Source organism: Trichomycterus rosablanca, chromosome 22 (assembly GCF_030014385.1).
Source record: "Trichomycterus rosablanca isolate fTriRos1 chromosome 22, fTriRos1.hap1, whole genome shotgun sequence".
Lineage (NCBI taxonomy): Eukaryota > Metazoa > Chordata > Actinopteri > Siluriformes > Trichomycteridae > Trichomycterus > Trichomycterus rosablanca.
This window is the reverse complement of record NC_086009.1, coordinates 13,313,935-13,376,760: the sequence shown is the minus strand read 5'-3', so window position 1 is coordinate 13,376,760 and position 62,826 is coordinate 13,313,935. Positions and strand designations below refer to the sequence as shown.

The 62,826-nt window shown below is 39.0% G+C and overlaps 2 protein-coding genes across 2 annotated transcripts; both read right to left on the bottom strand.

The window, feature by feature from the left end:
* Window positions 1-12,668: 12,668 nt before the first annotated feature.
* Window positions 12,669-32,584, bottom strand: ube2z (ubiquitin-conjugating enzyme E2Z). The gene is made up of 7 exons (XM_063018733.1): window positions 31,857-32,584; window positions 24,844-24,916; window positions 22,328-22,515; window positions 19,580-19,691; window positions 16,793-16,905; window positions 14,830-14,920; window positions 12,669-13,553 (listed from the first exon to the last, which is right to left on the bottom strand). Exons 1-7 carry the CDS (start codon window positions 32,246-32,248, stop codon window positions 13,380-13,382), a joined length of 1,143 nt encoding a protein of 380 aa, XP_062874803.1. The 5' UTR covers window positions 32,249-32,584; the 3' UTR covers window positions 12,669-13,379.
* Window positions 32,585-43,211: 10,627 nt separating this feature from the next.
* atp5mc1 (ATP synthase membrane subunit c locus 1) lies at window positions 43,212-53,495 on the bottom strand. The gene is made up of 5 exons (XM_063018473.1): window positions 53,391-53,495; window positions 49,202-49,249; window positions 48,934-49,011; window positions 44,607-44,794; window positions 43,212-43,501 (listed from the first exon to the last, which is right to left on the bottom strand). The coding sequence occupies exons 2-5, from the start codon at window positions 49,238-49,240 to the stop codon at window positions 43,387-43,389; spliced, it is 420 nt and encodes a 139-aa protein (XP_062874543.1). The 5' UTR covers window positions 49,241-49,249; window positions 53,391-53,495; the 3' UTR covers window positions 43,212-43,386.
* Between the last annotated feature and the right edge of the window lie 9,331 nt (window positions 53,496-62,826).

The following is a 62,826-nucleotide window of genomic DNA, read 5'->3' as shown; positions in this document are numbered from 1 at the left end:
TACAAAACGGATATGAGTTTGTAACGATTGACTGAAACTATAATGAGAACTTTTATCGAAAATATTTGTTATATTTAATTTTTTATTTAGTGTCAGTTGGTTATTGTCTAGACTTTTGACTTGTCAGAGGTTGTGTTTTGATCTTTTATTTAGCACTGGCTTTAATTAAACAAAATAAAACCTACAATATATCCCTTTGACAAATTCGTTCGGTTCATGTGGGTTGATTAGGTTCTAATCGATACACGTAACAAAAATGTTGTCGAGGTCGACAGTGACGTCACTGTCACTGTGACCACGTCACTTATGTACAATATTGATCAGGATAGATCAACAAACAAACGTTATTACTACCTCATTATTGTAAATGTCACCTTCTTTATTGTTATTATTTGTACTGTTTTTATTATTATTTTATTCTATTTTATTTTTTGCACCTGTAACTGTTTTGTATATTTTTGTTCTTAATGTTATTTTGATTTTATCTATCTATCTATCTATCTATCTATCTATCTATCTATCTATCTATCTATCTATCTATCTATCTATCTATCTATCTATCTATCTATCTATCTATCTATCTAAAATAGTCAAATGGACTTTATGTTTGATAAAAAAACTTGTCAGCAGCAGGTTGGTGTATAAACCTATACAGACATAAACCATTTCTTATTGTGTTTAAAGAGTGCAGAAGTGAATTAAATTCCACTAAAAATGTAAAGCAACTGCAACTGCATTTTGTTAGATGAGTGCACAGAAGCTATGATAAGTCTAGCAGACCACTGAATCCAATGCTTACAGGACAAGTAGTGAGAATGCAAAATCCACAAGGGTATGCAAAGGACATTTGCAGTGAACCAACGTCATACACTGTTCTATCAGCAACCTGATGGACAAACTATGAGGTTGATAGAACATACTCCAGCTACAAGTGACAAACCACCTCAAACAACTCCAGCACAATTGTCAACTGAAGAGCCCATTAGTCCCAGTCCTTACAAAACACGCTCAGGACGCACTGTTCGTCCCAATCCCAAGTATTTGGACATTTAGAACTTTGAGCAACACAGTCATTTAGTTTAAAAGACACTTATTCTTTTACATGCTATATTTTGTTTTCAAAACAAAACCAGACATTTAGTAATGTCAAAACTTTTATATCCACACTGTTGCTCTAGAATATGTTTAAAACTTCCATCCTTCCATCCTTCCATCCATCCATCCATCCATCCATCCATCCATCCATCCATCCATCCATCTATCTAAAATAGTCAAATGGACTTAATGTTTGACTGAAAAACTTGTCAGCAGCAGGTTGGTGTATCAACGTTTTAAAGTTTTAAAATATGTTTAAAACTTTCATATTCACACTGTTGCTCTACTATATGTTTAACTGCAAGTTTTAGTACATAACTTAACTTTGTAAAAACAACTTCTACAGATGCAGTATGCAGTATGTAAATTGCAACAACTTTTCTATGTGTTTAAAATGTCAAAATGCAACTCATTACTACAATAGTTCTGTTACTTTAAGTACTAGGCTAAGGAAAGGGGATGTAGAGCAACTGCCTATTTATGAATTTTGTTAGATGAGTGCACTTTGAAGTGTGTACCCTTATTCCCTCCTCTCGGTATGTTGTTGGAACGCACCCTGCGTCTGCGTCTCTGCAAGCTGATGTTTTGTTCTAGTTAAAACTGAGTCCTTTCTTAATTCTTAGCACTCGACAAAAAATAAAGATGACGTAGGTCTGGATAGTGACGTCACTTCTGCAAGCACAAAGGTGTTTATGATGACGTAAATATAGTTCACCCAATTTCTACGTGGAATTTTGCTTAATTGAGCTCCTAAAGGAAAGTTATATCCAATTTGTGCAAGATGATCAGGACTGATCAAAACTATTGTCAACAGCAAAAATTAACATACAGGTTTACACGGTTTACAACCTTTAACGACTTTTTACTGTTAAGGAAATAGATAGTTTCCAATTATTGTTATTGTTTTTTAACTTAAATATTCCTCCCTGGTATTGATTACAGAAGTTCTGATCGATTAAGATAAAAGTTTAATGGTAATTTTAAAGACGGCCGCATATTTAATCAATCAAAAAGAACTCATTTTATCCAATTGCTTTTAATATTTAGTAAAAGTACAAAGTCGGACGCTACTACCACCAAGCGGACAATTTGAGATACTGCAGTTTTAATAGGCGGGCAGGGTTGCCAGATCACCCAAACCCTCTTGCAACTCAAAGGAGGAGCTTCTTTTTACCATCATGTGAGCGCACGCAAAGCATACAGACCTGAACGGTCATTCGGGTGGAACTGTGCATATATACACGTCCCAAATCACCACTGATCAGGTTCGCAGTGTGTCCGGCACCACTCAGAACCCCTGAGCGCAAAGGCAGCGGTGCCACCATGTGCAGGGTGCCAAATCCATCGCCTCACCCATTTACTCACTTATTTACACCTACAGGCAGATTAGAGCAGCCAGTCCACCTATTGCGCGCTGAAGGAAACTAAGATATATGGAAAACCCACACAGACATGTGGAGAACATGTCAAACCTCTAATCTGCCGCTTGGCATCAATTTTACCCACTACATCACAGTAAACAATAAATAAAAACACATGGTGCTCAGGCTGCACATCAATCATATCCACCTGAAACCTATACATTCATTCTTTACTATAATTAGCAAATATGCTAAAATAAAAAGTAAATAAATATTATGGGTCGGAAATCTGGCAACCCTGTAGGCGGGTCAGAACAAAATTCAGTTACCTGATAAGCCTTTTTCTTCCAATCCCCCTTTTCTCTTCGCTACAATATTTTGTATTCTTTGGATTATGAAATTGATATGTATTTACTTGTTCTAGTTTTAAATTTCGCAACACTTTGGACACAACACTGAGATAAAAAATGAAAACGTAATATAGCCAATCAATAAACATTTGACTTAATTTATTGTCGGAAAACTCTTAGTTTGTTAATCATAGACATGTATATAGCCTAAAGACTATGAAGAGCAGTAAAATAACTTAAGTATTATTAATTATTACAAGCTGCAGTCCTCCTTTTCTGAAGGAGGATAGAACACAGAAGCACTAAGTCAATCGTACAATCTTTGTTTGTGTAACATTACCTTGCATGTTATAGCACCATCTAGCACTGCACTTACACTCTATTTTTTTTTAGTTTATGCATTTCTCCCCTTTTTCTCCCTTTTAGCGCGTCCAATTGCCTGATTGCATCATGCTTCCTCTCCACCAATGCCGATCCCTGCTCTGACTGAGGAGAACGACATGTGGGCAGCAGGCACCATCAATCAGCCAGCAGAGGTCGTAATTGCATTAGTTATGAGAGAGATCCTATCCGGCTTTAAATATCCCACCCCTATCTGAACAACAGGCCAATGGTTGTTCATGTGGCTGCTCAGCTCAGCCTGCAGGCAGAGCTGAGATTCGATACGATGTATTCAATATCCCAGCTCTGGTGTTTAGTGTGTGTTTTACCGCTGCGCTACCTTATTATTTAAGTTCATGTGCTTAGGGTTCCTTTGATTTTACATTATACAGGGTAGGAGATATGGACCTATAGCCACCCTGTGGCCAATCAGGCTGTCAGGCAACAACAAAAACAATAGGGTTCCAGCTCCAAGCTCCAAACCATTTCCACCTCCAGACTCAAGATCTTTGAACTTGTGGGGGGATAATTGAGCACCCAGAGAAAATCCAGGTGGACACAGTGAGAACATGCAAACTTCACACAGAAAGGACCCTGTTTGTCCAGCTGGGGAATCAAACCCAGGCCCTTCTTTCTGTGAGGTCACTGCACCACCGTGCTGCCCCTTTCCTATTAATTACACATTTTAATTGTTTGGGAACTGAGGAAACTAACTGTTGCAGTTTTACAAGTGATTTATTGCCCATTCCTGGTTGTTAAAAGACTTTAGCTGCTTCTGCACAGTCCATGGTCTCCACTGTCTGATTCTGCTCTTCATGATGTGCCATACATTTTAAACAGGAGAAAGATCTGGGCTGCTGGCAGGTCGGTCAAGCACATGCATTCTGTATCTACAAAACCACACTGTGGTAGCATGTGTAGAATAAGGCCTGACATTTTTTTAAATAAGCATGGATATCATAGGAAAAGACATCCTTGATGGCAGCATATTTTTCCGGCTTCCCCAAAATTACTGGGCACAATGCAGTAACACACCCTGGACAGGACGCCAATCCATTGCACGTCCTCGCTCATCCTTCCCCTCAGAAATAACCAATCATATCTGCATGTAGATTCCTGACGATCATTTGCCAATGTCATGCAGTAAATACAGTGAGTGTGAGGTTGCTTCCAGCCCTAATTTTACAGGGACCATAGTTCATAAGAACAAATTCAACAACTTGAGGATGACATCATGTGACCTACAAAAAGGACAGCAAACAGGTTCCTAGATGCTGGGCTGAAATTTTGCAATGCTAGGGAAAACACCTTTATCAATGAGAAGCAAAAAAAGAAGGTCGAAATTTACAAAAGACCACTGAATTAGAGGACTGGAGTAACATAATTTTCTCTTATTATTTATGTTTTTATTAGAAAAAAAAAAAAAAAATTAGAAACAGACCTAGGAAGGCCTACAAGCCATAGTATCTTTTACCCAGGGTAAAATTCGGTGGAAGTCTCAGGGTACTTCAGCAGGGCCAAAACTTTTCTGTAAAGAAAGCATGAATTATGAAGTGGAAAAAAACCCTGCTTACTTCTGACAGTGGTTCCCAACTGAGCAAGTCAATGATCCATGCCACACAGCCATGTCAATCAAAGTGTGGATGGAGAACCATCAGATCAAGGCCCTGTTATTGCCAGTCCAATCTCCAGACCTGAACCCCACTGCAAACCTTTGAAATGTAATTAAGAAGACATTAAACAAAATCGGGTAGCTTGATTTTTTGTGCCATATGTAGCATAAAGTCACACCTCAGCAAAGTAAGAGACTGGTGGAGAGCATTTATATTTACAGCCTTTAGCAAATTCTCCTACCCAGAGTAACTTACAGAAATGCTTCCTCAGTAAACATTCCTTACTCTAGAACTTGTCATTTAACGTTTGCCATAAGGGCTCAAAATGGTTAGCCTACCAGAGTAAGGAACTCTAGAACTTATAATAACTAATAATAAAAGTTAAACAAGTAGGTCGCTCAGCAGATGGTCAGTGTAGTTTAAGTATGGACTTTGACTGGGCCACATATGGACATTAAGAGGTATGGCTCTTTCGTGGTGTTTTGGTTGTTAAATGGTACCCATGGGACCCTCAGTATACTGAGTATACTTTATATACACACTGTATACTATATATATATATATATATATATATATATACAGTATATCCATCCTGTGGGGGTCCTGACCATTGAAGAACAGCATGAAAGGGGGCTAACAAAGCATGCAGAGAAACAGATGGACTACAGTTAGTGCTTCCATATGGTAAGTGAAGCTGATAAAATGGACAGTGAGTGTAGAAACAAGGAGGTGGTTTTAATGTTTTAAATTAATCAAACCAAACATATTTTGCCAATATACAATCCCAATTAAAACAGTTTAAACAGTAACAAAATGTTAATAAAATCAAACATTTAGACACTCATTGTAAATTTAACAGCTACAGCACATTCCAAAACGTCTGGACAGGGGCATGTTTAAAATTGTGTTATGTAGAGATGTAAATTTAGGCAATTTTAACTGATAACCGACCGTCCATAGCCGAAGGTAAACTGATAATATTATAAAGTCCCATTAAAGTATAAAACACATTACAGTGGCAGTAATGATGAACAACAAGGTGAACATAAACACTGTAAACTAGTTCAGTTTTCTCAATGCAGATTGAATTGAAAATAGTTAATAAAGATACAGTTGATACCTTAAGGCTTTTCTTTATGAAGTTGAATTATGAGATAATAAGCAGACCTGCAAGATGCAAATAATTAATAAACATTTTGTAAACAAATACATTTAATACATTAAATAGTTAAGGATTTAAATAGTACAAAAAGCATTAAACTGGTTCATTTTTAGGTTTGAACTGTAGTGTTCTTATGTGTCATTCGTTTTCAGTGGGAGACAAGTCTCAAATGCAGGCATTGTAAGGATGAAACAAGCAGGGATTTTCCTGAAAAGACATGATTTACCCCTCAGCATTAATGTTACCTTCACTGTACTGCTAGTTACCCATGCCTTTGGCACCAACACCCCTGTATCACCATGAGTTTTTGCATGCAGACATTAAATTAGCAATTCACAAAAAGAGCTACTAAGCATTATTTATGTCTTCTTTTTACTTTTTAAACAAATCTATTGTGAAAAGTGTACATAAGTCTACAAATCCCTGATTTCTATTTTTATTTGCATTGTACTAACTTTAAAAAAAGTGGGGTTGTCATTAAATTAATATAATTTGTTTGATTCGTTGTATTTTTATTGTAAGACATGTACTCTTATGCAACACGTTTAAATGTTTTATCTGCATGATGTTTATATTTAAAACTGTTTAATTATAAGATATATTATACGGTTTTGAATCTTATTTCTTTACTTTCATATTATTAAAAATACCATAGTTGTATATATTAGGTTATTTAATATATGAAATAAAACAAGATTTGTTATTTAAACATGATTGCTCTTATTTCTACACACTTTAAATATTTACTCAGTTCATTGGTGTAAAATAAAGATAACACTTGTGATAATGTTTAATTTAAAGTTTTCATATGCTTTTAAATAATTGTTACCTTTAGAAGTTTTTATAGTTTTGCTTTTAGAGGAGTTTTTTTGTGTGTTTAAACTTATTAAATACACTGCACATTGTGTAACATTATGAAAAGCAAAAAGTTATAAAAAGCAAAGTGTAATTAGTTGTGAAAGTAATCTAATGGATAGTATGTGAATTGTGGAAGCTATTTGTGTCTGATCTATGTTTTAGCACTACACATTGTGTATTTTAATTTAAACATAGTTTTAAATTTGAGTTTATATGATTATGTAAAATAATGTGGGCTAAATATTTACGTTTTTAACTACAAAAGGCTCAATTTAAATCAAATCCACCCAGCCTATATTTATTAACTGACTTCACAGGTCCTGTAGTTAAACCATGTTGATACAATAAAGAATTTACTACATTAGTTTTAATTAATAATTTAATTAATTTAATAATCCTCCTTACTCATACTCGCTCCCGTGATCATATTACACCTGTTCTCCAAAAACTTCATTGGCTTCCCGTTGCTCAACGCATTCAATTCAAAATTCTTCTATTCACTCACAAAGCTCTCCATAATCAGGCCCCATCCTACCTCACCGACCTGCTCCATCAGCACATTCCCTCCCGTAGCCTTCGCTCTTCTGAGGCTAACCTACTGTCCATACCCTCTAGGACCAAGCACCGGACCTGGGGTGACAGGGCCTTTTCCATAGCTGCTCCATCTTTATGGAATGCTCTCCCCAAACGCCTACGAGATTGTCCTGACCTGTCCAAATTCAAGTCACTTCTCAAAACTCATCTATTCAGAGTGGCATTTAACTTGTAACAACACGAAATAAATGCTTTTATTTTTGCTATTCTTTTTAATAGTTTTTATACTTAGATCACAACAGAAATGTGAAGTCCTAGATCCTAAAACTTGTAAAGTTTTTCAGTTTCCTGATTGCATGTGAATCTGTCCTGTTTCTGTGTAATTTTAAGAAATTGTTCTATATTTGTTGTTCTCTCTCATAATTTAGCTAATTTTTAATGAACTGTCTTATGCTGCTCTCTTTGTTTTTATCTTAATTATTCTTGATGTTGATGTACTATTTTGATTTTGTACTATGATTTGTATGGTGTATGTATTTGTTTTGATTATTTGTCTTATGTAAAGCGTCTTTGAGTATCTTGAAAAGCGCTATATAAATAAAATGTATTATTATTATTATTATTAATTTACAAACAATGTTAATTAGTTAATTTTACAAACAATGAATGCACAAGCACAGCTGTCAGGGCAATAAGAAGGTTGCTTGTTCAAGCCCTACCACCGCCAGGTTGCCACTGTTGGACCTCGGAGCAAGACCACTAATGCTCAATTGCTCTAATTTCACTCGGCCAACAGATTCATCAGTTCACAAGGTTAAATCGAACACAGTCTCCAATTAGATTCTCCAACTCACCTCACTTGCATGTCTTTGGACTGTGGGAGGAAACCGGAGCACTCAGAGGAAACCCACACAGACACAGGGAGAACATGCAAACTCCACACAGAAAGGACCCGGACCGCCCCACCTATTGTAAGCGCTTTAGATAAAGGCGTCTGCCAAGTGACAGAAATGTAATGAAAAACCATAGCATTACTACAGTTGAACCAGGCAAATAAAAAACGTAATTACTGATTCATCAGGAAGTTTACTAATTACTAGCATGATGTTGCTAAATCACTGGGTGCGAGATATTTGTTCTCTCAGACTTCATTGATTTACTGTAAACTAAAGCTATTATTCATTAGAAGAGACAAAGTGAGGAGTTTAAGGTAAAAGAAGAAGGGGGCAGCCAGCAACAAGATAGGTAGATACAATTAGAGGAACAATAAACGAGCCTAGCGGTTAAGGTACTGGACTAGTAATCAGAAGGTTGCCGGTTCAAGCCCCACCTCTGCCAGGTTGCCACTGTTGGGCCCTTGAGCAAGACCCTTAACCAGCCCCGGTTCTGGACTGCTTTGCTTGGGGGGGCAGTAAAACCTAATGAGGGGTAGTCATGTTGATAGTCATGTTTTTGAAGCCAGAAATATATTCAAGGCTTGATTTGTGCATGAATGATGACAGCCAAGCTATTGATACTGGCTTAAAGTGATGTATGAGGTAAAGAAATAAAAATGCATGTTTTCGAACTTAAACTTAAAACCCAATGATTAAAAAATACATGTTGATTATGTAAATGGAGAAAAAAGATTATCTAATTGTATTTCATTTTAATACGCCCCCTTAATTAAATTGCCATTACTAATAGAACAACTCTATTTCTTGAAAGGCTTTAATACAAATTTAAGTCAAAGCTGACAAATGTACCTACACACAGACTGAGAATATTCAAACGTGGAAATAGGAATGAGTGAGAATATTTATATTATTGGGAAATTAAAATATAAAGAAAACAAAAGAATACTAATTCTGTAAAAAAAAAAGTGTTTACCAGTATACCTGCCTCTCGCTCACACTAACAGAACATATACTGCCGAACTGAACTGTTTGGGGCAGTCTGCCGATTTTTATATGACTCAAAGAGCCAATCAGGAATAAGCAAGGAAATATCTTCACACTGTAAAACAAAATGCATTTTTGTGATTGGTTCAGAGATAATTTTAAAAATAACCGTTGCTTGCATTGTGCTTGGGGGGGCAAAGACACAATTTGGGGGGGCAATGCCCCCCTCAGCCCCCCCCCCCCCCCTAGCGCCGGCCCTGCCCTTAACCCTCAATTGCTCAGATTGTATACTATCACAACTGTAAGTCGCTTTGGATAAAAAGCGTCTGCTAAATGCCGAAAATGCAGAAAATGTAAATGAGAAACATTTGAGGGTTAAGGGCCTTGCTCAGGGGCCCAACAGTGGCAACTTGGCGGTGATGGGTCTTGAACCGGCAACCTTCTGATTACTAGTCCAATACCTTAACCGCTGAGCTACCACTAGAAACACTATCCATATGCATAAGAGTTGAAATCGACTTGACTGCTCTTAATAAAAATAGCGCTATGTAATACCGCCATCTGCTGGACACTTTTACGAGTTGCATATTTAATGGACCGCTTACATTCAAAATAAAAGAAAGCGTTCATTAACAATGAAAGAAAAAGTTGGAACAGAATGGAAAACACTTCTTTACTTTGACTTTTATTTCGTTGCAGACAGGATGAACCTGAGATATTTCACGTTTTGTCTGCTCAACTTCATTTCATTTATTAATAAACATCAATTCCTGCATTTCAGACCTGCAACACATTTCAAAAAAAGTTGCCATTCCTTTTTTGTGATTTAGTGTTTCAGCTTTTATTTTGTCCCATTCTTCCTGCAAACACGTCTTAAGATGTGCAACAGTACGGGGTCGTCGTCACATTTTTACTTTCAAAATTCTCCACACATTCTGTATTGGGGCCAGTCCAGTACCCGTACCCTCTTCTTCCGCAGTCATGCCTTTGTAATGTGTGCAGCATGTGGTTTTGCATCGTCTTGTTGAAAAATGCATGGACGACCCTGGAAAAGATGACGTCTTGAAGGCAGCACATGTTGCTCTAAGATCTCAATGTACTTTTCTGCATTAATGCTGCCATCACAGAAGTGTAAATGACCTTTGCCAGGGGCTCTAACACAGCCCCATACCTTGACAGACCCTGGCTTGTTGCTGATAACAGTCTGGATGGTCCTTTTCGTCTTTGGTCCGGAGCACACGGCGTCCATTTTTTTCCAAAAAAGACCTGGAATGCTGATTCATCTGACCACAATACACGTTTCCACTGTGTGATGGTCCATAATAGATGCCTCAGAGCCCAGAGAAGTTGACGCCGCTACTGGACATGGTTAACATAAGGCATCTTTTTGCACAGTAAAGTTTTAAGTGGCATTTGTGCATGTAACTCTGTATTGTAGTGCTTGACAAAGATTTGCCAAAGTAATCCCTCACCCATGTGGTTATATCAGCTATTGTTGAGTGGCGGTTCTTGATGCAGTGCCGTCTGAGGGGTTAGAAGATCACGGGCGTTCAGCTTAAGCTTGAGCCCCTGGCCTTTACGCACTGAAATTCCTCTCAATTCCTTGAATGGTTTAATGATATTATGCACTGTAGAGGGAGAAATATGCAAATCCCTTCCAATCTTTCATTGAGGTTCATTGTTTTTAAACATTTTAATCATTTTCTCACACAAACTGGAGATCCTCTGATCATCTTTGCCTTTGCTGGATGCTGCTTTTCTACCAAACCATAATTACAATCCTTTGTTGACATCACCTGTTCGGAATCAGATCATTATTTTTTTCACGTCATTACTGCCCCGTCCCAACTTTTTTGGAATGTGTTGCAGGCCTGAAATGCAGAAATGGAGGTATATTAACAAATGAAATGAAGTTGAGCAGTCAACTTTTCAGTTCCTTCCACAGATGTTCGATTGGATTCAGGTCTGGGCTCTGGCTGGGCCACTCAAGGACATTCACAGACTTTCTCCAAAGCCGCTCCTTTATTATCTTGGCTCTGTGCTTCGGGTGGTTGTGATGTTGGAAGGTAAACCTTTGCCCCAGTCTGAGGTCCAGTGGGCTCTGGAGCGGGTTTTCTTCAAGGATCTCGGTGTACGTAGCTGCATTCATCTTTCCCTCCATCAGGACTAGTCGCTCCGGTCTCACTGCTGAAAAACATCCCCACATCATGATGCTGCCACCGCCATGCTTCACTGTAGGGATGGCATTAGCCAGGTGATGAGCGGTGCCTGGTTTCCTCCTGATATGAGGCTTGGTATTCAGGCCAAAAAGTTCAATTTTGGTTTCATCAGACCTGAGAATCTTGTTACTCATGGTTTGAGAGTCCTCAAGGTGCCTTTTGGCAAACTCCAAGCGGGCTGTCATGTGCCATCTGGCCACTCTACCATAAAGGCGTGATTTGTGGAGTGCTGCCTGGATGGTTGATCTTCTGATAGGTTCTCCCATCTCCACAAAGATACGCTGGATTGCTCAGTTTGGCTGGGCCGCCAGGTCTAGGAAGATTTTTGGTGGTTCCAAACTTCTTCCTTTTACGAATGATGGTGGCCACTGTGCTCTTTGGGAGCTGTAAAGCTGCAGCAATTTTTCTGTACCCTTCTCCAGATCTATACCTTGACACAATCCTGTTTCTGAGGTCTGCAGATAATTCATGGCTTGGAGTTTGCTCTAATATGTACCGTCAACTGTGGGACCTTATATAGGCAGGTGTTGGCAGTCCCCAATCATGTCCAATCAATTGAATTTACCACAGGTGGACTCCAATTAAATTGTAGAAACATCTCAAGCAGTATCAGTGAAAACAAAATGCACCTCAGCTCACTTTTGGGTGTCATATCAAAAGGTGTGCACACTTGTGTACTTGATTTTTAATAAAATGTCCAAAAACCTGCTTTCACTTTGTCATTGTGAGCTATTTTGTGTAGAATTGTGTGACAAAAAGGAACTCAATCTATTATAGAATGAGTCTGTAATGTAATAAAATGTGGAGAAGGTGAAAGGGATGTGCAGACTTTCCGGCTTGACTGTAAGTTCAGCAAAATTAAGTAGGTCCTGGGTTCGAGCCCCAGGCAGGGCGGTCTGGGTCCTTTCTGTGTGGAGTTTGCATGTTCTCCCCATGTCTGCGTGGGTTTCCTCCCACAGTCCAAAAACATGCAGTCAGGTTAATTGGAGACGCTGAATTGCCCTATAGGTGAATGGGTGTGTTTAAGTGTGTGTTGGCCCTGCGATGGACTGGCGCCCCGTCCAGGGTGTTGCGCCCATTGAAAAGCTGGGATAGGCTCCAGCACTCCCTAGCGACCCTGATTGGATAAGCGGTTAAGAAAGTGAGTGAGTGAGTGAGTGAGAAGCAACCTTAAACCTAAACAGAATAACTCTCAAAAATCACATGGAGCCCAAATACATGACTGATCAGTTTACTCTTCAAATATAACAATCACACCAGATCCCTTCAAAGGCATTTAATGCACATTTAACGTTAAAATAAAGCTTTCTATGCACAATATTTAAGTATTTACATTTGTTTATAGTTGCATCAGTTTCTTTTTTTTTTTATCATGTAAAGCAATTATGAATTCATGTCAAATTATGACACCGTTCATAATAGTCAAAATATTTTAATGATTTAATAATTTTGGAGATAAATGTTGAGATTACTGTCAAGACATTAAGTAAACAGAAGTAAAAGGACTAGCAACTGTTTGCAGGAGTGGTATGACAACCCATTCCGGGTGGAGGTGGCAGTACCTCTTAACCTACCTTAGCTTTCTGTGGCAGACTGCCAGATTAAGCAGAGAACAAAGGTGCACACGAATATGTGCTGCGAAAGGCAGTGTGTGTTGACCTGCAGACATGTACATCAACACACATACATTAACCTTGTAGTCCCATACTTACTACCGACTGGACTTTTCTCTCTCAAGAAGGAAATAAAAGTCACTGGCTAGCAGAGAAGAAGAAAAACAAACCAATCAAAAGAAACAGGGACTACACTAACCCTGTGCTTTATCAACAGACTCTAGAACTTCTGTCAATGCCCCATGCGTTTTACTTGTTAGACGGATCCAGAGAGAAATGCTCTCATACTATCCCTGTACCCACTGTGGGGCATCTATGGCTGTGAGCTCCCCTGGCTGTCTGGGTCGGTTTCAGATGAGCTGGTATCTGAATCAGAGTCTCCATTGTCCTGGGGTGGACATTTTTCCCGTAATCGCCTGTGTGTAGCACTTAGACGAGCGAGGAGACCTTGGTAGTCAAAACGGCCTCTTTTCTCCCCAAACGGATCCTGTAAAGAAGTAAATGTTTTAATAACAAATTGAAAAGTATTATTTTATTATTTATTTATTACGTATTAAGGTGTGTTGATTCTTGTATAATTTTCAGTAAATTATGTTGCTTTGTCTCATATCAAAACCAGTTATTGACCATACACTGATCAGCCATAACATTAAAACCACGTCCTTGTTTCTACACTCACTGTCCACTTTATCAGCTCCACTTACCATATAGGAGCACTTTCTAGTATTATAGTTCTACAATTATTGACTGTAGTCCATCTATTTCTCTGCATGCTTTGTTAGCCCCCTTCCAGGCTGTTCTTCAATGGTCAGGACTCCCACAGGCCACCACAGAGCAGGTATTATTTAGGTATTATATCTGAGCACTGCAGTGACACTGACATGGTGGTGGTGTGTTAGTGTGTGTTGTGCTGGTATGAGTGGATCAGACACAGCAGCGCTGCTGGAGTTTTTAACTACCGTGTCCACTCACTGTCCACTCTATTAGTCACTCCTACCTAGTTGGTCCACCTTGTAGATGTAAAGTCAGAGATGATTCTTGTAGACCTTCATCAGTGGTCACAGGACGTTGCCCATGTGGCGCTGTTGGCTTGAGCCGTGGTTCATCAAGGGGAGGGGTGTGTGGCTAAAGCTGCGCTTGGCATCTGCGTTTGAGCCGTACTTCATCAAGGGGAGGGGTGTGTGGCGGAAGCAGTGCTTGGCATACGCGACTGAGCGCTGTTTCACCAGGGGGAGGGGTGTGTGGCGGAAGCAGTGCTTGGCATACGCGACTGAGCGCTGTTTCACCAAGGGGAGGGGGGCGCAAGTCGCGCTTGGCACACGAAGGGGGGGCGCATGCCTAAAAAGGTTGAAAACCCCTGCACTAACACACCTCCACGATGTCAGTGTCACTGCAGTGCTGGGAATGATCCACCCCCAAATAATACCTGCTCTGTGGTGGTCCTGGGAGAGTCCTGATCATTGAAGAACAGCATGAAAGGGGGTTAACAAAGCATGCAGAGAAACCGATGGACTACAGTCAGTAATTGTAGAACTACAAAGTGCTCCTATATGGTAAGTGGAGCTGATAAAAAGGACAGTGAGTGTAGAAACAAGGAAGTGGTTTTAATGTTATGGATGATCAGTGTACTTTTGGCGATTTATTAAAAATCCAGTCTAATCCAACCATCTGACACATGAAATAAATCTAAAGCCTAGAGACAGTTATATTTACATGGGCCCTATTACTCTTAAATTAGTTTTAAAAACACATTCACACAATACCTGCATGTTTTGTCCTTGCAGATGCAGACGTTCCTTGCAAACCCCTTCGTAGAAATCATAGTATTCCAAGAAGGACTTCTCCATCACACTCCTGAGAAGCAGAAATGTATAGAATGTCTTACTGTAATAGTGGGGAGGGGGGGCTATTTAAAATAAAAAAGATAATCTTGCTTAATAATTGTGTTTGTACCAGTAATAATATACACAATACTAGAAATACAACTCACACTGGATATTGTGCTGATATTGTGACTGTATTTTAATACAGTCTAATACATTAATTCAATCTAACTCTGCATAAAAGTAAAAAATCTTTATTCTCTTTAAGAGGTTGAATATTTCTAATTGCAACTGTAGTCTTGTTGTAAAAAAAAGGCGGCTTAATCCTTATTTTTTAAAGCTCTGGTCAGCCACTGTATATAACAAACAACAAAGCATACTGGGCACAGATCAAAATAAAATGATTATTATAGACTACTATTAATTATCCTTGAAGTAAATTTTTTATCGACACTATTTAAACGAGCAAACGACTTAATGAAAACATTCACAACTATATTAAATGCATGCAGTTTAATAATTCAATGAAATGGATAAGCAAAAATATCAAATACAAAATGCACCTCAGCTATTATAGTGTAGACTATTATAGTGTAGTCTAGGGCTGCAACTACTAATCGATAAAAAAATGTTCTATTATTTATTTCATACTCACGCTGCTAAATATAAAACATGCTGGCCAAAAAACGTATGCTGAGTGAGGAAGAAATACTGAGAATAGGAATACAGAATAAACTTGATACTCTTTGAGGCTGTTTCTGGTTGCACATAGAGCAGAGGAGAGCTAATGTATCCCAAATACCATCCTTTATACTAAAGTGTTCTAAATTAGCTAGATATATTGTGTAATTATACAGTAGATAATCAGTGTAATTCACTTCACCTGTCAGTGGTCATAATGTTATGCCTAATCAGTGTAAATGTACATTACTAATTATTAATGGTATACACACACACTCAATTAGATTACTACAAAAATATATTCATTATAGGAAAGATAGAAGTGTGCATGAACTGTGACTGAGGCAGTGCCTACAGATAAAAGTGTAGTTCACTACACTATTGTGAGCTCAACATAGCAGAATGCCAAAATGCCAGGTCACATATGAAAGTATTAATAACACTACTGCTGAGCAGTGAGGGTTTGATTATTCAGCGCCTGTAACAGCTAGTAGGATAAAGTTCAGAGTGCTGTTGGTAACATTACAGCCAGGCAGTTTGTGCTTGTTTATGCCATTTGTTTTGGTACATGTATGTTATTTGACTGGCATTGCTTTACACTTCAACATTTAGTTAACAGCCTCGAAGCTAACCCACACCCCCTGCGACACGTATGCAGCATGCCATATGCATCTTATCACCTACACTTTGTGTAGTGCAGTACAGCTCAGCGTTGTGTACAAAGAGACACACCCTGAGAGCACTCTTTTCTCATCTCTGTGCAGGCGCCATCAATCAGCCAGCAGAGTAATTGCACCAGTCATGGGAGAGAGACCCCATCTGGCTTAGTCCCTCCCATATCTGAACAACAGGCCAATCGTTGTTCATGTGACCGCTCAGCCATAGCCGGTAGGCAGAGCTGAGATTCGATACGATGTATTCGAGATCCCAGCTCTGGTTCCCAGCGTGTGGGACCCTGGATAGCACGCCATTCTATTGCATGGCCCCGGCCATTCCCCCTGACAGACATAGCCAATTGTGCACACTGTATGTAGCACTCCCAGAGATGCAAACCCATTGCAATGGATTCCAATGATAGTGGGCAGTGCAGTACTGCTGTGCCTCACAATCATTATATTCAATGAAAAAGCTACAAATAATTTAAAATAATCAAATGATTAATTAATTATTAAAATAACTGTTAGCTGTATCCCTACTTCAATGCAAATACGATATTACTTACCATAAAGCCTCTGGACATGGCACTTTTCCCTCCAGCATGTCACATACTGCCACACGCATGGTTTCATGCCGGATGCACTCATTGTAGTTCTTGCTATCTCCTGGGTGCCTCTCCTAAGAAATTAGTTACTTATTTTGGTGAGCCGTTCAATTCAGGTAAATTAGAGCATGCATACTTCTTTAGTTAATCTTTTAAAAATAACTTCCACAAATGAACATGTGCAAAGTGACCTTTGAGATAACTGTTCTGCCAATCATTCAATTGTTAATTTTTTGTTAATTTTCAGTAACTAACCAGGGTTGTGTTTTGTCCAGCACCAGAGGGCAGGGATACACCCTAAATATGATGCCAGTCCATTGCAGGGTACCACACATTTAACCAAAGTTTAACCACCATATCAGCTATATAGGCTATCTTCATGGCATACACTTGGTAGGCAGAGTAATTATAGATTATTTTGGCATTGCTGTTTGTGTAGGGAATTTATTTTGGTGAGGATGTCAATTATTGTGTGGTGGCTTAAGCTAGGGCTTTCAAACATGATTTAGGATTAACGCATACTAAAGACTTTAAGTTTTTGTTTTTGATGTGTTCAATTGCTAGGAGTACATCTTGTGCCTCTGCTGTGAAAATATAGCTCTGGTTTGGCATCCAGATGCTGTGTTGGGAGTTTATCATAGCTGTCGTTACAAAGGTTTCCAATTTTGAGCCATCTGTAAATATTATTAGATGGTTTGAGACATTTAACCAAATACCCAATCACATCTAGGGACAAATCTAAATAGCCAAACCAGCTACTGGAAGGTGGGAAGAAACCTTCACATGTATACATGGAGGCAGCATGCCAGCACTGACAGTGATAGAAGTTTACTTTCGAATAATGTAATTAAACAGCTAGATTTTCCTCAATGTAATGACTGCTGCTCAATCTAGGTGCAGCCAAACAAGTCCTGTTTATATGGACATGTTAATATGGATAAGATGTAGTCAATCTTAGTCACTAATGATAAAGTTCATGGAGAGAACATGCAAACTCCACACAGAAAGGACCCAGACCGTCCTGTCTGGGGCTCGAACCCAAGACCTTCTTGCTGTGAGGCGACAGTGCTACCCACCAAGCCACCGTGCCGCCCGATAAATAAGGTTACAAAGTTAAACGATAATATAGAATCCTTTACACCAAAGTGATGATCTAGGTTGCTGTATGTATAATGTTGACCTACCTGATTTTGTAACTGTGATTGGATCATTGTCACAAAATTACACTTGCAGAATCAATTAAATCTGACATACACGTTCCTTCCAAATGTCCAACTACCACCACTACAGTACTACTCAATATAATATTTACAACTAGAATCTGTGACACTAATATCAAGTGTTATTAAATATATAAAAAGCACATTAATCTCATTAGCACTAGTCTGCTTTAAACAGCTTTTAAAAATCACCTCAGTGAATAATTAGAAATTAGATGGTGGACTGCTTTATCTAAATTCAGAATTCCTATCATTGGAATCCTGGAAGTAGAGCGGATGCTATAAATGTACATTATCTATTAATAAGTGTATATTATTAATTAACAAGTGTATATACATGCACTCAATCAGATTACAACAATAATATATTAATTATAGAAAAGATTTTCTATATAAAGAAATCTTTAAGTGTGCATGATTCTGTATCGTCCTACTTCAACTGTCTACATAGTAAACTACTAAAGAGTTTATTAGAATAACAACACTATTTGTTGCATTTTCTCCCCTTTATCAGCGCGTCCAATTGCCTGATTGCGTCATGCTTCCTCTCCACCAATGCCGATCCCTGCTCTGATTGAGGAGAACGAAGCTAACCCATGCCCCCTCCGACAACTGGGCAGCATGCCGTATGCATATAATCATCTGCACTTTGACGAGTGCAGTGCAGCTCAGCGTTGTGTACGGAGAGACACACAGGCGCCATCAATCAGCCAGCCGAGGTCGTAATTGCACCAGTCATGGGAGAGAGACCCCATCCGGCTTAGTCCCGCCCATCTGAACAACAGGCCAATCGTTGTTCATGTGGCCACTCAGCCTTAGCCGGCAGGCAGAGCTGAGATTCGATACGATGTATTCGAGATCCCAGCTCTGGTTCCAGCGTGTGTTTTTACCGCCGCGCCACCTGAGCGGCCGCTATTGGTTACTTTTAAATACATTTAGTGCACGACTATGAACTTCACAGGACTTATGGGATGGTGGTAGCCTAGGGGGTAGAGCTTTGGACTATCAACCGGAAGATTGGCTGTTCAAATCCAGGCTCTGCTATGCAGCCACTGTTGGGTCCTTTAACCCTGTCTGCTCCAGTGGCGCCGTAAGATAGCTGACCCTGCGCTCTGACCCCAGCTTCCAAACAAGCTGGGATATGCGAAGAAAGAATTTCATTGTACTGTACATCTGTATATGTATATATGACAAATAAAGGATATCTTCTATATCAGAATGCAGCCTAGTGAGAGGCAGCAACAATTCCTTACATATGCAGGTAAAGAAAACCTGAGAGACAGGTTTCAGAATACTTCATATTCAAACTACTATAAATGTGACTATAGCCTCAATTAGATTTAGGATAATTGAAGTATGCTGTCTACATGACAATTTGAATAATTAGATTACTGCAAGAACAGCAAATTATTGGTGTGCATGTAAACACACACTGGTTAGCAATTAATCTATGGAGCCTTTATTAAAACAGTCTAGTGCACAAGCTGTACAAAACTAAGTCATAAAAGCGTGGGTAATACATAAATACCTGCTCAAAGCCTGGCTCGTTGTGGTAAGGATTCTCTGTCATTAAAGACTGGATAGAGATGAGAACTGAAGAGATGCTCTGAGCGGGGCTCCACGCTGGCCCAGTCCATGTGCTAAAAGTGCACACATGACATACAACATATTAAAATCATATTTATTCTTCAATAGGTCAAAACTGACCTAATAAACCCTTACAACATGGTTGTCCATTAAGTTTTTTCAAAGTCGACCATGAGTAATTCTGGGAGGGCTTTCTACAAGAGTTTCGAGTGTGTCTGTGGGAATTCTTGCTCATTTATCCAAAAAAGAATTTGTGAGATCAGACACTGATGTTTGATGAGAGGGTCTGGCTTGCAATCTCTGTTCTAATTCATCCCAAATGTGTTAGATGTGGTTGAGATCAGAGCTCTGTGCGGGCCACACCAAACTCACCAAACCATGACATTATGGTTCTTTGTTTAGGAAAGGCCATTTTTTGTTCCAGCATGGCTGTGCCCCAGGGCACAAAACATTCCCACAAAGTTGGTGCTCAGTGGCCTATGCCAACGCCTGAAAAACATGCCCACAGTGTTATCCTCCCTCTACCAAATTTATTGGCACAATGCAGTCAGGCAGGTAAAGTTGTTCTGGCATTCATCAAACCCAGACTCATTAATCAGACTGCCAGATAGAGAAGTGTGATTTGTCCAGTGGTGGTATGCCACTTTTAAGATTTTTTGATAGAGAACAGAATTTATGATTCCATCAATTCTAATAGGTCGTCCAGGTTCTGCAAAAGCAAAGTCACTTCAGACAATCACACTACCACCACATTTGACTGTCAGTATGATATACCGATCAGGCATAACATTAAAACCACCTCCTTGTTTCTACAATCACTGTCCATTTAACCAGCTCCAGTTACCATATAGAAGCACTTTGTAGTTCTGCAATTACTGACTGAGGTCCATCTGTTTCTCTACATACTTTTTGGGCCTGCTTTCACCATGTTCTTCAATGGTCAGGACCCCCACAGGACCACTACAGAGCAGGTATTACTCAGGTGGTGGGTCATTCTCAGCACTGCAGTGACACTGACATGGTGGTGGTGTGTTAGTGTGTGTGTTGTGCTGGTATGAGTGGATCAAACACAGCAATGCTGATGGAGTTTTTAAACACCTCACTGTCACTGCTGGACTGAGAATAGTCCACCAACCAAAAATATCCAGCCAACAGCGCCCCATGGGCAGCGTCCTGTGACCACTGAAGAAGGTCTAGAAGATGACCAACTCAAACAGCAGCAATAGATGAGCGATCGTCTCTGACTTTACATCTACAAGGTGGACCAACTAGGTAGGAGCATCTAATAGAGTGGATAGTGAGTGCACACAGTATTTAAAAACTCCAGCAGCGCTGCTGTGTCTGATCCACTCATACCAGCACAACACAAACTAACACACCACCACCATGTCAGTGTCACTGCAGTGCTGAGATCGTCCACCACCTAAATAATAAAAGCAGGTTAAAAAGCATGTAGAGAAACAGATGGACTACAGTCAGTAATTGTAGACCTACAAAGTGCTTCTATATGGTAAGTGGGGCTGATAAAATGGACTGAGTGTAGAAACAAGGAGGTGGTTTTAATGCTATGGCTGATCAGTGTACTCTCATGTTGGAGTGCTGTGTTGGCTTCATGCTAGATGATATGAATCCATGTCTTCCAAAAAGTTTTGCGATTGAATTATCAGTCCACAGAATATTATTCCAAACGTCTTTGGGTCATCTAGAAATGAGCCTTGTGTTCTTTTTAATCATCAGTGGTTTGCACCTTGAAATACTCTCATGGATGTTGTTTCTCCATGAGTCCAGTCATACATACAGTTTTTTAGATGTTTGTCTGGGTTCTTTTGTGAGCTTCTGGATGAGGTGTCAGTGCGTTCTTGGTGAAACCTTGGTAGGCCGGTCACTCCTGGGAAGGTTTACCACCGTTTCAAGTTTTTTTTCCATTAGTGAATAATGGCCACCACTGTAGTTCGCTGGAGTCCCAAAACATTGCCAATGGATATGTAACCCTTTCCAGACTTTGTTTTGCATCTTTATTTGAATCTCTTTATAATGTGGTATAATGTGTTGCTTTGTGAGACCTTTCATGCTGCTTCACACTGCCATAGAGGTTCTATTAAGTGATGATCACCTAAATCACTGGGCGCAATGCAGTAACACACCCTGGATAGCATGCCATTTTATTGCAGGGGCCCAGCCACCCCCCCTGACAGACATAGCCAATCGTGTGTATGTAACCACTCGAATGGCCAATAGTACTCCTGGGGATGAAAACCCATTGCAATGGATTCCAGTGAAAGCGGGCAGTGCAGTACCGCTGTGCCTCCCGATCATTATATTAAAGAAAAACGCTACAAATAACCTTTTATGCTGCTTTACACTGCCATAGAGGTTTTTATGCTTTTTTATGCTACTACACACTGCCATAGAGGTTCTAAGTGATGATTAGATTCATCTAGCAGTAATCATGCCTGGATGTGGCTAGTGATACTGATCCCAGCTGTCAATAAAATTTGTTAAACTGGTTGATGTAGTAGCCATGCAGGGAATTACACATAGGGCCAGGTAGGGCTGAAAAGCATTTTTCGTTTAATAAACATAATAATAATTTAAAAAAGCATTTAGTGTTCACTTGGGTTATTTTTTTAAATCTTTTAATTTAATAATATTATGCACTTATTGACAAATTGGAGAAAAAAAAACATACCCGAGAATGCTGAGACAGACTTTGCCATTGCGGTAGAAGTTGGGGTTAAAGCGTACTGTGTTAAGACCGGTGGTTATGAGCTTTACACGTGGGGGGTGGATCGGGTAGTCAGGGGGGCAACGGAACAGGAAGAGAAAGAAGCCACCCTCATATGGAGTGTCAAAGGGACCTGTAATCAGTGCATGGATCTGCAAGAAGGAAACAGGCTTGTCAGTGCATCAATATATATGTTTTTAGAAACATAAAATCAGCTCTAGAATTATTGGCACCCTTGGTAAAGATAGGTACATAAGCTAAAAATTGTTTGTTGTCAACTACTGCAAAAAGTTACTTGATATGTTTGTCCTGAAGATTAAAAATATAAATTAAGCAACTTAGATTTTACACGTGAAGGAGTATAAAGTGCTATACTGTGGCCTAGCCATCTTATTCCTCATTAGTTTCTAAATACATTCTTACGTTGGCAATCATAAATATTCAACCCTCCCACTGTACCATAAAAGCCATTAAGGTGAAGTGTACACAATTACATGAAGAAAATATAACAAGAAGTCTCAGTAAACAGAGAAAGAATATGTATTGCTCCTCGAACCATTCCTAAACCATTGCCCAAAGCATCATACTGCCTCCGCCGGCTTGCCTTCTTCCCACAGTGCATCCTGGTGCCATATGTGTTCCCCAGGTAAGCGACGCACACGCATCCGGCCATCCACGTGGTGTAAAAGAAAACGTGATTCATCAGGCCAGGCCACCTTCTTGCATTGCTCCATGGTCCAGTTCTCACGTGCCCATTGTTGGCGCTTTCGGTGGTGGACAGGGGTCAGCATGGGCACCCTGGCTGGTCTGTGTCTATGCAGCCCCATACGCAACAAATCGTGATGCACTGTGTATTCTGACACCTTTCTATCAGAACCAGCATTAACTTCTTCAGCAATTTGAGCTACAGTAGCTCGTCTGTTGGATCGGACAACATGGGTCAGCCTTCGCTCCCCATGTGCATCAATGAGCCTTGGCCGCCCATGACCCTGTCTCCGGTTTACCACTGTTCCTTCCTTGGACCACTTTTGATAGATACTGACCACTACAGACCAGGAACACACCACAAGAGCTGCATTTTTGGAGATGCCCTGACCCAGTCATTTAGCCATCACAATTTGGCCCTTGTCAAACCCATTTTTCCTGCTCCGATCACATCAACTTTGAGGATAAAATGTTCACTTACTGCCTAAAACATCCCACCCACTAACAGGTGCCCTAATGAGATAATCAGTATTATTCACTACACCTGTCAGTGGTCATAATGTTATGGCTGATCGGTGTACAAGCAATTTTATAAATTGACAATTTTGAGTTTAAGTGAAAAAAAAAAATCTAGTTTTCATGACAAATGCCCATGTGCACTATTATTCAACTCCCCAGCCTTAATATTATGTTAAACATTCTTTTTCCAATGTTTATTCCCAATTGCAACTGTATGAAAAATCATACCTTGGTCTCATTTTATTTTAATGCACAATAAGTGTTTATTTGCTAAATGTAAAAACATGGTTTTTAATTGTTAAACTTGGCAAATATCCAACATTTATGCAACTGCCCTTTATGTAACCTTACACCGATCAGCCATAACATTAAAACCACCTTCTTATTTCTACATTCACTGTTTATGTTATCAGGTCCACTTATCATATAGAAGCACTTTGTAGTTCTACAATTACTGACTGTAGTCCATCTGTTTCTCTACATGCTTTGTTAACCTCCTTTCATGCTGTTCCTCAATAGTCAGGACTCTCCCATGACCAGAGCAGAGCAGGTATTATTTGGGCGGTGGATCATTCTCAGCACTGCAGTGACACTGACATCGTGGTGGTGTGTTGTGCTGGTATGAGTGAATAAGACACAGCAATGCTGCTGGAGTTTTTAAACACCTCACTGTCACTGCTGGACTGAGAATAGTCCACCAACCAAAAACATCCAGCCAACAGCGCCCCATGGGCAGCATCCTGTGACCACTGATGAAGGTCTAGAAGATGACCAACTCAAACCGCAGCAATAGATGAGCGATCATCTCTGACTTTACATCTACAAGGTGGACCAACTAGGTAGGAGTGTCTAATAGTAGAGTGAACAGTGAGTGGACACGGTATATAAAAACTCCAGCAGTGCTGCTGTGTCTGATCTACTCATATCAGAACAACACACACTAACACACCACCACCATGTCATTGTCACTGCAGTGCTGAGAATCATCCACCACCCAAATAATACCTGCTCTGTGGTGGTCCTGACCGTTGAAGAACGCGTTGAAGAGTGAAAGCAGGCTAAAAAAGTATGTAGAAAAATAAATGGACTACAGTCAGTAATTGTAGAACTTCAAAGTGCTTCTATATGGTAAGTAGAGCTGATAAAATGGACAGTGAGTGTAGAAACAAGGAGCTGGTTTTAATGTTATGGCTGATCAGTGTATATCTGCATGATGGCCCCCTGAAATTTTTGATACAACAATCCTAAATGCTTACCTTGGTCATATCGTGAGGATCAGGAACCACAAACATACCAGGTGGAGGTTCCTTATAGATGGACATAATGTCTCTGTACAGGAATAAAAAACAAAAAGGTAAACAAGGGTGAAAAGGTGCATGAGACTTTTCCTAATTTTCTCTCAGTTTTACCTCTATTCTGTAGTGGATATCCAAAACAGGATACTTGAAACTGGACCCATACTAAAATTTCTTTTATTTTTTATTCATGCATTTACTCCCATGTTCTCCCAATTTAGCGTAGTCAATTTGTCTTCCGCTGCTGGGGGATCCCTGATTGCAGTCGAGGTGGGTATATTGCTGCTCACGCCTCCTCCGACCCGTGTGCAGCCCCTAGCGGAACCCTTTTTCACCTATGCACTCTGCACAGTCGCCTCTCTATCTGCCAGTCAGGGTCCTTACACAGCATTCTGAAGACCCCACCCACTTAGTCCAGTCATCCCACCCTAGCAGAACCGTGTCTGCTGCAGGCACTGCCAATTATGCCTGCTAGATGGCTTCCAGCCTACCGGTGGCAACGCCGAGTTTCGAGTTTCATTGAGAAGCAAGGTTTGCCACTTCGCATAGAACATTTGCCATGCCATTTACCATGTGTCGTGTCATGTCATATGCACCTCCTTAAGCATTAATTCACTCAAGGTGGGCAAGGCTGTATATTTAAATCCCAGTTTCTGTGCTAGGCAGGCACTTGCTGGCTCATTTGTTGACCTGCTCTTCACTGAAATAGTGATGACTTGGTTAGTTAGCGTTTAGTTTTTAACGCCATGTTTGCCCTTTGGGCCATGTTCATGGCAGGAAAGGTTGTGATCTGTCTTTTAATTACTTATTTCATTTGACTTAAAGAAGTTATGTCTGTTGTCTATGTATGTTCATTTATATGTGTTGCTTCAGTTTTGTTAATGACAGGAATTTTAGGAGTGTTGTTGCTTTTGTCTTGGTAAAGAGTTCTTTTATGGTTTTTGCTGATAAGATCGGTTGTCTTTCATGGTTATAGATGATACATTCCAGCATTAAATATTTTATTGTAATCTGTGTTTGGCATGTTGCGCAATATGGGACAGTTTCGCCTTTTATCAGGTACATGTGTGTTAATCTAGTATGTCCAATACGGCATCTTGTGTATACTGTCTGGTCCCAACGGTTTTCGAGGTAGGTCTTCATTTTTTCCCCAATAGTGGGATTAGCTTCGTACAATTTATTATTCTGGTGTGTGTTCCAGTCGTTTTGCCATTTGTCCTTGATATATGAGTTTATTGTAGGTTTGATGTCCATTGGTGGGATTTGGTACATTGGATCCGGTATGCATGTGGCCTTTTTTGCTGCTTGAGCTGCTCTCTCGTTGCCCAGGAGCCCGCAGTGTCCTGGTATCCAGCATAAGATGATGTTGTAACTGTGTTGTTCTAGGTAGTATACTTTCTGCAGAATTTCTGTAATTGTTGGGTGGTTGGTTTCTAGAGCTTGGAGTAATAGTGATGACTTAAAAACTTGATGTTGGCACCAATATTGGAATAAGTTCTTATCTAATATACATGAGTATGAATAACTTTGCTTAGCATTATGTGTGTTATTTAAAATGATCCTTATTTTTATGTTCTTCAACAATACTGTTTTATTAACTATTTTTATTCATTAAACCTGTGAAATAACTTCCCTTGAGGCCTGGTTACATCAATAATTTGCTGTACGTTTTCAAGGTCAAGCTAAGACCGAAATATTTGGCACACCATTGCATCGCATCGCATCTTAGACTCTACTGCTGCAATTCTCTACTCTCGCCACAATCAATGAACGCCCCCGCCCACATGTGCTAGGACAAAACATGGGGACAATATCAGGTCCTACATGTACACTGTTTGTTTGTTGATTAGGATTTTAACGTCATGTTTCACACTTTGGTTACATTCATGACAGGATTCATCAAGTTCATCAGTTCACAAGGTTATATCGAACACAGTCATGGACAATTTAGTATCTCCAATTCACTTCACTTGCATGACACCCATGCAGACACGGGGAAAACAGGCAAACTCCACACAGTAAGGACCCGGACCGGTCTACTTGGGAATCAAACCCGGGACCATCTTGCTGTGAGGCGACAGTGCATTAATTGTATATCTACATGAAGCATAGCCTTTAAGCAGAGCAGTTCTCCTGCTGGTAAGCATAAAAGGTAGTGGGGGTATATATCGCCATTTTTGTTTTGTTTTTGAAAATTACTTAATTGATCTGGATTTTAGAGCTATATAAACAAGCTTTATTGTTAGGCTATGATTCGGTATATTATTGCTTTATAATGACAAAGATGAGACGGCTTTAAGACCAATGAAATGCGTGTTTAGGCTATTGTTAAATACAGAACAGAGCAGGGATGCGCGTCTTTTCTCTATTAAAAAAAGGTTTAAATAAGCTTCTAGCCTAGGTTAGATATACAGTGTGAAACAAAAAAAAAGTGTTTAGGCTAAATATTTTAAATGCACATCTAATCAAAATATGGTAAAAAAATAGAATAAAGAATAAAGTCTGTAAGAGTTTAAACCTGCGTTATCATGCGCGCTAGAAAAACCAACAAGTTCATCTGATGTGGTTTAGAGAGGATCTGAGTGGGGTAGCGATGTTCCCCTCGGCACTAAAACTCTCTCTGATGGTGCTCGTTGCATTAATACACTGTAGATGTACTGAACCTGCATGCGACTTTAGAGATCAGAGAAAGTCTAGCCTGGTTATCGCGCCACTATTAACCATCTATTTAGTAGATATAATTAACATAACAATATATACTACGTTTCAAGTTATTATTCGTTTCAATACATTTTTATTCAACGAAAAAATGCATTTAAATCATTCCAGCAAGCCAGCAAGAGAGAATCTGCAGGCTGCAATGCCATATTAACCGTCATTAAGTGTTTTAGTACGCCGAGGCTGTTTGAATATAGTCTAAATTACAAGTATTTATTGAGTGTGAACTCAATTTAATCATTAATAAACTTGCCTATAATTCCTGTTGCGATTGTTTACATTTTAAAACACAAAGCCTGACACTCAGCAGCAACGCATGAGAACAGGTTGCGGGAAAATGTCGCTCCTAGCTCATTTTCATTATGAATTCATTTAACATTTATTACGCACGAATGTAAGCGTATAAAACAAGATGGACCTGCAACAATAAAAAAAAGGAGAAGAAAGAAAGAAAAAACTTGAATATCGCGGTGTTGCGGTTGTCCAGCATGCCCTGCGGTTGGCTGGTCTATACCGCGATATTTCAAAATTGCGGTTAGCGCGACAGCCCTAAGTGGGGGTCAAACTTTCATAACTGTAAACAAATGCTATTATTTTATCAAGGTTTTTTATACAAGGCAAATTATATTCAGTTGGTTGGTTATAGCCTCAAACTCAATTATACACTCAATACATAATTTTGTGCACTAATTTCTGCTTTAAAAACTAGTGAACAGGCTTGATGTGTTTAAATATTACTGTTAGCTGTAAGGTAATAAGTTTACATGAACTAAATAATAATTTACACCTTACACACAGCATTGCATCCATGTAACATCAGTTGCAAAAAAAGACATTACTTTAGCTCTTATTAGTTTAGAAATAGTATCCTTTATTACCTTCCACCTGATTACACATTATTAATTTAATATATTACAATAATATGTGTGAAGTGGATACATACATTACTATATCAACCAATTCGTACTATAAGTAAGTAGCCTGACCTTAAAAATATTTCATTGAATATTAATTATCACTCAAACAGTTAAGTATACAAACACTAAGCCTATTTAAGGTTTGTTACAAGCTCACCATTTCACATTATTCTTTTATTTAAAATACTACTATTGTAAAAGATAAAGATATGCATTGTTATATAGATTTGGTGTTGCATTAGAATTAGAAACCTTATGATATAATTCATTGGTGTGTAGCAGTTAGCAACCAGTTAAGTGAATTTTTAGAATGATATTATATGATATGATATTTTATTACTTCACATACACGATCAGCCATAACATTAAAACCACCTCCTGGTTTCAACACACGTTGTCCATTTTATCAGCTCCACTTACCATATAGAAGCACTTTGTAGTTCTACAATTACTGATTGCAGTCCATCAGTTTCTCTACATACCTTTTTAGTCTGCTTTCACCCTGTTCTTCAATGGTCAGGGCCAGGTATTATTTAGGTGGTGGATCATTCTCAGCACTGCAGTGACAATGACATGGTGGTGGTGTGTTAGTGTGTGTTGTGCTGGTATGAGTGGATCAGACACAGCAGCGCTGCTGGAGTTTTTAAATACCGTGTCTACTCTGTTAGACACGCCTACCTAATTGGTCCGCCCTGTAGATGTAAAGTCAGAGACGATCGCTCATCTTTGCTGCTGTTTGAGTTGGTCATCTTCTAGACCTTCATCAGTGGTCACAGGGCGCTGTTGGCTGAATGTTTTTGGTTGGTGGACTATTCTCAGTCCAGTAGTGACAGTGAGGTGTTTAAAAACTTTATCAGCACTGCTGTGTCTTATCCACTCATACCAGCACAACACACACTAACACACAACCACCATGTCAGTGTCACTGCAGTGCTGAGAATGACCCACCACCCAAATAATACCTGCTCTGTAGTGGTCCTGACCATTGAAGAACAGGGCGAAAGCAGGCTAAAAAAGTATGTAGAGAAACTGAAGGACTACAGTCATTAATTGTAGAACTATATGCTTCAATATGGTCAGTGGAGCTAATAAAATGGACAGTGAGTGTAGAAACAAGGAGGTGGTGTCATAATGTTATGCCTGATCGGTGTATATTATTTATATCAAAATTAATAGACCTATCTAGATGAGATGAAGTATCTGGGGATGTGTTCCCATTTACCCTCCAATCTAGTCATTTCCAATTCCCACTTGCACAACGCCCAATCTGATCAAGGAGTGCCAGATCACCACACACCAACACATGTTAAATCTGCAGCTGCTTCTTATCACCTGCCGGTGTCGAGTTCCCACACAGAGACATATTGCGTTACAGAGAACGATGCTAAGCCTTATGTGACTCATGCATATTAGCCTTAACAAATTATCACATATGATGAGAAAAAAACATTGCAAAGTCCTGTCCCTTTTAGTGATTAACTGGCCAGTACTTTAATGCAGAGGGGGGTACTAATGTGCAACATCTACTGTTACACTTCCTTTACTGGTATTTATTTAATGTACTTTTTCTCTATTATTTAATTACATTTATTTTAAAGAAATCGTTTGACCCTGTTTCTTGCCATTAATTTCTGTTTATTTATTAATTTGTGAATTCAGTTTAAAAAGACCTGAGCACAGGTGTGTGTGAAAGATTTGAGATTAATATGGAAAAACTATTAAACATAAAAACTTTAATGGTAACATGATCATTTGCTGGGACTGTTTTTGTTTAAGGAAGCAACATAGTTTGCAATTTGTGCTCAATTTTCAGACTTTCTCTGCCTTTGCTGGTGTAACATCACTAGCGGACTAATAAACATGTGTATTTAAATACTGAACCCTGGGCTGATGTTGGGCTGATGGTAGTTGCTGCTAGTCCATGCGTTGACTGCAGGAAACTATGGGCAGGCATAAAGACCTGTGAGACTTCATTAAGAGGCAAATTGTTATGAACAACTGTGTTAAAGTATCTCCAAAACAGAAAAGAATACTCACGGGCAGTTGTGGTGAGTACTTAAAGATGGTCTGAGAATGGACAAGCCACAAACCGTGACAGGTTATGCCATAAGACATAAAGGCTATGCAGTCTGGTATGGACCAACTGATGGGCTACTATGGCTCAAGTTGCAGATAATTTTAATAATGGTTTTAAGGTGCAACACACAGCACATCAAACCATTATCTGTATTCACAGCTCAGTCAAAATTCGCATGCAAACTCCCCTCCACACTGAAAGCACCTACACTGGGCATGCAGGGAGCAATGGAAGAAGGTTGACTGGTCTGAAGAATCCTGTTTTCTACAAGATCATGTGAAGAATCCGGAATGCCCACAGCAGAAAAGGCCTGCTAGTTATTATTTTTCAGATGTCATGTGATGTCCAAGTTTTGGCAGGTCCGGTCTGTTTTACATTAAAACCACCTCCTTGTTTCTACACACACTGTCCATTTTATCAGCTTCACTTACCACATAGAAGCACTTTGTAGTTCTACAATTACAGACTGTTGTCCATCTGTTTCTCTGCATGCTGCATTGTTAGCTCCTTTCATGCTGTTCTTCAATGGTCAGGACCCCCACAGGACCACTACAGAGCAGGTATTACTTGGGTGGTTGATCATTCAGAGCACTGCAGTGACACTGACATGGTGCTGGTGTGTTAGTGTGTGTTGTGCTGGTATGAGTGGATCAGAGACAGCAATGCTGCTGGAGTTTTTAAACACCTCACTGTCACTGCTGGACTGAGAATAGTCCACCAACCAAAAATATCCAGCCAACAGCACCCTGTGGGCAGCGTCCTGTGACCACTGATGGAGGTCTAGAAGATGACCAACTCAAACAGCAGCAATAGGTGAGCGATCGTCTCTGACTTTACATCTACAAGGCGGACGAACTAGGTAGGAGTGTCTAATAGAGTGGACAGTGAGTGGACACAGTATTTAAAAACTCCAGCAGCGCTGCTGTGTCTGATCCACTCATACCAGCACAACACACCACCACCATGTCAGTGTCACTGCAGTGCTGAGAATCATCCACCGCATAAATAATACCTGCTCTGTGGTGGTCCTGACCAAACAGATGGACTACAGTCAGTAATTGTAGAACTATAAAGTGCTTCTATGTGGTAAGTGGAGCTGATAAAATGGACAGTGAGTGTAGAAACAAGGAGGTGGTTTTAATGTTATGGCTGATCGGTGTATGTATCCACTTCGTCTATTGCGCTTACTATAAATATTAAGTGGTGTTTATTAGTAGCATCCCACTACTATTAGCCATGTTAGCATGCTAGCGCTGCATTACCTTTTTATCCGAAGGATGCACTGCTGCGAGGCTTTCTCGTTGTCCCAGTCGGTGCTGAGTGTCGGGTCCCAGGACGTGGCGTGGATCTGGGATAGAAGCCCCGCTCCGCCTAGACTGGCCGGAGCTCCACTAAGCCCCAGGCCGATGCTCGGTGGAATCGATGGCGGCACGGCTGCAAACAACGAGCCGGAGGAATTCAGCACGCCGCTCTGTGGGCTTTCCGGGACCGAGGTGATGTGGTGCGCTATGACGGGAGACGCCGCGGCCAGGCCGGTTTCTGCAGCCGCGGCAGGAGGAGGAGAGGCCGGTAAAGAGTGACCTAAACTCGCTAACACCTGAGCTCCGTTACCGTGACTGGAACCGACTGCTCCCTCCCCAGCGTTGTCCGCCATGCTCGCTCGTATTCGCTGTTTTGTCCTTAAACCTAATTCAATTTTTTTGGGTCTTTCAGTTCAAGCCTGTTTCTTTTACAGCCGTTAATTTCGCTTCACTGAGGAACCTACAGAGAAACGCCTTTTACGGCATCTTTCCTAGTTTCGCTTTTACCCTGAACCATACTGTTTTTGTAATTAAACTCGAGGAGATAATTTACCCTAAACTTTCAAGCTTTCAGTCTGAAACACACCTACAGCACATGTTGTAAAATACACCACCTTATTAACCCGCAAATTTAAACGTCGCTATTTATTCACCTCAGCTCGGCTTAGTCTTCTCCTGTGAAATTTCTGTCAACCACTTCCTTTCCGTGTAAGAAAAAAAACCTAGCAGCGCCACCTACAGACACACTCAAACAATGCACCGCGCATTAGCAGCAGCATTTAGCCTACTATACATTTACATTTACATTTTCAGCATTTAGCAGACGCTCTTATCCAGAGCGACTTACAGAAGTGCTTCTATAGTGAACATTTCATTTCTCAAGTTTAGGTAAACAACAGTCGAAGAACACAAATCTGCTAAAACCTGTTAGAACCAAAGTGGCCTTTTTTTTTATTTTTTTTTATTTATTTTTTGAAATGGAAAAGATTGGAATAAAGTGTTAGTAAATAAGTACAAGTCAGCCTAAGTGTTTAGTAAAAAGGTGGGTTTTTAATAGTTTTTTAAAGACAGCAAGAGACTCAGATGTTTGGACAGACAGAGGAAGTTCGTTCCACCATTTGGGCGCTAGAACAGGGAAGAGCCTTGATGCTTGTCTTCCTTTAGTCCTGGATGGAGGCTCAAGTCGAGCGAGACTAGAGGCTCGGAGGTTGCGTGGTACAGAGCGGGGTTTGATTAGGCCACGAAGGTAGCTTGGGGCTGGTCCTTTTTTGGCTTTGTAGGCGAGCGTCAGTGTTTTAAACTGAATGCGTGCAGCTACAGGAAGCCAGTGAAGAGAACGCAGCAGTGGGGTGATGTGGCAGTGTTTGGGTTGGTTAAAAACCAGACGTGCAGCTGCATTTTGAATGAGCTGTAAGGGTTTAATCGTGGACATGGGAGCTCCAGCCAGAAGGGAGTTGCAGTAGTCCAACCGTGAGATTACAAGTGATTGCACCAGAATCTGAGTAGCTTCCCTGGAGAGAAATGGACGAATCTTCCTGATGTTGTACAGGAGGAACCGACACGCTCTTGTCATGTTGGCTATATAAGGAGAGAATGTCAGCTGGTTATCAAGAACAACACCAAGACTTCTTACCTTATCAGATGGTCTGATCTGGGAGTCATCCAGAGAAATGACTAGGTCCTGGGTTGGAGACTGATCTCCAGGAATGAGCAACATCTCTGTCTTGCTGGGATTAAGTTTTAGATGATGAGCCGACATCCATTGTGAGATATCTCGCAGACATGCTGAGATGCGAGCTGAGACTTGCGTGTCTGAAGGAGGAAATGACAGAACGAGCTGAGTGTCATCTGCATAGGAGTGGTAGGAGAAGCCATGGGAGGCTATGACCTTGCCCAGAGAGCGGGTGTAGATAGAGAAAAGAAGTGGGCCGAGTACAGAGCCCTGAGGAACACCGGTTGAGAGAGTGCATGGGGGAGATATGGATCCCCTCCATGACACTTGGTAGGAGCGCCCTTCTAGGTAGGAGGCCATCCATTGCCATGCTGAACCTGTTACTCCAAGGTTGGAGAGAGTGGTCAGGAGAATGCTGTGATTCACTGTGTCGAAGGCCGCAGAGAGGTCAAGAAGAATAAGGACAGATGACAGTTTGGCTGCTTTGGCTGCATGAAGCTTCTCAGTAACCGCTACAAGAGCTGTTTCCGTAGAATGCGCTGCCTTGAAGCCAGACTGGTACTGATCGTGGAGATCATTATGAGTGAGAAAGGCAGATAGTTGGTTATAGACAGCACGTTCAAGAATCTTTGATAGAAAAGAGAGGAGTGAGACAGGTCTGTAGTTGTTAATGTCTGTAGTGTCTAGTGTAGGTTTCTTAAGAAGGGGAATGACCTGAGCTTTCTTAAAAGCAGTAGGGACAACACCTGATGTCAGGGAGTTGTTGATGATGGGTGTGATGAAGGGCATTAGGTCCTGTGAGATGTCTTTGAGGATGGTGGATGGTATAGGGTCGAGTATGCATGTAGTGGGATTGCTGGATGAGAGGAGCTGTGTAACCTCATCCATGGTGAGTGGGGTGAAGCTGGTGAGTGTGTTGGTGGGTTGAGGGTCAGTTAAAAGTGGGTCAGTCGGAGAGAAGGATTGATTGATTTTGTCGATCTTGTCCTGAAAGAATGTTGAAAAGTCAGTAGCAGTGAGAGAGGCAGAAGGGGGAGGAGGAGGAGGGTTTAGAAGAGAGGAAAAGATAGCATGAAGCTTACGTGGGTCAGCAGAAGATTGTTCAAGCTTGGCTTTGTAAAAAGATGTTTTTGCAGCAGTCACGTCAGATGAGAACCTGGACAGCAGATCGTGGTAGGAGTGGAGATCAACACTGAGCTTAGATTTCCTCCACTTTCTCTCAGCTGCCCTTAATTCTCTTCTGTTGCTGCGCAGTGCATCTGAAAGCCAAGGAGCAGGGTGAGAAGGTTTACCTCGTTTGAGGGTAGGAGGACAGAGCTGATCGAGGGATGTTGAAAGAGAAGAGAGTAGAGTATTAGTTGCGGAGTTGAGTGGAAGGGTAGCAAGCATTTTAGGGTTAGGTAGTGAAGTTAGGATGGTGGAGATCAACAGGGAGGAAGATAAAGAGTGAAGATTGGGGCGTGTTGTAAGGGTGAAAGTGTGGTTGGAGGTAGGAAGAGTTGGGAGACAGAGAGAGAAGGACACAAAGTGATGGTCAGAGAGGTGGAGTGGGGTGACGGTGAGGTCCAGAACAGAAGTTGGACGACTGAAGACAAGGTCCAGAAGATTGCCTCCTTTGTGTGTCGGAGGGCTGTGATTAAAGAGGAGGTCGAAAGATGAAAGAAGAGGAAGAAGACATGAGGACTGAAGTGTAGGGAGATTAAAGTCACCAAGAAGAGTCAGAGGAGTTCCATCTGAAGGGAAGAAACTCAGAAGAACATCCAGCTCTTCTATGAAGTCTCCCAATGAGCCAGGTGGTCTGTAAATGACAATGATATGAAGAGTAATCGGAAAAGTAACAGTAATAGCATGAAATTCAAAAGATGAAATGTTAAGGTGAGAAACATTCACAGTAGTGAATTGCCATTTCCTGGTCAGGAGCAAACCTGTACCTCCACCCCTACCAGATCCTCTCGGTGTATGAGAGAAGGTGTAGGCAGAGGATAAGGCTGCTGGTGTTGCTGAGTTCTCGGTGGTGATCCATGTCTGTCAGTGCCAGGAAGTCAAGGCTGTGAGAAAGTGCAAAAGCTGAGATAAAGTCAGCTTTCTGGACGGCTGATTGACAGTTCCAGACCCCACCTACCACCACTGTTTGAGACTGTTGCAACAGTTGGGGGTAGATGAGGTTGCTGGCGTTGCTGTTCCTATAATGTGCCCTCTGATGTCTGCAGGGTCTGTGAGATATAAGCACAGGAATGTTTGAGTAGCACATGCTGAGAAAAAAAGTTTGATAGATTGAACAATGTCAGAGACTGATAGTACTTACCCAAGTTAGTTTAGATTAGTAGAAAAAAAACCTAGTGATAGAGAAGACCTTAAGCTTAGCCCTGCCCCTCAATTCACACCTAAGCCTCTAACAACAGGTCTAACAACAGTCACCTGATACCACTTTAACCAATCAGCAAAACACAGATTAATGCATCAACAGACTATCTATTAACAATAGTTAAATTCTACTTCAATTCTAGCAATGTTAATAATCAAAGTTACAAAGACAGGGTCTAGAACAAATTACAGCAAAAAATATACACTTTAACCAGAAGCTTACCTTACCCAAGAATACAAATGAACACCATAAAGTTACAAGCACTGTAACTTTATTACTGTACTTGATTCTTTTTTTTTTATGTAGTATATTAAATGTAAATAACAATCGAACATAGTTATACAATAAAAAGACATAAGTTCAATATTTATCATTCATTAGAGAAAGAGAAAAAAAAAAAAAAAAGAGAAAAACAAGAAACAATAAACAAAAAATTTATAACGGATTATAAATTTTATAATCCCATTTGGGATTCAGATAAAATTGAAAAGCTTTAACAATGAAATAGATCTAAAACACTTCTTATTTTGCTTCTGTCTGAAATTTACCAATGCAGACATCTCCCGGAATCTAGAACGAGCGGCCAAGAGCGACACACACGCAGGCGACACAGACTTTTTTCCCTGATCGCGTATTAAATCCGTTATCTGATATACAATCTAGTGCACTGTGTAGGGAACATAAATCAATTGTCTAATATACTGTCTAGTGCACTATGTAGGGAACATAAATCAATTGTCTAATATACTGTCTAGTGCACTATGTAGGGAACATAAATCAGTTTTCTAATATACTGTCTAGTGCACTATGTAGGGAACATAAATCAATTGTCTAATATACTGTCTAGTGCACTATGTAGGGAACATAAATCCGTTATCTGATATACAGTACAATTTGGTGCACTATGTAGGGAACATAATTATGTAATACACTATCAAGTGCACTATGTAAGGAACACAAATCATCATCTAGTTATACTTTCTAGTGCACTATGTAGTAAATGTAAATGTAGTAAATGTAAATGTAGTGAACATGAATGCGTTATCTAACACTATCTAGTGCACTATGTAGTAAATGTAAATGTAGTAAATGTAAATGTAGTGAACATGAATGCGTTATCTAATACACTATCTAGTGCACTATGTAGTAAATGTAAATGTAGTAAATGTAAATGTAGTGAACATAAATGCGTTATCTAATACACTATCTAGTGCACTATGTAGGGAACATAAATCCGTGATCTGATATAATCTAGCACACTGTGTAGGGAACATAAACCAATTGTCTAATTCACTATCTACTGCACTCCGTAGGGAACAAATTCATATCTAAAATACTATCTAGTGCACTATGTAGGGAACATAAATCCGTTATCTGATATACAATTTAGTGCACTATGTAGGGAACATAAATCCGTTAACTAACACGCTACCTAAAGCATTATGTAAGAAACAAGTCTATTATCTAGTACACTATCTAGCGCACTTAGTAAGGAACATAAATTCTTTTCTAATATAAAATCTAGTGCACTATGTAGGGAACATAAATCTATTATCTTTCACACTATCTAGTGCACTATGTAGTACACATTAATGTGTTTGCGAACAGTTAGCTTAGTAGCTTAGTTAGCAGCTCCTAAAAGTTCTGTTGTCACCCATATCCTTTGGTGTGTGCGTGAGGTTTTTTAGCTTTTTTTTTTGTCATTGAAAATAAATAAAACATATTGGCCTTTCAGAGGAATTTCCTTACCACATCTTCTTTTTAAGTCTAGGAAGAGATCAACCCAGAAAGAATAGGAAAATACACAATCAAAAAATAAGTGTTCAGTGGATTCTGTAGCCCCTTTACAAAAAACACATGCATCACTCACATCATAAAATTGACTCAGAATTGCATTTACAGGGTAGCATTTGTGTAAAATTTTATAAATCAGCTCTTTTATTTTGTTATTAAGAACATATTTGTAAGGGAGAGTTCAAATTGAGCTGCTGTTTTTCATTTGTTGAGCTGACCACTGGAAAGTTATTAATGGAGTGGATTTAATGGATAAGAGCTGCCTTATAAAATTATTATTACATTTCTTATCCATTATATCGACCCCATTCAAAGCTGTAAGATAGTTAGTTAAAGAAAAGTCTGTTGTTGCGCCTACTTGATTCTAGTGTGGTAAATTCGGTTCATTTTATGGACTCGGGTTAAACTGAGTCACTCAGTAATGTGAACCGGTTCACTTGAGTCACTTGTACTGACATCTTGATTGCAGTTGATTTACTGCATGAAAATGCATCCAAATATCACATGTCTTCTGTGCACTCATCTTCTGTAAATAAATCAATAAATCAAGCAATAGATGACTTTACATCTACAAGGTGGACCAACTAGGTATGAGTGTCTAACAGAGTGGACAGTGAGTGGACACAGTATTTAAAAACTCCAGCAGCGCTGCTGTCTGATCCACTCATACCAGCACAACACACACTAACACACCACCACCATGTCAGTGTCACTGCAGTTCTGAGAATGATCCAACACCCAAATAATACCTGCTCTGTGGTGATCCTTTGGGGGTCCTGACCATTGAAGAACAGGGTGAAAGCAGGCTAAAAAAAGTATGCAGAGAAACAGATGGACTATAGTCAGTAATTGTAGAACTTCAAAGTGCTTCTATATGGTCAGTGGAGCTGATAAAATGGACAGTGAGTGTAGAAACAAGGAGGTGGTTTTAATGTTATGGCTGATCGGTGTATGTGTCCACTTTAAATTACAACCTAAGTGTGTTGGTAGGACTTAGCAAAACTCTATTGCTCTTACCATAAATATTAAGTGGTGTTTATTAGTGCTTTTTCAGTAGTGAACTAAGCATCCAAATATCATATCCAAAGTAGTGAAAATGCATCCAAATATCACGTCTTCCGTGCACTCATCTTCTGTAAATAAATCCTTCTCTCTTAATTCTCTTGTCACACTTCTCTTATCAGTGACAAGTTGACACTTTTTTCTAAATGAAATCTTGATCATGGGGGATAGGGACAAGAAGGGGAGGGTTTAAGGGAGATGGTCAACAATAAATTACCATGGTAACTTGACCCAGTCAGGCAGCCACAGTGGCACCAAAACAAACAGTCAATAAATTACCATGGGGGAAGGGCTATGATACTCCTTAAGTGGTACAGTCCTAAACTAGCCTGTAAGCATTTGCATTTTAATAATAATATAACTATACAGTAATCCCTCGCTATATCGCGCTTCGACTTTTGCGGCTTCACTCTATCGCGGATTTTATTTGCAAGCATGTCTAAATATAAATCGCGGATTTTTCGCTGGTTCGCGGATTTCTGCAGACAAGGGGTGTGTTCGAAAAGCTAGGGAGCTCTCTACATAGACGCATTTTACGTCATCATGTGCGCGCTCCCGATTAGGAGGCTGTTCCAAATACTAGATGCCTTAACATTATTTTCACTCAAAAACGAGTGAGCATCCGACGCTGCCTTGGTGATCAAGGCAATCCCAGAATTCATTGCGCGTAGGGTGCGCTTCTCTCGCAGAAAAATAAACATGGCTGACGGTGCGGGCAAACGAATGGAGTTATTATCAAACGTAAATAAAATATTACTGATTTTTAACTTGTATAAACTTGTACCGAGTGTTTTTATTTGCAAGTTCGGGCTTGTCAGGAAATGTAACCGTTATCGTTACATGAAGGGAGATGTTATATTAACGTTAGCATGCTGTGCTACCTCAATCCATTGGTTTTAATGACAAGATGCTAAATGCTAAAGCCGATGGAATCGGGTTATAAAAATAACCATATAAACACATGGTTTTTACTTCGCAGATTTTCACCATTCGCGGAGGATTCTGGAACGCAACCCCCGCGATCGAGGAGGGATTACTGTATTTTGTTGTTGTTTTGATTAAGGCAGGATAAGGAGCTATTGGTGATTCAGCAGTTCATAACTTTACAGTTGCTTGTCATTTATCTTACTTGATTCCCAATTCTGTGAACTCATTAGAGTAAGGAGCTATTGGTGAATCAGCAGTTCATAACTTTACGGTTGCTTGACATTTAACCTACTTGATTCCCTGAATCATCAGTTCATAACTTTACATTTGCTTGACACTTAGCCCACTTGATTCCCCATTAAGTTTTACATTTACATGAACTCATTAGAGTAAGGAGCCATTGGTGAATCAGCAGTTCATAACTTTACAGTTGCTTGTCATTTATCCTACTTGATTCCCAATGTTGTGAACTCATTAGATTAAGAAGCTGTCAGTGAATCAGCAATTCATAACTTTACAGTTGCTTGTCATTTAGCCTACTTGTTTCCATATTTAGTAAACTCAGAGTAAGGAGCTATCAGTGAATCAGCAGTAACTTTACAGTTGCTTGACATTAAGCCTACTTGATTTCCTATTTAGTGAACTTATTAGAGTAAGGAGCTATTGGTGAATCAGCAGTTTAAAACTTTACAGTTGCTTGACATTAAGCCTACTTGATTCCCTATTTAGTGAACTCAGAGTATGGAGCTGTCAGTAAATCAGGAGTGAGAAAGCATGTTTGAACAAATGCACTTATGTACAGCAATATAATTTACAATTATCAGGTAAGATTAAATTGCTATAAGCATTGCATTATACAAATTAAACTGGTATCTATGTTGTCAAAAACCAAAAATCTTTAAAATACATCAGAATTAGTTACAATGACGAAAACGCAATGTATTTTGTTTATAGTAAATCCTAAGAAGTAAAATAAATAATAATAATAAATCCAGTGTGCCACTCCAAGTACCATCTACTATATCGTGTGCGGATTGAGACACAGCCGTACGACTTGCCACCGAGTTTTTTTTGCTCCATGTGCAGACTGATACAGCAGTTCTGTATAGTATACCAAAATATACAATGTTTAGTTACTGTATGCATTCTGTAAGTCATCTCCATTCTTTAATGATTTGATTTTAAAACTCTGACCTTGCGCAGTCCAGATAATGCACAGTATTAATCACCTATTAGCAGTCTATTATGCTAGCCCACCACTGCTAGCGCTATGTGCTATCAGGCGGCCGGGTGTCTACACAGACATGATTGGCTATGTCTAGGTGGGTGGCTGAAGAATGGATTGCCTATTACAGTAATTACAACCCATTACAGAAACTTTTATTCAAACCGATATACTCACATGAACAGACCATCTAATCTTGGCCATAAACACTTTTAAAAACTATAACTATAATACTAAAAAGTTGTCCTACAGCTTGGTCATCCAGTTTGGAGGGACTGGGAGGATTCACCGTTTTTCATTATTATTTTTTTTTCCCAATTGATTTGGTTTTGTGATGCAAGTATTCTAGTGTTAAGCATCTCAAGAAATTCTGCAAACCAGTCAATCTAGTCCATGTGTTCCTGCATTGTGCTTAGTGATTCCAGGGACACCGGACCCACAGTGACCATTAATAATATAAAACAATCATGAACCCCAGCTATAGCAGTAAAACATGTCATGCCAGTTTGGAACACACACAACGTTAAATTAGATAAAGCTTAATTAGTAGCCTACTGAAGCATTCATATATAGAATGTTTCTAGGATTGCCCTAATATCTATTTAAATAAAAGGTAAAAAAAAAAATAGGCTAATTTAAAAAAAGTTAATACAACCATGTAGCTGAAGCTCATAAATGACTGACTTGACTTATGCTTCCTTTTTTGTGTGTGTGTAGTAGATGAAGTTCTACTACAAAACTGCCAAGTTTGAACACGTGTTTGTCCTCCGTGTCTCTATGATGGACTGGTGACCCTTCCAGGGTGTTTTCTGCCTTTGACCCAATGTATCAGACCCACCACAACCCAGACAAGGATAAAGCGGTGGTAAAATAAGAAATCTCAAATTAGAAACTCCAAAAGCAGCTGTACACATACACTCCAAACTTCATGTGGCCTTTAGATTAGCTCAAGAACAGTGAGTAGAGAACTTCATGGAATGGATTTCCATGGCCGAGCAGCTGCAACCAAGCCTTACATCACCAAGCGCAATGCAAAGCGTCGGATGCAGTGGTGTAAAGCACTGGACTCTACAGCAGTGGAGACGTGTTTTCTAGTGACGAATCACGCTTCTCCGTCTGGCAATCCGATGGACGAGTCTGGGTTTGGTGGTTACCAGGAGAACGGTACTTGTCTGACTGCATTGTGCCGAGTGTAAAGTTTGGTGGAGGGGGGATTATGGTGTGGGGTTGTTTTTCAGGAGTTGGGCTCAGCCCCTTAGTTCCAGTGAAAGGAACTCTTAATGCTTAGCATACCAAGACATTTTGGACAATTTCATGCTTCCAACTTTGTGGGAACAGTTTGGGGATGGCCCCTTCCTGTTCCAACATGACTGCACACCAGTGCACAAAGCAAGGTCCATAAAGACGTGGATGAGCGAGTTTGGTGTGGAAGAACTTGATTGGCCTGCACCTCAACCTGATAGAACACCTTTGATGTTTGACAAGGAGGCTTGGCTCGCAGTCTCCGCTCTAATTCATCCCAGTGTCTGACCTCACAAATGCACTTCTGGAAGAATGGTCAAAAATTCCCATTAACACACTCCTAAACCTTATGGAAAGCCTTCCCAGAAGAGTTGGGTGGGCCGACATTATATTAAACCCTATGGAATAAGAATGGGATGTAACTCAAGTTCATATGCGTGTGAAGGCAGACAAGCGAATACTTTTGGCAATATAGTGTAGCTGGTGCATAGGCACTGAGGATGGGTAAGTGCATTTCAAATTAGCTAACTTATTCTGTATATACTATAGCAGAGCTCTCAAATGGAATCAGCCTCAATTGTTGGTAATGAATTTAAATGACATTTTAGCTGATAGTATCAATTAAATGGTGATGTCAGTTATAGTATAATAACACAAATGTACAACAACTTTAAAATATCCTTAAAGGGAAACAGTCACAGTTGCCTGTTTTATGTTCTTAAACATTGTTAGAAAAGACTGTGTAATAATTAAAAGCTTAAAAAATCTTTTTAAACCATCAATAAAAAAAAAAACTGCACCCATTGCATTACTGTGTCCAGCAGGGTAATATTCCAGTAATATTCTCAAAACTGCCCTTTTACTAATACATTATTAACTGCAGTTTTATGGTAGCTGTTCCTTCTTGAGTTTCTATGGCTTTTTGGCAAGATTTCTTGCATTTAACAGATATTTCTATTATTAAACAGCCAAAATTGACTATTTCTCTTAAAACAGCTAATTGTAAAAAGATGAAGACAGAGGCAGATATATTTATCCCAAGAATTTATTGAGACAGACTGTCTAAACTGTACACCAACCTACTTGTGGGAGAGATCAGAAAACATAAAAAGGTAGAATGTCTGGTAGTTTGTTGGAATGGCAATGCCACGGCCTGATCTGCACATCGTATTCTGATCCCTGAATAGAGGGGCAAGCTTCTGAATTACATGGCAAAAAGGATAAGAAACGCCACCATCAGACAGAAGAGTCCCATGGCTTCAGACAGAGCAAATCCCAAGATAGCATAGGAGAAAAGCTGTTGTTTCAGAGAAGGATTTCTGTAAAACAAAGAATACCATTTCATTATCATTAGATATATAAACATACATCATACACTGATCAGGCATAACATTAAAACCACCCCCTTGTTTCTACACTCACTGTCCATTTTATCAGCTCCACCTACCATATAGAAGCACTTTGTAGTTCTACAATTACTGACTGTAGTCCATCTATTCCTCTACATACGTTTTTAGCCTGCTTTCACCCTGTTCTTCAATGGTCAGGACCCCTCACAGGACCACCACAGAGCAGATATTATTATAGTATAGGTGGTGGATCATTCTCAGCACTGCAGTGACTGACATGGTGGTGGTGTGTTAGTGGGGGTTGTGCTGGTATGAGTGGATCAGACAGCAATGCTGCTGGAGTTTTTTAATACCGTGTCCACTCTATTAAACACTCCTACCTAGTTGGTCCATCTTGTAGATGTAAAGTCAGAGACGATCGCTCATCTATTGCTGCTGTTTGAGTTGGTCATCTTCTAGACCTTCATCAGTGGTCACAGGACGCTGCCCATGGGGCGCTGTTGGCTGGATATTTTTGGTTGGTGGACTATTCTCAGTCCAGCAGTGACCATAAGGTGTTTAAAAGCTCCATCAGCATTGCTGTGTCTTATCCACTCATACCAGCACAACACACACTAACACACCACCACCATGTTAATGTCACTGCAGTGCTGAGAATGACCCACCACCTAAATAATACCTACTCTGTAGTGGTCCTGGGAGAGTCCTGACCATTGAAGAACAGCATGGAAGGGGGCCAACAAAGCATGCAGAGAAACAGATGGACTACAGTCAGTAATTGTAGAACTACAAAGTGGAGCTGATAAAATGGACAGCGAGTGTAGAAACAAGGAGGTGGTTTTAATGTTATGGCTGATCAGTGTATATCTACTCATCTTCCTTGATGGATTCTTGGCTTGTTGTTAATACCTGGCTGTATCTCATAAAGTTTATTTATTGTCTGAATGTCCCACTAAGTTTGCCTTTTTCTCTTGTGTAGTTGCTTTTTAACTGTTTGATATCTGTAGCAGGGATTTTTATGTTAGTTGTATTTTGACTTATATTATCTGCTTTGTTTTTTTCTGGAAAATCTTACCTAGCATAGCCAATGATGAGACTTCCGAATACGGTTCCAATTCCAGCTCCGGATCCAGCAACACCCACCGTGGCAGCACCAGCACCAATAAACTTGGCTGCTGTATCAATATCTCTAGAAACTGCACTTGTCTGAAACTTCCGGCTCACACTGAGGGGAGATGCCTCTGCCACAGGCAAGAGGGCTGCCTGAGAAATAAAATATTTTTTAAATGTTATCACCAGTGACTTAGGAATTAGACAACATTAAATTAAGAAAGTGTCAAAAATGTCAAACGGTACCTCTACACATATTAAACAAATGGCAATAGGAGGGGGTATACAAAGTGAGTTACTCTATACATACTAGATTGTTAATCTAATAAAATTAAAAGTTTTAATAGTACATATTATGGAACAAGTGACATCTGCACCCTTGTTAGCAACTGTACAAAGCTAGAGAGGGTATTAAGGAGGAAGAGAGCACAAGTCAAACATTTAAAAAGCAAAACATATCGATAAAATTACAAGAATTTATGAATATGTTTGTTTATTAGGATTTTAACATCATGTTTTACACTTTTGGTTACATTCATGACAGGAAACAATAGTTACTTATTACACAAGACTCATCAGTTCACAAAGTTATATCAAACACAGTCTTCGACAATTTAGTATCTCCAATTCACCTCACTTGCATGTCTTTGGACTGTGGGAGGAAACCGGAGCAGGACCAGGAACCCAGGACGTTCTTGCTGCGAGGCGACAGTGCTACCCACTTAGCCACCATGCCACCCATTTTTTTGAATATAAACAAATATGTATGCATACTGAAAACATCCTCTAGCAGGCAGGCTGAATTTTGCCTACTGCACCTTGGTCCAAGGTAAAAAGCTTACTAGTCTAAAGGGGTCTTACCAACCTTTAATTGTAATACAAAATGCAAGATTGGCTCATTTGTGAAGCATAAAGGGTACAGTCACTAAAAATAAAACATCAAGGGGGTGCAGCATTAAAGCACACATCCTGAGCTCGCAAGTTTGAATCTCATCTGGCCACAAAATTGGGTAACTGGATACAACCACAATAGGAGAAAAATGAATAAAAATAAAAAATAATAAAATCACTACCACTAGATTTTTCTGTATTTGACACACAAATACAGTTCACTTACTTCACAAAGATACAATATCTACACAATATACTTAATTAAATTAAAAAAAGAATGTATATGAAATTTTCCAGATGACTATATGACATCAATAGCTAGTTGTTTAATTTTTGACACCATGTCAGCTGCTTTGGCCATCATCATGGCTAGCTAAGTCTTTAAAAGCCAAAGTGGTGAGTCGATTTGCTTTCTTAACAAGTAACCAAACAATTATTTTTCTCACCCACAGGAGACATATCTTATTAGTCTAACTGACCACACACACACACAGGTTTAATGTTATCCAGTTTAGTCTGAAAAAAACTTAAAAAGAGCCTCACAGTGAAGATAAACCGAAAGCAACAGCGTGTGTGTGTTTCTTTAAAAAAACGCTTTGTTCACAGTGTCGCTTTAAATGATTCTGATTCAGGAGTCGAATGTGACACGTAAGTTTCTCTCTCCGTTTTTACTGTTATTAATAAATGCTGTGGTTTTAAATAAACACCAGCTACTACAGAACATTTTGTGTGACTTTCTTACATTAAAAAGCTTAATTAAAAAGCTTAATTAAACCGCTATTACCACAGAGCGGTCACCGAGTCAGACTCGGCTGTGGAGCTAAAAGTTCTGATTACCCTAAAAGTTCAGCAGATGATCCTGAACTAACGAATTTGGTAATGAATAAACTTTTGCCTCTGATTGGCTCTGTAACGTTTTCTGTTCTCATCTACATCAAAAGCAAGAACCACTTACGAGTTACCAAACTGAACACGAGTTTGAATAATGTGCTGATAGAATCGGCTCAGATGTGACCGGGTTGTATTATCTTTTTAAAGTAAATATTTCAGTCAGCAAAATTACATCGTATGTATGATGCACAACGTTAATTCTGTTATTTTAGGTCGTGAAGAGCTTTCATGATGGTTTCTGTATGATGGTTGATGAATGGTGATGTGATGGTTCGTGTTTTGTAGCGCAAAGTCTGGATCAATTCACTGAGCTGTTAAGCTTAACATGATCTTTATATATCAAGTGATCGGATCGGCTACATTTGGGAAATATCATCCGATCGTCGATAGCATATTTTGATTGAAAATCGGCCGATATCGATTTAAAGTCGATCGATCGCCCCATCTCTAGTTTTTGGGAGGGTACTGAGGTGAAAATTTCCCTGTAGCTGTCTGTACTGTAGAACTTTGCTCTGATGGCATTCATCTGTTGGCATGAATAGAAGATGTGTTTCATTGAAGTTGTTGCTAAAAGGAGACCAGGCCCCCACTTGCTCATTCTGTGTATCAAGTATGTATGGGTCAATTTAGTGTGTCCTATGCGGCATCTTGTGTATATACATTGTTCCCATCGTTTTTTGGGGTATTGGGTTTTATCCGTTTTTATGGTAGGGTATCAATAGCTAGTTCTATCAAATACAATATGCAAATAATTAAGTAGATGCTTTTTGTTTTTTAAGAAAATCACATGATCAAGGAGAAAATTGGAGTAACATTGACATATAGTTTATGTATAAGCACAGTACATTAGTACCTTGTAACTCGACGGCCCCTAAATGAGAAATTTGTACCCTTAAACTCGACGTGTGTGCTACTGCCACTTTGTTCAGTGCTCGGCTTAAGCGGTGCGGTAAAATGTCAAAGTGCGAATATGAGACGAATATGCATTTTCACTCTGAAAATGGCCACATGTATATATGTTAAGCTGGATTTATTTTCCTGTCTCACTTTTAAACTTGTGTTATAGTTTGGGGTGCTGAAAAATGGTGAGGATCAGCTTTGCCGAGAGAGTCTAAAATGCTTATAGTTAAAGAAGCTTAATATGACTTAACATATTAAACAAAAACGACATAGAAACACTAAAATTCTCTTAATTATTACTGATCATAAGTTCTCTCCACCAATAAAATTCCTCCATCGTTGCTTTAGTACAGTGGTTCTCAAACTTTTTAGACCGAGTACCACCCATTATCAAACCAAAACTTCCAAGTACCACCTATGTTTCTCATCACAGAACCACATATGGCACACATTAATTAGGTGTGTGTGTGTGTGTGTGTGTGTATATATATATATATATATATATATATATATATATATATATATGTATGTGTGTGTGTGTGTGTGTGTGTGTGTGTGTGTGTGTGTGTGTTGGGAATTATGGCTTCTCGACGGGAGCCGGATCTTTTGGCTCGGTTCCTTTCAAAGAGCCGTTCAAAAAGTGACTCATCGCGCTACTAGGTAAACTATAAGACACGCCCGATATTAACATCAAATTTGAATTTGCATTAAATGTAGGCCTAATTCAAACATCACTTAAATTATAAAATCCTCTCTTGTATAGAGATGTGACCGTGTTTGTTTCTGCTTTAAAACAAGCACAATGAAATAATCAGATTTAACAGAATTAAACAAGTTTATAGTTTATTTCTCAATTATTTGTCATTATACTACCAGCTCTCTCTCTCTGTGTGTGTTTCGCTCTCCGCGATACTGAAAGTGTTTCGGATTTGAATATCGACAATAAACAGCTTTTATTACAACTTACGATCAATTTCCTCTACTGATGGGAGCTGAATGGGTGGATTACAGCCAATAAGAACTGTGCAGAAATAAATGACTCGGCTCCTTTCGTTCATTTCAAAGATCCGTTCAATAGAATCGGATCGTTCGTGAGCGACCCATCACTATATCACTATATCACTATATGTGAGTGAGTGCGCGTGTTTAGCGGAGCAGCCTTATGATGTCAGGAACGAGATCAGTGAGCTTCAAACGCAGATCTGCTCTGACAAAAGCGAGAGAGCTTCTGATAACTTTACTTATAACTTTACTGATAACTTTATAATGATTTATACTGATTTTTTTATTTATAATTATTAAATTATTTATATTTTCGTTACATGTAATTACTTTTCCGAGATTATCTGGCGTACCACCTCGTGCTGCTTCACGTACCACCAGTGGTACGCGTACCACAGTTTGAGAACCACTGCTTTAGTACAATGAGTCGTGAGTCGTTAAGCTTTGTGCACAGACACACTCTATAGTAAAGAACAACACAATTTTGCCACTTCTCATGTGAACTGACGTTGAGTTTCAAAGTACCACTGTATTATAATAAATTAACTTTTATATTGGCATTTCCTGATTACCTCACACAAAATACATTCTGATTTGCAAAACCTTACTTGCTCAGTTCTGGCTTCAGGTCTGTTGAAGACCGACACTGAAACAGGCCGGGCTAAGATTCTGGAGCCTCCACGCAGCTAAGAGAAAATAAACAATAAAGAGAAATAACAAACGGGGGTCTTCAAAATATTCTTATAACACTTGTAACACAGAAAAAAATATTATACTGTCCAATAAGTAATTAAAGATGAAACATTAAGGGTTACAACACAGATATTAATATAATTTGCTTCCCTAAACAAGATGATTACCAGAATCAATACATACCACAGAAGGTGAGGTGACAAACTTAGCACAGGCGTACATGTCTGAAGCCTGCAAATAATGTAAAAAAGGTTTAAAAGGTCAAAAATGAGACATGTTAAAATCCCTTGTCAAGCACAGTCATTAATTATGAAAACTGCTAAATGCATTCAGAGCCTAGATCAGCTGGGTGTCTATCACTAGGTGTATTATTTAATCAACATTATTCATGTCAAAATAATGACAAACTGTCCTACAGTTCCAGCCAGCACAGTGTTAATTGCTGCATAGTAAGTCATGGTAAGAACTGTCTCCAATAAATATATAGAAAATTAGAACAAGGGCAAAAGCATTTTTTATGGCTTATAAATGTTCAGGCATACAAGCCTCATTTAATACTGAAACCTGCATAATACCAGGTTTTCATTACCAGTAGTGAACAGCACTGGCATCTTCACTCCATATTGTTATTTACTAAAATAAAGTGGTCTATTGTGCAATACCTCCTACCCAAAGGCAAGTAACTGCAATGTTATTTTGACATTTGTAATATTACACATAGAGTGATGCTGATTGACCAGTTAAGTGACAAAGACGTCACTGTTCAATTAATGCTGTTGGTTAATTTCCTGACACTTCCAGTTAAAAGCAGTCTGTACAGAGTAAGAACGCCAATTCGCAATTCGTTGTACGCACGCAGTGGCGTAACTAGGAGCTCATGGGCCCCAGTGCAAAAAAAAAATTTGGGTTCCTCAACAATTTCGTATATCAGAATGAATTAAAAGGTACTCACTCTTAATATATTACTTAACGAAAATATTGTAATAAAATGTAAACGACTGAGTGAGTGCAGCCAATGGGGGGGGCAGTGCGGTGGGGGGTTTAGTTCATGTCGTGGAGGGCCCCCACCCGCCATGGGCCCCAGTGCACCTGCCCCCCTGCAGTTACGCCCCTGTACGCATGCGCCAGCTCTTTTATGCATTCAAATTACAAGCACTAAAGTCTGAATGCATGTTAAAATCTGCACATGTGAATCCGTGTGTAATGTGGGTAATCTGCATATATAAATATGCAGATAAAATATTATTTATTTATTATTTATTAGGATTTTAACATCATGTTTTAAATCATTTGGTCACATTCAGTAGTTACTTGTTACACAAGATTCATCAGTTCACAAGTTCAATGTCAAACACAGTCCTGGACAATTTTGTATCTCCAATTCACCTCACTTGCATGTCTTTGGACTGTGGGAGGAAACCCACGCAGACACGGGGAGAACATGCAAACTCCACAGAAAGGACACACAGAAAGGACCCGGATTGCCCCACATGGGGATTGAACCCAGGACCTTCTTGCTGTGAGGTGACAGTGCTACCGACTTAGCCACCGTGCTGCCCTGTTTAGTGTTTTATGCTCTATTATTAAAGTATACCTACTTGTTAATATGAAACGTTGCGATGTTTCACATTTGGGACTGTAGGTTATCAATTAACGTCAACTAATGACTGTTGATTATCGATTAAAGAAACTGCCAATATTTGCATCTCTAATGCCAAGCTAGAGATGTGATTAGGGATATTCCTAATCAACATAAAGGCTTTTACATTTTCAAAACTGCAACCACGGTGCTACGAAATTAAATCTACAATACAGTGAGTACGTTTAGAAATAATCTTTGTATTACCATACAATATGTACAAAATACCTTTTCCTAACCACATTTAGGTAGGGTTGTTTTACTGTTATAATCATAAAAGTGCAACATGGTGCACTGTGTGGTCCCTAAACTGTAGTTTAACTATAGTTAGTTTTAATTTATCAGCATGTATCATTTCATCAAAACAACTTTGTTTACATAAGGTTTAAGAAAATTTAGAATGAGTCAGTTCATTTTAGGGTGGCACGGTGGCCTCACAGCAAGAAGGTCCTGGGTTCGTTCCCCAGGTAGGGCGGTCCGGGTCCTTTCTGGGTGGAGTTCATTCATACATACATACACACATAAAAATAATATAAATAAATAATACACATTCCAAACATAGAAAATACACATTTTTAACAGCACATTATATATATATATATATATATATATATAAACATGTGTATTTTCTATGTTTGGACTGTGTATTATGGGTTCTTGGGGATGAACAATTAGAAGCTGTAGATGTTATGGCACAACCGTTATGAGCCTTCACTGTTAGATAGGGCGGCACGGTGGCTAAGTGGGTAGCACTTCGATCCCCAGGTGGGGTGCGGTCCGGGTCCTTTCTGGGTGGAGTTTGCATGTTCTCCCGTGTCTGCGTGGGTTTCCTCCGGGTGCTCTGGTTTCCTCCCACAGTCCAAAGACATGCAAGTGAGGTGAATTGGAGATACAAAATTGTCCACGACTGTGTTCGATATATAACCTCGAGAAGTGATTAACCTTGTGTGGTGAGTGACTACCGTTCCTGTCATGAATGTAACCAAAGTGTAAAACATGACATTAAAATCCTAATAAACAAACTGTTTATTTTATAATGGTACAGTGCCATCTAGCGGCCAAAAAAATGAAATGAGCAGCTTATCTTATATTGGCCTCTAAAACTAAGAACAAACCCTGACTGTGAAAACACGTTTTATATATATATATATATATATATATATATATATATATATATATATATATATATATATATATATATATATATATATATATATATATATATATACACACATACATACATATATATATATATATATATGTATATAAAAAAACACATTCTAAACGTGTTTGGACTGTGTATTATGGGTTCTTGGGGAAGCACAATTAGAAGCTGTAGATGTTATGGTGCAAACGTTATGAGCCTCTACTGTTAGTTGGGACGGCACGGTGGCACTGTCGCCTCACAAAAGGTGTTTGTGTGGGTTTCCTCCGGGTGCTCCGGTTTCCTCCCACAGTCCAAAGACATGCAAGTGAGGTGAATTGGAGATACAAAATTAACCTTGAGAAGTGATGAACCTTGTGTGGTGAGTGACTACCGTTCCTGTCATGGATGTAACCAAAGTGTAAAACATGATGTTAAAATCCTAATAAATAAACAATTTGTTAAGAACAAACCCTGGCTGTGAATTAACGAGTCTTGGTTTGAAAACACACTTTATTTATATATTTACACACACACACACACACACACACACACACACACACACACACACACACACACACACACACACACACACACACACACTATGTTTGGAATGTGTATTATGGGTTCTTGGGGATGCACAACAAGAAGCTGTAGATCTTATGGCACAAACGTTATGAGCCTCTACTGTTAGATGCAGCCTCTACTGTCTGTAATGTAAATGACATTTTATAAATGGGAAGGTTGATTTCTATTTAACACATATTCGATGCAAAATGTTCCCTGATTTATATTAAGAATATGAAGAAATCTGTAGAAGCAACAGTCAGTGCACCTCTATAGCCATGATACATAAGTGTATTCATTATGATTAAACATGTGACCTAATCTTAACAGCTAATGTATATTTAAAACCAACATAAGGTTGGAATTATGGAACCACATTAAAATGCAGTTTGCTTACTTAAATTTAACGAATAATAATAATAATAATAATAATAATAATAAAAATCCCATTCAGTTTAGACCTGGATAAGATGGTTTAGACCTGTGGTAAGATGACCGCTTATTTCAGGGCTCAAAGACACAGCGATCATGGAGCGAAGGTCACAAACTCCCTCTTAGCTTTCGATCAAGATTCCCAATAGATCTAAACTGCTTAAATAAGTGACATAACTAATTTTTAGTATAAAATAAAATAAAATAAAGCATGATGCACAAGCGTGTGTCCTTTCTCATCACAGCACGTCCTTTCAGTAGCTGACTATCTAAAATGTCCTAGTGCTAGCTAGGCCTGAGACCTAAACCAGTGCATGTATCATATCATAGCTGTGTAGACATGTATCTGTAAAACCTCAATTCAGCAAACACACACTTTCCTGACACCACATATACACACGGTTTTACATATTTTGTTAGTGGCTTTGGCAGGTGTAGCTAACTTGCTAACTATGGTACTCATTCAGGCAACAGAATTTAAGCCGAAAACTCACTCATATTACCACAGCGAATAAAACCCGAATGCAATATTAACAACAAAAAAGACTTACTAAATTCATTAAGTCCAATTATTTTAAAAGTTTACTCACCTATTTAAAATACACCGGCCGGGATACGTGTGTACAAGCTTGAAGCTAGAGTCTGAGCACCGTGTAGACCTGTCACCTTGTCATTTATAAGCGGATGAAGTACGTCCTCACTAGTCATTGGGCAGAACGACACTGTGGTTGGCCCTACAGCATGACAAAAGCCTACACTGAACCTATAAGGCAACGGACCGCAGCACAGACTTATGTTGATTGGTTTAAATCATGACATAAGGCGGGATTTTTTCCAAACACAATATACTATTGGATGATATTACCGGGAAGTCTGACTCCGTTCCAATCTTAAGTAATCTTCCCTCCTGAGTGCACTTTGAAGTAAATCCGCCCACAGCAGCCTTTTGTAGGGTCGTTCCCAATTTGAACTAAAAAAGTGTCCACTTAAAAGGGACCTTCACAACGGTCATTCTTAAATAGAACAACAATGTAATCTTCAGGGTTCAAACTCCCGAGATTATTTTCAATCGTTTTAGTCTGTTTTTTTTTTAAATGGCATTGATGCTATTCAAGCCGGATCTTTACAAAAATTATAACGTTTAGCTAAATTGCAACCGTGTTCCAAATAGCGATTATTTCATTCCCTTTTTGGAGTCCTACGGATGCTGTACCTTAAGGAGGGGTTAGGGAAGTTTTAAACGATCACTAACCCAAGCACTTTAATGTGCACTCCATAGCAAACAGTTGCAATGTTGCATTAATGAAATTAGAAAGTAAAAATGAAACCTATCTGAGGCTGCTCAAAGTTATGTAACGTTATATAGTAAGCATGAAGAATAATGCCTGCTTCTTTAGCTTAACATTGTAAAAACTTAATATTCATTATTAGTTTGGTGCCCTGCGGTGTACTACTATTTGTCAGTCAATAACAGAATAATTATTTTTAAAGACTGCTAATAATTTAAACTATTTTAAAAAGTACATTTTATTTCAAACAGAATATTTACCTTTAATTATCATACCTTTTTCAATACTTAGACATCACCATATTTTTTTTATTTAAAGAAACAATATACAGTAAACATAACAGTACACTTAATATATATGAGCATATTACCAAATATGTTTTAACATTAATACAACAATAACCAGTATATGTTCAACAACAATAAAAAAAATTAAAATATGAAAGAAAACAAAAAACAAAGCCAGAGGAATTACAAATCATTTAAGAAATCTGGTTCCAATGGCATAACATTATATAAATTATACAAAAGAGACAATAAAATAAAACCCCTTCTTTAAAATGCATTTTGTAAAAAATAAAAATCTAAAGTGCTTTAAGAAAGTTCTGAGAAAGTATTTACATAATTTCTTGTTTAAAGAGGGGCTTAGGGAATGTACTGTTTGCAAATATGTATTCAAATCTAAATTTATAAAAGAAATAAAAGATGGCTTTTCATTTGAGCATTTTTGGTTTTATGAATTATGAATTATTAAGCTAGTAATATAATTAAGTTATATATATATAACATTTTGGCTTTTAATTGCAATGTCTTTATAATTTTTTCCCAAATCCCAGAACACATGCACCTAAAAGTTCTCAAGGTTATATATCGAACACAGTTATGGACAATTTTGTATCTCCAATTCACCTTGCCTGCATGTCTTTGGACTGTGGGAGGACCCACGCAGACATGGGGAGAACATGCTAACTCCACACAGAAACGACCCAGACCGCCCCACCTGCTGTGAGGCGACAGTGCTACCCACTTAGGCGACAGATTTATAATCCAAAAAATCTAAAAATAAAAAAATAATATAGTAAACAAAGTGGCAAACTTGTCGTTTTCAAAGTTACTAACTAACATAATTGCTCACTGAAACACAAATATTTACTGTGTTCCATGTAGATAGAATGTATGTTGATGTCTGTTAATAAGTAAATATTATTTTAGGGTGGACCGCAAGCCCCTTTGTCCTGCACCCTGATCCAACCACTAATAACAATGTTTGCAATATACATTCCATAACTGCAGGTGGCGTAATTGTCCCTTTAAAACAGATCCCCAATAGCCGTTCAAAATCAACCCTATACTTGTTAAAATCTAATTAATTCCAATTTTTTTTCGCTAAACATTTATTACGTAGTATAAGGCCTATAAAAGATCAAGTACCATTTAAAAAATACTTTTAATCTATCTGAGGAGAGTCATTTAGGATAATAAGTTATAAAGTATAACCATTTATGTATTAAGATGGAATTTATTATACAGTACTATTGTTGTACATTAATTTTCAGTTTTAATTACATTACTTGGTATTTGTATGTGATCAAAAACATTGTTCATAAATAATTTCTTTTTCTTTTACTTTTTAAATGCAATACAGACCAATACAGAACCTAAAAGCATTTAAAACATTGAAGATGTAAAACTAGAGTTCATTCTTTACCTTTTTATTTTAAATTGTCCTTCTGCAAACTAAACCTCCACTAGAAAAAATCACATTAATCAATTACTGAACTGTTATCAATTAGTCCCTCTTTTTACCAATTTAATTTTGTAAAACCAGCCCTTACATATATTTTAATTAGTACATTTCTCTCCCTCTTTTGCTGTTTACCTAACAGTCTGAATACCCTGTGAAATTAATGAATTAATTGAGCTATACTGTATGTTGTGGTTTAAAAATGAAATTGAAATTATGGCTTATTTATGTCTTTTATTGTTTTATTGTTTTTATTGTTGTCTTTTATTAAGTTAAATATTACAATAAAGCTATATGAAGTGTGTTTTATTTATGTGAGCATGCTTTACTTATGGGTTACTAGGTTTGTTGTTTTAAATATGTCTAAAAATATGAGACAAAAACAGATTCTGTTCTCAACAGTCAGACTTTCAGAAGTGATGATAGTGTATGTTAAACAAGACAAATTATTGTTATCAAAAAGAGAACTTCCAAAGGGGTTACAAAAATCTTACTGAGAGATACTTTACAAGATCAAAGCTAAATGTAAAGAAAAAAATGGCTGCTAAACAAAGTGTTTATACAAAGTGGGGATATTTTTGTATTAAGGGATATTTTTGTATTAAAGGTATACTAATGTATAGACCTGTTGTAATTAGAACAAACCTGGACCCTTGAATAAAGGAAAAAGTAATATATACTAATGGTTGCTATTGATAGTTATCTCCCATTTTTTTTATTTATTTGCAGTTTCTTTCTGTATGTAAATTACCACTATTTCTTGTGTTTTTGCAGATGTGCAATTCACTTTACAGCTGTTTTGAATTATTTATAAATTACTGTTTCCTAGTTTCCTAGCAAATTAATTTGCCCATAAAGTTCCATAAAATCTATACAATTTTGCTTTTTTATAACATGGTTACATTTTATGGAAGGCGATGCCTGTAATACACTCAAAATAGTAGGGGCAAAGGCATGTTTACCACTTTAATACACCAATTTTCATATTAATTACATGTATTAAAAATGTGAAAACTAAGCATACTAATTGTTGCAATTGAAATATATTTCAGCTGCTGAACTGTTAACAGATTTGATTTACAGATGGTAGATTTACAGAAAAACCTCACTGCCATACATAACTACAACATCAGTGGAACAATACACACAAACAAATTACCCATAACCCTCATAACAGAACATAAATTGCAAATACAGACTGCTATATAATAAAATAATATAATCTTACCATATAACCAAGAGATGATAGCAAATTCCACAAATCAGGCAAGGAGAAAGAATCCACCATCGTCCTGGGCAATTTTAAACACACTGGCACATTCACATGTAAACCTATGAATGTGCAATGTAAGCCTCCACCACCATGCTTACTGCATTACATGCATTACTAATATTTAGTGGAAACAAAAGCACATTAAAATTTTAACATACATAAATAATTTATTATAAATAAATGTTTTTTTTCATTTACCATACAGCCAGAATGGTGAAAGGTGCAAAAGGTGCAGTTTCTTAAGCAATGCAGTATAAGTGCTTGAGGGTCACACACATTTAATAGTGGTTTCCAGCCTTGCCCTACACAGACAGATTGCTCAGGATTCCATGAATCATTTTACAATAATATGTAGGATAGTAATGTGTTGTGAGAGACCTTTTGCACTGTTTGACAACTCTCTCATGAAAATTCACACAAAGTCATGAGCTATGACCCATCCTTGATTGCAAACACTAAATCATGATACCCTCACCATGATACCTTTTTACCTATTAATCTGCTCATTTCTTGACTTAGAAATATTCTTATTTTTCTTATTGTAGTGTGTTGCAGGCAAAACATTTAAAATGTATTCATATTAATAGATTTAAGCTGGTCAGTGAAAACATTGGAAATATTTTTAGTTCTATCAGTTAAATAAAGATCCAAGTAACTGAACAAATCATTGAATCTTGTTTTACTGCATTAATAAACTCCATCATTTTGTAAAATGCAATAAAAACAAAAATGTGTATTTTGTTAATTCTCGGGAACCTTTATTTAATTGATAAAAGTAGAACTAAAGAACTTTTTTTTATTCATGTCGTGTAGGACCCCGACCCCCACCCCCCCATGGGCCCCAGTGCACCAGCCCCACATCCCCCCACTCCCTGCAAGCACTGCCAATTATGCCAGCTAGATGGCACCCAGCCGACCGGTGGCAACGCCGAGCGTTCACCCGATGAGTTCAGAATCTCGGCGCTGGTGTGCTAGCCGAATATCCTGGGCCATCTGGGCACCTTACAAATAAATTACTTTTAATGTTTTTACTAACCAACATAATTTTTCAATAGTATAAACAGAATTTGAATTTAATGCCTGAAACAAAGTTAAGACAGTGGTAAAAAATACTATTATGGTAAAAGTCTTTTATGCAAGGAGAAAACAACACATAAATTCTTGTTCATTTTATGCAGAAATGCTGCCAAGCTTTCTGGGATTTAGCTTATTTTAGATGGACTAAAATACTGTGGAAACAGTTCTGTGGTCAGATGAGTCCACGTTTCGACTTGTATTTAGGAAAAATGAACGTCAAGTTTTCCCTGCCAAAGACAAAGAGAACAGCTGACAGCAAAAGGTGCAGAATAAGTAATTGAAGTTACTGTATTTACAAATCCCATTTCCAAAAAGTTGGGACAGTTTGTATAATGCAATAAACAAAATAAGCTGTAATTTGTTAACTCTCTTGAACACTTATTTAACTGAAAAAGTAAAAATAAAAAATTTGAATGTTTTGCTGATCAACTTTATTGTATTTTGTAAATATAAACACATTTAAAATGTGGTGACTGCAACACAATCAACAAAGTTGGGACAGTGGCATGTTTAGCACTGTGTTTCATTGCCTTTTCTATTATTGGGACTTTTTAATGGTTTGGGAACTGAGGACACTTTATGTTTCAATTTTGCAAGCAGGTATTGTCTCTCGATTTCTCTTTCATGAGGCACCATACATTTTAAATATGAGACAGATCTGGACACCAGGCAGGCCAGCCAAGCACACACACTCTGTTTCTCTTAAGCCACATTGTTGTAGACCATACAGATTAAGGCCTTTTTTTTTAAATAAGCACACACTTTCAGGGAAAAAGATGTTGCCTTGATAGCAGCTCTCTCTCTTTCTCTCTCTCTCTCTCTCTCTCTCTCTCTCTAAAAATCAAAATATATACCTTCACATTACACTGTAAAAAATTTCACTGTAAAAACGGTAAAGAACTGGCAGCAGGGTTGCCAGGAAGTTACTGTAAAATTAACAGTATCTTACTGTTCCAGTAATAAAATGGAATATACAGTTTTTTATTAATACAGGATATACTGTACCTGTAAAGTAATACTTTTACAGTATAATACTGCAAGTGGTTAACAGTTAATTACCCTTTTAAGGGGTTGAACAACCGTTTTCCAACAGGTACAGTTACAGATACTTGTTAACAAGTCATTTGAAATGAAATAAAATTGTTTTAGTACTTTTATAATTTAAGATATTCTAAACCATTTGCAAATTTGAAAATATAGTTCTGAAAATGCAGTTTCAACAAAGAAAAGGTACAAGAACATACAGTAGGTATGTCCAATCTTACCCACAGAGGGCCAGTGTAACTGCAGAATTTCATCTTCCAGAGAGACAGCAAACCTGTAGGCACTCCAGCCATCTGCAGAACAAACCTCAACAGAACTCAGTTGTTGTTTTCACTCTGTGCCAAACACATTTATCGGTTTAACATTGTTAACATTGTCAGAAAATAACTTGGAGCACAATCTTTACATACAACGCCAAATCAAAAAAAGTTGGGACAGTATGAAAATGCAAATAAAAAAGCAATGTTTCTTACATTTACTTAAACTTTTGTTTCATTGCAGACAGAATAACCACAAGATATTTTATGTTTTGGTCAACTTCATTTCATTTGGTATTATACATCCATGCCTGCATTTCAGGCCTGCAACACATTCCTAAAAAGTTGGGACGATTAACCACTTTGTTATGTTGCCATTCCTCTTCACAACACATACACCTATATATAGGGGACAGTGGTGGCCTAGTGGGTAGGGCTTTGGGCTATCAAATGAATGGTTGAGAGTTCGAATCCCGGCTCTGCCATGCAGCCACTGTTGGGCCCTTGAACAATGCCCTTAACCCTGTCTGCTCCAGGGGTGCCATACAATGGCTGACCCTGCGCTCTGACCCCAGCTTCCAAACAAACAAATTTCGTTGTACTCTATACCTGTATATGTATATATGACAAATAAAGGCCTTCTTCTTCTACAAAACATTTTGTCACAGATGATACCAATCAATGCCTTTTGTGGATATACTGCTTTTGTACCAAATTACAATTACAATTACCTGTTTCAGTTCATTACTAGCCCTAAATTGCCCTTGTCCCAACTTTTTTTTGGAATGTGTTGCAGACCTGAAATGCAGTAATATACACCGATCAGCCATAACATTAAAACCACCTCCTTGTTTCTACACTCACTGTCCATTTGATCAGCTCCACTTACCATATAAAAACACTGTGTAGTTCTACAATTACTAACTGTAATCCATCTGTTTCCCTGCATACTTTGTTATCCCCCTTTTATGCTGTTCTTCAATGGTCAGGACTCTCCCAGGACCACTACAGAGCAGGTACTATTTGGGTGGTGGATCAATCTCAGCACTGCAGTGACACTGACATGGTGGTGGTGTGTTAGTGTGTGTTGTGCTGGTATTAGAGGATAAGACAGAGCAGCGCTGCTGGAGTTTTTAAATACCGTGTCCACTCACTGTCCACTCTATTAGACACTCCTATCTAGTTGGTCCACCTTGTAGATGTAAAGTCAGAGACGATCGCTCTTTTGCTTTTGCTGCCGTTTGAGTTGGTCATCTTCTAGACCTTTATCAGGGGTCACAGAAAGCTGCTCACAGGGCGCTGTTGGCTGGATATATTTTTGGTTGGTGGACTATTCTATGTCCAGCAGTGACAGTGAGGTGTTTAAAAGCGCCATCAGCGCTGCTGTGTCTTATCCACTCATACCAGTACAACACACTCTAACACACCACCACCATGTGGTCAGTGTCACTGCAGTGCTGAGAATGATCCACCACCCAAATAATACCTGCTCTGTAGTGGTCCTGTGGGGGTCCTGACCATTAAAGAACAGCATGAAAGGGGGCTAACAAAGCATGCAGAGAAACAGATGGATTACAGTCAGTAATTGTAGAACTACAAAGTGCTTCTATATGGTAAGTGGAGCTGATAAAATGGACAGTGAGTGTAGAAACAATGGGGTGGTTTTAATGTTATGGCTGATCAGAGTTACAGGGCAGTTTTCATAAATCACACCTGACATGTAGAATGCACAGATGGTGTATGGCTTATTTAGAGCAAAGAAGATTTCCTTTTGTTGTTGTAATCAGCAGATGCCAATCAATCACAGGGTCTTGGCCACCCCCTTAAGACTTGGCCAATCATGTCTGTCTGTATGTGGATGTTTGACCAAATGACAGCACATCTTGGGATTCAGATTCAATGACCCCAGCATTGTGGGTTAGTGTAGTATACCTCTGAACCACTTAAGCACGTACATGTTTCTTTAGAATGACAATACTGTGTCTTAGTTACTGGGCTCGGTGGGTAGCACTGTCACCTCACAGCAAGAAGGTCCTGGGTTTGATCCCCAGGTGGGGCGGTCTGGGTCCTTTCTGTGCGGAGTTTGCATGTTCTCCCCGTGTCTGTGTGGGTTTCCTCCAGGAGCTCCAGTTTCCTCCCACAGTCCAAAAACATGCAGTCATCTTGATTGGAGACACTGATTGCCCTATAGGTGAATGTGTGTGTGTGTATGTGTGTCTGCTCTGCGATGGACTGGCGCCCTGTCCAGGGTGACTCTAATTGGATAAGCGGTTAAGAAAGTAAGTGATCCAGTATATCCAGTTAACCAAGTGTTTCTGTATTATACATTGCTTTAGGCAATGTTCTGCTGGGAAACCTTGGGTCCTGCCATCCATGTGGGTGTTACTTTGACACGTACCACCTACCTAAGCATTGTTGCAGACCATGTACACCCTTTTATGGAAACGGTATTCCCTGATGGCTGTGGCCTCTTTCAGCAGGATAATGCGCCCTGCTACAAAGCAAAAATGCTTCAGGAATGGTTTGAGGAGCACAACAACGAGTTTGAGGTATTGACTTGGCCTCCAAATTTCCCAGATCTCAATCCAATCGAGCATCTGTGGGATGTGCTGGACTAACAAGTCCGATCCATGGAGGCCCCACCTCGCAACTTACTGGAGTTAAAGGATCTGCTGCTAACATCTTGGTGCCAGATACCAAAGCACACCTTCATGGGTCTAGGGGGACCAACACAATATTAGGAAGGTAGTCATAATGTTATGCCTGATTGATGTAGTAGCTGTAGTACTAGTTCTTTTGTGTCTGACTATTGTTCTGTACGTGATAAGTACTGTTTTCTTAAGACTATAAACAATAGGCATGTAGCAGATACTTATATCCAAAGCACCTTAGAATTGTGACAGAATACAATGAAAGCAATTGATGATTAAGTGCCTTGCTCAGAGACCCAACATCGGCAGCTGGACAGTGGTGGGGTTTGAACCATTCACCTTCTTGTAGTCCAGTACCTTAACTGCTATGTTGCCATTGCCCATATTACGCTGTGTGATAGAAATTGCATTACTAGTTTCTTTTTTCCAGACAAAAGAGAGAGATGAGTCAAATAAGTACTTGGTTTAATGTAATGTTAATTACATTAGTTTGCAGTAGAATTCTTAATAATGGTGAGTATTATTCAAGTAAGCATGGTTCAAGCCCACATATGTCTTCCAAGAGCATTTGTGCGAGCAAATGTGTCTTCATTTAAACATGTCCCCTGACCTTCTTAACATTCAGCAGATTTTCAGCTGCTTCAAGAAGAGCAATCATTAAATGGATACAATGCTACCCGCCCCCTTTGTCA

What these genes read in the sequence shown, in the direction of transcription:
- ube2z (XM_063018733.1), bottom strand. Translation starts at nt 32,248, where the DNA reads ATGGCGGACAACGCTGGGGAGGGAGCAGTCGGTTCCAGTCACGGTAAC. An exon ending in TGCATCCTTCGGATAAAAAG is followed by an intron (nt 24,917 to 31,856) that starts GTAATGCAGCGC and finishes ATTCCTGTACAG; the next exon opens with AGACATTATGTCCATCTATA. An exon ending in ATCCTCACGATATGACCAAG is followed by an intron (nt 22,516 to 24,843) that starts GTAAGCATTTAG and finishes TCCTTCTTGCAG; the next exon opens with ATCCATGCACTGATTACAGG.
- atp5mc1 (XM_063018473.1), bottom strand. Translation starts at nt 49,240, where the DNA reads ATGTACGCCTGTGCTAAGTTTGTCACCTCACCTTCTGTG. An exon ending in TTGTCACCTCACCTTCTGTG is followed by an intron (nt 49,012 to 49,201) that starts GTATGTATTGAT and finishes ATTTTCTCTTAG; the next exon opens with CTGCGTGGAGGCTCCAGAAT. An exon ending in CTGAAGCCAGAACTGAGCAA is followed by an intron (nt 44,795 to 48,933) that starts GTAAGGTTTTGC and finishes TTTATTTCTCAG; the next exon opens with GCAGCCCTCTTGCCTGTGGC.